The sequence below is a fragment of the Pollachius pollachius genome (genome assembly GCF_949987615.1).
Source record: "Pollachius pollachius genome assembly, chromosome: 8".
Classification (NCBI taxonomy): domain Eukaryota; kingdom Metazoa; phylum Chordata; class Actinopteri; order Gadiformes; family Gadidae; genus Pollachius; species Pollachius pollachius.
Genome location: NC_136941.1, coordinates 16371733 through 16443821, shown reverse-complemented (window position 1 = coordinate 16443821; position 72089 = coordinate 16371733). Strand labels below are relative to the sequence as shown.

General features: G+C 44.1%; 3 protein-coding genes across 9 annotated transcripts; 2 read left to right on the top strand and 1 right to left on the bottom strand.

The window, feature by feature from the left end:
- Nucleotides 1-23941: 23941 nt before the first annotated feature.
- LOC307079553 (translocating chain-associated membrane protein 1-like 1) lies at nt 23942-29389 on the bottom strand. Its single transcript, XM_079741971.1, is given in 12 exon segments — nt 23942-24332; nt 24548-24708; nt 25444-25587; nt 25686-25790; nt 26181-26251; nt 26586-26670; nt 27060-27118; nt 27216-27332; nt 27713-27778; nt 27781-27836; nt 27987-28047; nt 29068-29389. Coding segments are annotated over 12 exon segments (1119 nt in total). The 5' UTR covers nt 29188-29389; the 3' UTR covers nt 23942-24258.
- Nucleotides 29390-30328: 939 nt separating this feature from the next.
- Nucleotides 30329-45825, top strand: LOC307079548 (MYND-type zinc finger-containing chromatin reader ZMYND8-like). Of its 6 annotated transcripts, XM_079741961.1 has the most exons (22): nt 30329-30557; nt 31878-31942; nt 32032-32267; nt 36930-37000; nt 37399-37562; nt 38790-39011; nt 39316-39429; nt 39545-39643; nt 39736-39823; nt 39921-39976; nt 40064-40141; nt 40276-40391; nt 40525-41003; nt 41159-41287; nt 41403-41552; nt 41925-42437; nt 42575-43087; nt 43578-43747; nt 43914-43994; nt 44111-44189; nt 44307-44558; nt 44722-45825. In XM_079741961.1, exons 3-22 carry the CDS (start codon nt 32254-32256, stop codon nt 44901-44903), a joined length of 3570 nt encoding a protein of 1189 aa, XP_079598087.1. In that variant the 5' UTR covers nt 30329-30557; nt 31878-31942; nt 32032-32253; the 3' UTR covers nt 44904-45825. The 6 variants fall into 6 exon arrangements, with proteins under 6 accessions (XP_079598087.1, XP_079598090.1, XP_079598088.1 ...); XM_079741964.1 differs by lacking the exon at nt 31878-31942 and having other exon boundaries at nt 39545-39637; nt 44307-44546; XM_079741962.1 differs by lacking the exon at nt 31878-31942 and having other exon boundaries at nt 39545-39637.
- Nucleotides 45826-46100: 275 nt separating this feature from the next.
- Nucleotides 46101-61639, top strand: LOC307079568 (uncharacterized protein). Of its 2 annotated transcripts, XM_079741995.1 has the most exons (7): nt 46101-46171; nt 47557-47616; nt 47754-48867; nt 48957-49221; nt 49578-49802; nt 49960-50138; nt 61618-61639. In XM_079741995.1, the coding sequence occupies exons 2-7, from the start codon at nt 47562-47564 to the stop codon at nt 61622-61624; spliced, it is 1845 nt and encodes a 614-aa protein (XP_079598121.1). In that variant the 5' UTR covers nt 46101-46171; nt 47557-47561; the 3' UTR covers nt 61625-61639. The 2 variants fall into 2 exon arrangements, with proteins under 2 accessions (XP_079598121.1, XP_079598120.1); XM_079741994.1 differs by lacking the exon at nt 61618-61639 and having other exon boundaries at nt 49960-51627.
- Nucleotides 61640-72089: the final 10450 nt, after the last annotated feature.

Genomic DNA, 72089 nt, shown 5'->3' with positions numbered 1-72089 from the left:
AAGAGCCCCCCCCCCTACTCCCGGCGGTTTCTACCTTTTCGCTTTCAAAATGATCCATTTTTCCCTGTTTCTCCCCCTCCTACGTGCTCCTCGTTTGGGCTCTGCTTTAGCGTCCCTGCGTTCGTCGCCTGCCCCCGCCGCATTGTTTCAGACTGTATCGCAGCCCTTGTCAGACAATGGAAGAGGTGAAGTTCAACAGCTAATACGAAATGCATGCCAGAGCACCACCACTAACCAGAGTCCACAGTCCAAAACACACAATGCAGCACCGAAAATACTCACACACACACACACACATGGTCCCACCTCCACACCCCCGTCTGAAAATGTGTTAACTAGTGTGTATTCAAGTGCCCACTTATTCGTGTGCATGTGTTCTTGGTTTGTGTGTCGAGTGTGTGTGTGTACACGTTTAGGGAACGGAGTGAGCAGAGAGGAGAGACAGAAAAAAGGACCATGTGTGTCTGTGTGTGTATACGTGTGTGTATATTATGTATATATACACCCGCTTCTTGAGTAGGTGCTTTTGATTAATTAGCAGTCGTAGCCGATGAAGGACGCCCCCCCGTTGTTCCATTCTCCTCCCTGAATCTGCAGTTTCTCTCCCCCCTCATCCCCTCAACCCCTACCCACACCCTTCACCACCCACCTCTCCATCCACCTGTGATAATGAGGCACAGGCAGGCGTATGCACTTTTTCTCTCTTTCTCTCTCTCTCTCTCCTCTCTTTCACTCCCTCTCTCACCCTAGCCTGGCTGCCGCACCCTGACATTGGGCTGAACAGGTATTAGTGAGAGGGAGAGAGAGAGAAAGGGAGAGAGATGGAGAGAGAGACAGAGAGAGAGAGAAAAGCTCAACCAGAGGCCGAGCTTCTTCACATTTAAACACTTCGAGTCTTGCGGGACAGCCTGCTCACAGAGACAGATCACCTTACCTCGCCCTCCCAATCTCCATCCATCTCCCCAGTTATCTCTGCATCCATCTCCCTCTATCTCTCTCCCTTATTCTTTGCTTTTATCTCCCTCGTTCAGCTTAGCTTTTAGCGGCCCAACTGTTGGCTCGTCTTCCTTCCCCTCATGACTTACTCCCTCCCTTCCTTTGCTCTTTTTCCTCCTGAAAAGGAAAGTTTTTCTGCCCAGTGATTGGGTCAGGTGGGAGGGCACAGCACCTTATTCAGAGTGGGGGTGCCGGTGCCGGTTTAGTCCAGTGTGTGTGTGTGTGTGTGTGTGTGTGTGTGTGTGTGTGTGTGTGCGTGTGCACGCACAAGACTGTTATCTTGATCCCTGAACTGTTAGATCAGGGATCAAGATAACTTGCCTTGCCACTTTAACCCTCATACAAAATACCAACTTAAAACTGTTTGCCTTTAACTTTTTGGGATTGGCATTTTTCTAATTATTTCTCGTGGTATATCAGTTTGTCTATATTTGTTTCTGTGTCTGTCTTGGTTTCAAAGGATCAGAGATCAAAAAATTATTAGTAGTTGAAGTTGAACATTGAGTGTTAAATATTACCTGGCCTAAAGATTTGATTAGATTAAAATTCACCAGTCAATGATTCAAATACTCAACGATTCTCGATGCATCTCTATGTATCGCTTCCTCAATTTTCCATTTTACTGCACATAACTACACTTCCGAGCAGTCAGATAAATCAGACCAAATGTTGCAGGGAAATGTAGTCTTGTGTTCAAGTTGAGGTTCAAACAACGCTCTAAAAAAGCATTTTCTTTGATTTTATTAAAAAATGCTGCAGCACAGATACATATATTAACTATGACAGACTAACAACACATACATGTCAAAGGCCAACATTGCTAATTAGCCTATAGGGTTCATATTATGAAAACTGCCCTGACTCATGACCCCAATAAATTGTGACCCAACCACCAACACTCACTTGGTATTTTCCTGAACAATGAAACCAGGCTAAAATCGGGTTACCCATTGGGTTAGCTCTACCCCTAAGCTAGACAAAATGATGTTGAATCAATCAACCCAAATACCAAGCTTAACAAGCAAAAACTGATATATCAGGTGCAATACATGTAAAACTTCGACATTAGAACAGAACGGTATTCGCGTCATACCCTGAATCTTTGTGAAATCCGTGCCCATTAAAGGAGCACTGTCAACGGCTTCACTCTCAAGTTTAGCACGGGTTGAGCTACAGCGGACATTAGCGCTGTGGTTTCAGGAAAGCCTTGTTTTACTTGTAATTGTAGGAACTATGTTGACATGTAAGTACTTGGTATTGCTACGTGATGCTTCAGCTATGGCGTTTAGAAACTGAATTATTTGGGAATTTGCTCTCGCTCATCTTCCATTAAAGTTGCAGAGCAGACAGTTAAAATTACAGAAAGCAGAGAGAATTAGGTGGGCAGCAACCTTGTCCTATGAGGTTAAAGAAACTCCTCTAGTTTCCACTAACATTTGGATTTGTGAATAATGACAAGTGAACGACTACTCTACTTTGCACACTGGGGAAACTGAGAGTGAACCCATTCTCTGCATATTTCTCAAATGTAAATCTTTATTGAGAGAAAATCAGAAAATACGTTAAATAACACAAAACAAAGTAAGAGCTCAGATGACTACTCAACGCAAAGACAATGCTTCAAACAAACTGGTAGTTTCAGCAGGTTCAGTGCCCATATCAACCACCAGAGCAACGATTGAAAACGTTGCATCAATTAACAATCTTAACTTCATATACATTTACTGAACTAATTTCTCGCTAGAAATATTTCCACTGTAATGTTATGCATTTTGTTTCGGCAGACCGAAACTTGACATACGTGACATATTGCTGGCCTCTTCACCCGGTCGGTTGGGGTAATGGACCAGGGAACCCTCATTTGGGTCGCTTTGGGTCATATTGACAATCAACCCATTCTGTCGTTAAGGGTGGAGAACAGGCTGCCCCGTGACATAAATACAGGAAGTCAAATGAGAGCTCAAGTGAGTGAATGAAAGGTTGAATGAACTATGATTATTATTGTGAATTACTTTTATGGTTTGATCTGAATAATTATAAAACTAACCTTATTAACCTGTGTGATTCTTAGTTCGATTTTTACTATGCGTGGGCGATGAATGTGCTTCATGACATGGAATACAGAATACACAGAACAACAGTAGACGGCATGAGATAAAAAGTCCATGTGGTGTCTAAAATCGTGTGTTGGCTTTCATGGTTCACACAGTTACAGACAGACGGTAGACAGCAGAAAACACCTTCTGGACAGTACGTGAAAAACAAACAGTCTGATGGAAGTATCAAGTACGGAATTAAATATATTAAATTCAATTATTTGTTGTCTATTATTTAAGATAATTATTTTTGTAATTCATGTAGCTATAAAATCCATGAAAAAAAGATTAGCTTCTCATCACAGGTTTTCTCCTTGTTTGAGGGAGCTACGTAACATCTGGTTGTAAATATTGCACGGAGGATGGCAAGAAGTTACAATATTAAAATTTAACTAATTTCCATTACTGTATTTTCTTATTATGCCTAATTTTACAATCCTGCCATCGCCCACTATTTCTAGTTTGCTGTTTACTGCTTATGTGAACACAGCATTAATCCATAGCGCTTGTCCGGAAAATCAGCAATCAAAGTTAGTAGGCTATAATGTTGACTGTTTTAATCACAATGTAATGAATGGTCGGGTCTTGCTTATTTTTTTCAGGCAGAGCTAATTATATCCCAAACTCTAGATTATGTTCTATGTCTGTATCGTTGCAGAATCATCCACGTTTGTGTCACAATGCATCTTTGTATCTAGAAATGTCCCCCCCACTACTGCCTTGGTAGGACTGGTTTACTCTGCAGGCTCAGGTTAAATAGTATAAACAGTGTTCAACATAAAAGACAATAACCACCATGTGGCTTATTCCTTTGTCCATTCCCTTGAAGTGCAAGCAAAACTGATTTTTTTCTTCTATTTTGGTCAATCAGCAACAATCTTCTGCCTAACATTAGGCCAGACTTATTTTTGTCAGTAAACATACACCCTGAAGCAGCTCCATAAGACTACCCTGTGCAGTATTTGTCACAGACCTGGCAACCACACGAAGAGAAGAATTAGTTGGCCCCTCCCCCACACGGGTTCCAGCAACGCTCTCGCCTTATTCTTACTGTCCAACCCTGAGCTGTTGAAATTAGCTGTGATTAGGAGGCGAGCAGCGTCAAATTTAGTTCAAGTGTAGCATGTCTGTGTGCGTTTGTGTGTCTGCTGCGTACGTCAGCGGCGCCACTGACCAACTCGCTGATAAGAGTTTCCCAACATAGCAGGCCTACAATTTGCATCCGACACAAAACAAAAGCCTATCTAGCCAATCAGAAGGTTGCTTGGCTGAGCACAGGTGACCAATCCGAAAGGTCAAACTCAACATGGCCTCCAGGTACATTATTGATGACTCCCTCCCGTCCCGTCTGTCTTTATCATGTTCGTCTCCCTTCCCCCTCCCCCTCCCTCTCCCTTCTCTCTCCCTCTCTCTCGTGTTATTTTTAGACTTGTTAGATCACCAGACACCCGTTGGCATGTCTCTATATATGCCGTTTGTTCACTTCCATTGTAATTTGTTTCACTGTGTTTGCGTGCTAGCGTGGCGCGATACGAACGGCTCCCGCGGTCGCAGAACAATGTTCAGGCAAACGCTTGGTAATCAGAGCATGCGGCTACACCTGTATCGTAAACGTGAGTGCCTCAAAGCGCTTTCCTATCAAGGCATTTCTACAAGACAACTGAAAGCAGTTGCTTTTTTCGTTTTGGGGCAAAACGTTCAAACTATCAGAAATGTGCCACCTGGGATCACCCTATGGGCCCATTTCCAATATAGTGTAGCCAAGTTCAACCAAGTTTTGATTGTTCCACACTCAAATAAATAACACCAAGTTTAACCAAATTAGTGTTGTTTTTGAGCTCTCACATAAAAAATCCTTTAAAAGAGCAGTGTGTAGAATTTAGTGGCATCTTACACAACGGACTTGGCAGAATTGAATTGAATATAATATTCATCAATATGTTTTGAACAAAGTATAATCCAAGGAAGAATGTTGCTTGTTGTGTTATAATCACATAGAATGAGTCCTTTATATCTACTTAGGGACTGGGTCCTCTTCCACGGAGGTCGCCATGTTGCACCGACATGTTTCTACAGTAGACTAGAACAGACAAACGGCTCTAAAGACAACCTGTTATTAAATGTGAGTGAACCCCCTGTTTCAGCTAATGTTTATAGTTAATAGGTTATTATGTACGTCTGCCATTTCCTACATACAAATTGAACATAGTTACAGAGACAAAGATTCACATTCCCGATGGTGATTGGTTGAACTGAACCATCCACAGGTAGAGCCATCAAAAATCGACAGTGGAGTCCCTATAATATTCATGACTTTTCATTATTTTATTGACGTGGGAAAAAATCGCAACACACAATTGCCTTGAATATAAAATAACCTTTAGTTGTAAACTATGACCTTAAAATTTGCAGTCTAAATAAAAAATGTATTAACCTACTTGCACATTACACAATACAGGCCGGTGAAGGCCACCGTAATTGTTGGAAAGGGAGGGGTGGGGGATGGGTTATTCAATGGATTGCAATCTGGCACCCCACCACTAGATGCCATAAAATGTAACATGCTGGACCTTTAATTGTGTAGTAGTGCAGGGTTACGGCTTAAGGTTAATTGTCCTTTAGCTTTAGATCATTCCAAATCAATGGATACTGCTGGAAGCAAAACTGTTTTTATAGTGGAAAACAAGAATTGAACTTTCACCATTTCCAAAGTGCATTATTACCTTCGCAGGAGTTTATGTTCTCGCCGTGTCTGTCCGTGTTCCTGTGTCAGATGTCAGTTGGGCATTTGGTGGGTAGTTTGATTATGGGCCGAGTAAGAAGTGATGAACTTTTCAAGCCAATCAGACAAAAAAGGGTCATGGCATATCACAATTTATCTGCATAACACCACCACAAGGTTCAGGATGATTGTTGGGGACCCCCGCCCACTTCCTCTTTTCGTGAATATACCTGAAGGAGGGGGGCTTTGTGGGGTGTCATCAGACTCCTCTCAAAGCAGCCAATTGGCTCCCTCCAAGCCAGGCCTCTATCAAAAAGATTATTTGGGGTAGGTGTCAGCTCTACCGCCACATTTTCTAGTGTTGAGAGTTTGCCCACTGGCCTCTTCCCCTGATACCGAGTTGTCTTTACTACAGCTTAAAAGATACTCCAAAAATTACTTCAGAAAATTATGTTTCAGAAATGCAAACATCTTTCGTTTGTTTTAGATTTCAAAATGAACATTTTCTCTCTGGCTGTTGGGCAGACCAGCCAAGTCATACTAAAGACGTAACGGACCGGCTAGCTCTCAGTTAGCTGAGCATGAGCAGTCCTGAGTGTGGCCTCTCCATCCACACCAGCTCTCCACTTCACATCTCACCTCATCGGATACAGCTTTACGGACCGAGTCCTCTCCGCCCCACAGAGTCACACCCAAGCGGCTCACCTGCTGGTTACTTGAGTGGGCAGCCTCCGAGTCCCGACTGGAGGTGATATTACATCCTGGTCGACAAGTCACCTGTTAGACAAGCATGTACATGCACACTCCTTACACGGGCTGAGGAAGAGTACCAACGCCTCTACTCCAAAAATAACGTAGTATATAATCTTATAGGAAACTACAAAACGTACACAGGTTGCGTCCCCGGGTTTTGGTTGTTAACACATGCATTTCGACACAGGTGTTGTAGAAAGAACTCCCCACAAAGGAACCACAATCTATTATTGTGTGCTAGAGAGCCACATTCTGGGCAGGTTGTTCCACTTAAAAAAATCATTCTAATACCAACGCTCGTTTGATACTACTCATGTCTCCCGGGACGAAGAAATGTACCGTCTATCGCCAAAGGAGAGAATAAATAAGATGCAATAAAGGAAAAGCAGCTACTACAAGGTGATTTTCTCAGCTGAAGGTGAAGTCAAGGAACAATGTGATGCTATTGACAGTGCTCAACTCTGCCTGCCAGATCCAAACTCGCAAACGGGTAAAGCCTGTGGTTCCTTCACTCGCGTCAGAATGGAAGAATACAGCAGTTTGGAAACAGCAGATTTTCAGTAGGACAAGGATTCTTCAAAGTTCATGATGATGATGGCAAGCTGCCCTTAATAGAATGCTAGGTACCATATATATTCAGCTTACTATTTATTACACATCGCCAACAAAGCCAAATGTGAAGATAAACCATGCAAAGCTAAAACTGCACACTCGGCATCAAAACAGACGTAGACGTAGTGCTCTGGCGCTAAATCACAACTGTGTTTGTGTGTGTGTGTATACACATGTGTAAAACAGTGTGTGTATCTAGGTTCCATTTCCCACACTGCTATGCTCAGGAGGTATGGATAAACAAGCCTCCGTGACATCACAGCGCCGACACGCATGACCTCGGGTATGTGGATGAGGGGGGGGGGGGGGGGGGGGGGGGAGTGAGGCAGCCAATCAGACAGCAGCGTTTGGAGCCGGCAGTCCAGCGCGGTAGGGTAAAGGAGAATGGGTGGGCGTGGCAGACCTTGGAGAGGAGGGAGATAGAGGGAGGGACGCTGCTGGTGGAGAGAGGAGCAAGCGGAGCTGAGTGTGTGTGTGTGTGTGAGGGTGGGTGGGTGGGTGTGTGTGTGAGGGGGGGCGGAGCTACGTCGATACGGTAGAAGGTGAGGTTGTGGGGAAGGCAGCAGAGGAGGAATGGTGAATTAAATGGAGGACGTGGTCACGTAACACGCGGGTTCAAAGAGAGTTGAAGCCGTCCGCTAGCGGTGCTGCAGCTGGTAACGTTTACCTCAGCGTTAACCAACACCACCCTATTGAATGTGTGCAAGTGTGGGTGCGTGCGAGCGAGTGCGTGCGTTGGTAAAGGGGCTCCTGAACACATAAACTTGTGGCTTTTATTTTTTTCAATGGGAAATAGGTTAAAAAAACTGAACACCGCTTCACACACACACAAAAACACACGCACACACCGTTTTAACAAGCATCTATTACCTCAGTCAAGGGTGCAAGGAGAAACATGAAACTGGCCCCCCTTAAAAAACTCCCACCTCCCTCCTCCAGGGACCCTCAACAAAGTGACAGCCAGTGTGCATTTCAACTCTCCTGCACTTTCAAACCACCTCTCCCTCACACACACACACACCCACACACACACACACACAGACACACACACACACACACACTGACACACACACACACACCATTAGACGCACAAAGGTGACGTTCCTCATTGCTGATAAACGGTCGACGGCGGTGGGGATGAGGGCAGCAGATCCAACCCACTGAACTCTCCATGCACCCTGGAGAAGGGCAGACTCTGCGTGCACACGCGTTACCCCGAGTCTCAAACTCAGAACCAGGGGAACACGAGGGGGCCGGCCGGTGGAGGACGTTCGCCTGCAGACGAACCCGCTCAGTGCCAGGTGGTGGCCCTCCTCACGTGCCTCTGACTCGCCTTCCACCAGCTCTCGTTCCAGCCGGTTTCTCTCCCTCACTACGGCACCGGCGCTGTGGCTGTGGCTCATCGGCCTTTGGCTGAGAGTGTGCATGCGATGTGTTTATCTATGTGTGTGTGTTTGTGTGTTATGTTGATTCAGTGCTTGGGGGAGGAGAGGTGGGGCAGCCCACTGCTCTTCACAGAAGCAGGTAGGGAGGGGGGGGAGAGGTGGAGGGAGCAGGTAGAAGAGCGAGGCTGGCGGAGGGCTGGAGAAGTAGAGGCATAGAGAGAGGGAGGGAGAGAGAGAGCGCCAGTAAGGGGGAGGGGGAGGGAGATTGTGAGGGGGTAGAGAAGGGAGAGAGGGAAATGGGTGGAGAGGGAGACAGTAATGGGGGTAGTGGATAGAGGGAGGTAGAGAGAGAGAAAGTAAGTGTGGGGAGGAGGGAGGTTGGTGGAGATGTTTATGGAGGGTGTTGGGGGGGATGTAAAGGGTGAGACAGAGAAAGGGCTGGGGGGAGTGGGAGAGAGGAAAAGATCTACAGAGAGGTGGAGAGGGAAAGGGAAGAGGTTGGTAGATAGGGGAGGGGTGGGGTCGAAGATGCTCCAGGTAGCCTCACAGCAATGCGCCATCAGAGAGGGGGAAAAACACAAAGCCTATCTGTGCTCTATACTCCTCTCTCCCCGTCTCTCCTCTTCTTCAGCCACTTCTACGACGCGTTCATCGGATCGCTCTCTTTCTCCCGCTCTTTCTCTCCCACTGACCAGCTAAATATTTTATCAGCTGGCAAAAGAACCAACACACCCCAAGGCCGAGGCCCTTCTCCTGTTTGTTTCTTTATAAAGTGTTTGTGTGTGCGTGTCCGCGGCCCTGTGTCTGTGTGTTTTGGCATGTGAGTCTATGGGTGGCCTATGAGGTCTTTTTTATATTGTTTATGGTTCTGTGTGTCTATGTTTATGTGTTGGCAACGTTATGAGTTTTTTTACCACACACCGACAGCCCTTGAATTGGTCACGTTGACACTTTTAAGTTTTTATTTTTCTCTTTCTCTTTGTCTGTTTTTTTGCTCTCTCTCTCTCTCTCTCTCTCTCTCCCACTCTCTTTCTCTCTCGCTCCCTCCCTATCGCTCGCTCTCTCTCCCGCTCTCTATCCCTCTCGCTTTTTCGCTGGCTCTGTCTATCGCTCCTCGTTCCATCCATGTGCATCGTATGTGGCGCGCTCCTCAGTTCAGAGCTGGATGAACGACCTTGAGCAGGCGCACAGGGCTGTGTTGCCATGGCAACGAAGCCTCGTGCAACCAGTAACAGCTGGATGCAACAGCACTCTCTGAATTTTAGCGGGAGTCGCCACGTTAATAAAACGACTCCCTCCTCCGCCTTCTTTTCCTCTCTCTCTCTCTCTCTCTCTCTCTCTCTCTCTCTCTCTCTCTCTCTCTCTCTCTCTCTCTCTCTCTCTCTCTCTCTCTCTCTCTCTCTCTCTCTCTCTCTCTCTCTCTCTCTCTCTCTCTCTCTCTCCTTACCTCCCCCTCCCTTTCTATAACACAGATGGACCTGTATTCACACAAAGGAAATCTGGTTTGGTGTGAACAATATGTTTGACGTAAGTCTAGACATGCAATGAGGAAGAGGCAGTACGTCTAAATGTGAGCATGCTCAGCGACGCTAGACGTCCACGCTGCCTGGGAGATGCATGTGTGCACATCCAAACACGTGCACTCATAAGCACATCCCAATCGGCTCACCTCAGAATAATTTAAGTGCAGACTTAACTTATTTAGCCGGAGTGCTCCGATTAAGACTTAGAAAGGATTAGGTCTTCGGCGCAAATTAATTATTTGTAATGAAAAAGGGTGACATGGGAGAAGATGAAGGCTTGGATAGACCAGAGAAGACGATAACAGAGACAGAGAGCAGCAGCGAAAGAGAGTGGCAGTGAGAGAGAGAGAGACAGACACTGAGGCAGAGAGAGAGAGAGAAAGAGTGGCAGAGAGAGGCAGAGAAACATTTGATGATGAGCACTTGACATTCCTCTCACAGAAGAAACAGTGCTGAAAAAAACAAGGCAGCAGAGGACATGCGCTGCACTAAGGCTCCTGGGGGATCGAAGGCAGTAGAGAAGCCCAGAGTTTAAAGATCAACGCAGCACTGATTCTCACACACACACAAACAAACACACTTATGCTTTTCAAAGGACTCTCTGAGCTCTTTTAATTCCATCTGATTCCGAGCTATAAGGTGAACAGAGAGAATCTAATTGGTATACAAATAAATATAAGACACAATGAAACTCTTCACATATCTTGCAAAAATATAAACATTAACACTTTGTTTTGTTTCTATTCAATGTAGAAATAAGCCTCAAAACAGGATTCTAGTGGGATAGCCAGGGCTAAAGAATAAGGAAGTGAAATGCACTGCCATGCGGCAATGGTTCACCATTCTCAGATTACAGTAGTAATTCGAAACAACTGCATAACTTGAACAAACTCAGTGAGCAAAAGGTAAGACATATTGTTTGCCATTTCATTTTAGGGTGGTAAGGCATTGTATCATGTCACAGTCTATGTGTCCTTTTCTAGTTTAGTAGTACTTTTCAGGGTAAGTGAGTCAGTGAATGTAAAATGAGATGAAAATAACTGACAAGGACGGCCTTGGTGAGAGAAAAAAACTACTTAAAGGATTTTAGGCAAATATATCATGAACAATTATATGTTCCTATCATGGAGCAGCCTGATCTCCCCCTCCCCTTATATCCATCTATCCATCGATACATGTTCTTATCCATTCATCAATCACCTGTGATTCTGAGAAAACCATACTTGCCTCTCGCCACGACCTCATTCTGGCCCTAAATAAACTGTCGGACATGCACATTAACTACCAGACACATACAGCATTGAACCACATTCATCTTCACCTGATCACACACACTTCACTGCTGACAGTAGACCACCAACAATAGGTGAATGGAGACGGTTAGAAATTTGAATTTCTTGAGCGTTTGGTATGACAGTTCATCTTAGTTAAACACACTTTTTTGTTAAGCCAGCACACTTGAACAAAGAATATCTCTTGCTGAGACCAGCTCAGTAGCAATAAAAAGCGTGATCACATCCAAAGCAACAGCACAAGCACCAGAATCAGACAGTGTGTGTAGAGGCCAAGGTCTTCCAAGTTTCACAAAGGATTGAGAAAATAAACAGAAGACATAGTGCCTGTGCAGTATTGGTCTACTAGAAACAGCACCATATGCTAACAGCATATGTCTCGCCTTTAATGTCCCCACTTGCTTTTAATTGTGGTTATATTTCCATGTTGGGACTCATGTAAATAGAGGATTTATTTGTAACTTAATCATTAATGTGCCATTCTTTTAAAGTTCTGTTGCTTTTCGTTTTGATCAATTAAACTGACGGATTAGATCCGCCCTGGTGCCCTTCTAGCCATTTCATTTGCCAGGCCTTTTAATTGTGGCCCACTAAGTTAAATTAAAAACAGCTCAAAATATAAAATCATGCATTTCCATTCCTACAAGGCAGATCTTCATCTTCATCATCCAGCTGTACCAGTGAGAAGTAAAATAAATAAGCTTATGGCTGTTCTACTAACATGCACGTTACCACATCTTGAGTAGGGAGAGGGACAAGCAAGAGACAAAACGAGAGAGGAAGAAGGGGTAAAACAATTCACGAAAATTGAAAATACAAAGATGCAAACAGGGAGAAGCAGAGGGTTTAAAATAAGAGTAGAGTATGTGACCTGAACAATCTGAAGTAACAAAACAAACAGGTGAGGCTTAATGAGTCGCACTTCAGAGCATAACAATGGAGGCAACATCAACAGACCAGGAAGGAAACAAAGACTACAAACCACCGGTAGGTATAATTTCAGCAGCCCCCCCCCCCCCCCCCCCACCACCACCACCACCACCAACGTACCCCAAGACACACATACTGGCGTACACACACCTCTCTCTCTCTCACACACACACACACACACACACACACACACACACACACACACACACACACACACACACACACACACAGGCTGGTGATTGAGGTTCTCTGTGGCTCTGGCTCATCAGGATAATCCCCAGCAAAAACCCACCCAGCCCCCTGCCCCTGACCCTGTCACCAGCCTCCATCGCTAACCTCTGTCCCTTCTTCCATTCAGCAAACATCATGCATCAATGTCAACCCCATCAGCTCCGTTCAGCCCCGCGACCGGGACGCGTTGCAGCGGATGTGTACCTCCCACCCTACCCTGTCCCCGGTTTGCCTTCAAATTGGAAGTCCTCTTGAGATATGTTGCGTGTGATGGTGTGTGTGACGGGCACTGTGTCAAACTGCAGTTTAGACATATAGACTGCACTGGAAGTCTGCAAGGAGGGGCGCTTAGGAACAAGGTGCCAGAGACGTCTCCGCACACTCCCCTCTACTTGGGCATCAGACAGCACAAAGCCGCCAACACAGGGCTAAATTTAAACGTGACTTTTTTTTTTTTTCATCATTAGCTCTCCCCCTGGCTGGGGGTCGTATGCCGCGCGCAGACTACAGCCCAACAACTCTATGTTGGAAAACAAAAACAAAAATCCCATCTTAATGTTAAAACGTAAACAGAAAAATCGGTATCTATTTGATGGTGTGACAATCCTAACGGGGTTTTTAAGAGGTTGTGTCACCATAGTGCTTTTTACCGCGGCGGTTTATCTCCAGCCTTGTCCACAGCGACCCGGGCTACTTTACTAGACAGCGTGGAGCGACCTCGAGCCGATAATCAGCCTTTTAGTGCGTAAAATGTCAGGTTTGTATAAAACTAATACCGGCGGAACAAAGTCAATACAGGCACTGCCACGACAGAGTGAACATAGGCTACACGTATGTCCACGGCCCCCCACAACCACTGCCACCACCACCGGCTCTCTTGTGTTATAGTAGGCTGGTGGTCGTATAGCAGTCTGAAATGTAACGCTTTATGTGAACGACAGGACACAAGTAATCCGGTAGGCTATAAAATAGAAGCGTCTTTATAGCACCGTATTCCGTAACGCACGTGTCTATATGTATGTATTTGTATATGCGTGTGTGTGTGTGTGTGTGCGCGCGCGCGCGCGTGCATAAGCGTGTGTCAACCAAAGTTGCCGATGATCTTTCGAAACACATTTTTGATATCTAATTAAAAGCTTCGCTGTGGCACCGAGTGCACAACTTCACAACCCGTATTCATTTGTTATTTTGCAGAACGGTGACAGATACACAACCCCCGTATTCTCGCTAAACTGGAAAAACGTACACAATCTTGGCTGTCATGTAAATGTCCCTGCACTGTACCACTGCCAATCCAGTGCAATGCCCAAGTCTGTGCGCCTCCGTCCCCATCCAGCCATGCAGAATTCACGTCAGCCAAAGAGTCCGCCTTGGTAAACTAGCGCAAGATAAAGAGCAATAAAAGAGTGACTTACCAAGTAGACTCGTGTTTCTGCCAGATAAATAATTTCTTCTTTACACCATTAACTCTCCGCCATCTTCAGTACTGTTTGTTTAAATGGGAAACACTCGCGAAGCATTGGAGCCAGCTTGCAGTTGAGCGATTGGGTTGCTGGGTAAAGTAGTGAATTATGGTAGAAGACTGCTTTGATAGATACTAGCGCCTCCCGGATATGGACTACAATTAGCCATCAGCGTACCGTGCGAGGGGGACGACCTATGGGGACGACTGTCTAACAGCATACAAACGGATGTCAGCGATGATATTATCCAGAAAGATGTCTCAGTGTTTATTTTTAGTTAGCCAGACGAGGGCTCGAAAGCAGGCAGTAAGTTGCTTGCAAAGACCTGTATACGTTCAATTTTCGAAATGATTCTTATACACGTTAGAGAGAGAACAATATTTTGTAATACAATGTAATATACAATGCAACGGAATTAAAACTAGTGATGAATATATTGATCAATAAGGCTATTTGAACTATCGCGCAAGATTGCAATCATTTCCTGTTTCAATTTATTCCAATTAGAACTGGAATTAGCCTAAAAGCAGGTGTGCCACATATGTCAGAAATGAACTAGATATGTCATTTAGAGATAATTAGTTATTTAATAATCTATTAATATCTCTCTCACTCTTTCTCTCTTTCTGTATAGGTACCATAGGTTATTATATGATTGACTAATTTCGCTTTTAACATGTTAAATACATATGTAAATAAATGTTGCAAATAAAAGTAGAGTAACTATTTATTTTTCTTCATAAGTCTCTCTTCTCTCTCTCTCTCTCTCTCTCTCTCTCTCTCTCTCTCTCTCTCTCTCTCTCTCTCTCTCTCTCTCTCTCTCTCTCTCTCTCTCTCTCTCTCTCTCTCTCTCTAACCCCTTCAGAAGACTATAAACTGTAAACGGCAGGGACCAGCCTCCTGCAGGCCACTTATTTCTTATAGATGAGTCCCATATGTGAGCTCCATATGTGAGCTGGCTCGACTGGTATGGAGGAGCAACATCAGAAGGCTGACGGCCAATCAAGCGGAGCGTGGCGACGATGTGCCCCCCTTCCCTTGCCAGGATTACACCAGGCAGAGAGTTTGCACCAAACCCTTCAGTTTGGTGTTTCCATGCAGCTAAGTGCACAAAGAGAGTATGTGAGTGAGAAAGAGGGAGTGAGAGAAAGACTAGACACCCCGCAACCCAACCCAGCCATCAACACTCACTTACACACACACACACACGCACACATGCATCACAAGCACTCACAAACACACACACACACACACACACACACACATACACACACACACACACACACACACACACACACACACACACACACACACACGTATAGCAAAAAAACACATGGTACCTTCTTGGTTTTATCAAATTGAGGTGGCAATGTAAAAAGGAGTGAAAGCAGCATAGGTGTTAGAGGGGATGCTGAGGATGTTTAGTGATGGCAGTTTTACCAGAAGATGAACAAAGACGATGACAAGCAGAGAAGGACAAAGGGTGGTAATAAAACACGTTAGCTTTGATTTAAAACAAATGAGATGTGTGTTGCCGTGAGCTGCGGGAGAGAAAGGAGAACAACACGAAAGTGTGAGCTGTCGGCGGAATTGGAGTGAAAATGTTCCAAGGTGGAGTGAAAATAATTCAGGAAAAGTAAGAGGCAAACTGGACGAGAAATTTAAGTAAGGAGCATGGTGTACATGAGGCAGAAAGAAGACCTTTAAAGACCTTTAAACATAACATTTGAAATGTATTAATTTGGCAAAATTTCTAGGTTGTTATAACAAAAACTTTTTTTTTTTTTTTTTTTTTAAATTAGGCCAATGACAGAGAGAATTCTGACACTTATTAATAAGGAAATAAGACCAGATAATATGTATTTGCATAATCAATAACCAATATGAGATTGTGGGATCTATCTCCTGGAAACAGAGAGGTCTGGTCTCCAAGCGGCTCCTTTCTCCAATATATAACAACACACACAGACACAACACACAGGCACACACACACACACACACACACGCACACACACACACACACACACACACACACACACACACACACACACACACACACACGGTGGCTTAGCGCTATCAGTGTCTTGTCTGTCCTACTCCATTAAAATAATTGGACAGTGAAGAGAGAAAGTGAGCAACGTGACAGTGAAGCAGAAGGTAATGGTGGAAAAGTGGCCACGGTGAAGAACAGGAAATAGAAGTTGCGGCGTGAAGCCTCGGCAGCATCAAATCAGCCACGGCTCCAACCAATCAGAGAGCAGGATCCCTTTTAGGTTTTAACCGAATAACACAGTTAGATCCAATCAATTGGCCTCTGTTTATACTTTTGTCAGAGGATGTGTCGGAGAAGTGGCAAAGGGATCGAGACACTCGTTGCATTTTCACAACCCAGGGGAGTTCTGAGGTTATGGGAATGAGAGAGGAGATGGGAGTGGGCATAGAAGCTATTTAACATTCCACACAGGTAAGGAGAAGGGTTCACACACAGACAGGAAGATACAACTCATACACACACATTGCATGCACACACGCACGCACACACATTCACATGCACATACACACCCACACTCACACATCCACATGCATAAACACAGCCATAGTGTGTATATGGATGTGGGTGGATACAGTTGGGTCACTTGTAGAAAGTCCTGTGACAGTATTTGTGTGGGAGAGGAACAGGAATGTCATTAATAGAGCAATTGAGAGATCATAGGGTTGGAGAGCTAGGTTTGGTAAACAGTTTTCACTCTCAGGGCTGGCAAATTTAAATTGGAACTCATGAACTGACCTAACCTTTGCTGTGTCCTAACGCATGAATGTTTGTGCACAATAGTACAAATACAAACATAGACAGATGCACGGATTCTCACACACCAACACAAACACACACACACACACACACACACACACACAATACATAAATAAACACACACACGCACGCAGACACACACACACAGACACACACCTCATTGATGTCCATACTCAAACAAACACAGAAAAGCCGAAACAATAATTAATATGTACAGTGGAAATCCAATGGGAGAATTAGATATGTTGAGGAGGATGAAAGAAATGTAATGAGAGCTGATACAGACAAGGTCGGCCCCATCCGCCCTACTGTGTTGATAGTTCTGTCATCTCTTTGATAGTTCTGTCATCTCCCGTAGAGGACAGAACCTGTCCTCTACGGGCTATGTTCTTCCTTAGGCGCCTATCTCACCGTTTTTCTCAATGCTGCTGTTTCTACATGGCCGATCCTATTGGTTCCCCACTTCTGGTCCTGACACCCTATTTGTATATGTTGGCTATGCTAGATGCTAGCAGATCTCTGCTCTCTTTTTTACACACACGCAAGTGTGTAACGCACACATGCATAACACATTTAAAACAGGTTTTTATGAAAATCCCCATTCAAACATGGTTCATGACAATGGTTCCAACTCTCCAAACTCTCTATCTCACCCACTCCCCCACACTTGCATCCGTTCACTGGCCAAGCCAGGAGTTCCTCTGGAACTTTTTGGTTTCCCTGCGGTCTGTGGTGCATTAGTGAACCACTGCAAGTAGGCCTACCCGCACTAAACCTGGTCAAAAGAACAGCTGCTGCCCAATTTGCTCATTTGTGACAACCAATAAAGATAACGCTGAAGGATGACAATACTTCCAAGAGATTACACTCACACAAATGTTCCCCGATGCACACGCCCAATCACACTTATGCAGAGACACACCAAACACACACACACAGACACACACACGCGCACGCATGCGCACGCACACGCACACACACACACGCACACACACTTATGCACAGTAACTCACACACACACACACACACACACACACACACACACACACACACACACACACACACACTCGCTCTGGTAGAGCTAATTGTTGGCTATTAGCTTGTGAGACTGGGATTACATGTCTTATTAAATACAGAATTTCAAATGAGCTTTGTTAAATAAGAAAGTACTCCCCTTTTAATGAAGGTAATTTATATGGAAATTGCACATAATACTGATGATACAGAGAGATTCAAGCTCATTGGACGAAGGGCTGGAATCCAAAACAGTGGGATCCAGAGTTTCCATAGTCGGTCAATTGACTTGGGTTTGGAAACTCAAATGTACTTTTTTATTTTACAGACGCACAGTTATGGCTGCTAATGTTCCATACCTAAACAGACACACAGAGAAACATACAGAGCCAGGGACACAGAGAGAGTGACACACCCACACAGAGAGACTGAGTGAGAAAGAGAGAGACATACACACAGAGAGAGAGAGAGAGAGAGAGAGAGAGAGAGAGAGAGAGAGAGAGAGAGAGAGAGAGAGAGAGAGATAATCTGTATAGCTTCAGATTGACTGGTTTTCACTGATCCACCATGCTGGTTTGATTTGCCCCAAGAAGAAGACATTAAACTAACAGGATGCATTGATTTGCTTAGAGGTTGCAGGTGTTTCTTTGTCTGTTTCCATCTACCATATGCTCTCCTGTCTGTATCTGTTCTAGATCAGATGACGCAGAACCCTTTGTTGTGATCCTAATCCTATCTCACCCTAATTTGATCAAGTGTATTTTGACCTACATGTTCCTTATCTCTAAATCACCAAGTACAGCTTCTACATTATTTGTGAGTGTGAATGTTGTTTTTCAGAATCATGATTTATCATTGTGAATTATCTGAATACAATTTGTCACTGCATCCTTGCCGGTTGCTCCCAGGCACTAAAAGCGCGACGCTACCCCCTGGTGGCAGGGATTTGTCCGAAGTCTTGTAAGTATTAACTCATTTTCATATTGAATATTACTTTTTGCTATAAACTGCTCACAATAATAGTGTGATCATATAACACTGTTTTCACATGGGTGGTAAATAAAATGTCACTAATGCCTCTGGAAGTCAAAGTTTTCAGAAAAGGTACATTTCTGACACAGCCTCAAACCATTGCTAGCACTCTCCATGTATTATCTTGTTGTGCCATGAATCCCTTGAGGGAAATAAACCTAAATATACAGATTCATGCAGGATTTGACATCAAGACGTTTGTATATCCCACAAATACTTTATTGATACACGTAACAAAAGATAACAAAAAAAACAATAGAACCAACAAGAATTTTGCATACATACCATCAAAGCATTCAAAAAACAAAACATCTACAAAGCTTTAACCTAAAATAAAAAATAAAGACTGTATGACAACGAATATTCAACCATTCTGCAGAGCAGTCTCAGTTAAATGTTTAGGATAAGACAACCGCTCACAGCCTCTTCAATAGGTTACCAGAATAACTACGAGGAGGGACCTAATGCAGAAATGTATTTTGAATTCATGACTGCAATTGAATAAATATGGGTAAGTCAACCCAACTTGACAGTGCTTTGACGTGACATGCACTATGCATGTATAATACAACCAGTGCATTTTTGTGCTGTGGAGGCTCATCAACTGTGTGTGTGTGTGCTGTATGAGCCAATACACAAGATATCTTGAGCGTTTTTCTCTACTATTCAACTCTTAAACAAGATTGGGTTGAGATTTGATGAGGACTATCAATATTTATCTTATAAACGCTACAGTTTCCCACCTGCAGTGTCGTGTTGAGTCTCATCCATTTCTTTGTAACTTTGTTGAATAAGGTGACTTCACCAAGCTAAATAAATGTCTACAAAGCAATGTGCACCAAACATCAAAAGGTCCGCAAGCTTCGTTATATATAAAATACTGTCTCCAAACAAATATCCACACATACTGAACAACAGTATTTTCCCCCCCTTTATAAAAATAGTTTAAAAATCTGACACATTTGTAATACAGTGTAGGGTTGAGTCAACTTCTCCTTTAAATTTAGACAGGCTGGTCGGTAGGTCCTTATTCCCCTTCGATGCCACACTGCTATACACAGACCCAGGGCTTCCATGATACTGGACCCCCGATAAAAACAAAATCCTAGACCTTCTGTCTTAATACTGAAATCACTTTAGTCCAAACTCTCTCAACTGTGCAGAGCAGTGGGTCAAGCCAACTTAGGACTTTACGTGCACAGTGGTTAGGAAAGTAGAGTACTTGACCCACATAAAAAAATAAAACAAATAATAAAACACAAAAGAAAGAACTGGGCATGGGGTAAAACATTTCGTAGCAATGACAGGATCACTGGCCAAGGTCAACAGGCTGAAGATTCCTCCCACCCAAATTCACTATTTGGCAAACAAGAAGTCAGAGTCTCTCCCATAGGACACTAACACGGGGAGCATGCATACTTTACACACCCACACTAATAATTAACCAATATCTAGCCTTAATTTAGAGTATAATTTTTGTCATTGTTTGGTACTTGAGACCAGGTCAAAATAAATAATAAAATCTGATTTTTCATGGCCGTCAACAGTGTGAGCCTATCAACGAAGCGTGAAGTTTGATGCGATGCACACGGGTAACAGTGTTTTAACAAGACACGCAGGAATTATACTCATCTTCTGCACTCAGAACACTCATCTCTCAAGGCCATGAAACAAACACATTAAGCATAACGAGACAAGCTGTAGTAACAACACACACACACACCAACAACACAAAGTGAACTTTTCTCCTGATACACAAAATACAAATAAAAAGTCCATATGAGAAGGCAAATTAAATACAATTCTCTTATTTCATTTAACTTGTGTTGTGGAGCACTGATATTGTAAGGACACTTGAAGAAGAATCATGTGGTCTAAATAAAACCCAACTGTGGCTGTTGTGGAAGACCCCCACTTGGTCCCACTTGGTCCCCCGTGGTCCGAGGTCCTCCTCCTTTTTAGCCGGGGGGGCCGGGCAGAGGAAATTCTCACCGACCAAGTGTCCTGTTTCAGGTCCCGAGTTTCATGCAAAATATGCAAGAGGCTGAGGGTAAAAAAACTACAAACTGCCGTCAATCACAACCCATAACCAATGGACTGGTAGAAAGGTTCAACCAAACACTGAAGCGAATGATTGAAACGAACGAACACATGGGAAGAGATTATGCTAAATTGTGAATGCCCACATGGTTGAATATGATTCATGGATAAATCTCATCTGGCAAAGTGGAAGGCTCTGAGAATTTCCTCTGTTGGTGTCTTATGCTCCCCAGAGACCAACGGCCTCATCTGCTGTCAAGAGCAGTCTCTTCCAGAGCCTGATGGATGGGGAATGTGTCAAAACAAGAGAGGATTTGTGTGACTGAAATGTAGACAGCGCTAAGGTGATGGGGCTCATACCCGAGAGTGAGTGTAAACTCCTGGCTTATCATTATGAAGAATTAGAAAGGTGGAAATGGCTCTGCTGAACTTCAAGGTCCGGCCACCTGGATGTCACAAGGCCCGTCAGGTCTACCACTTGAATTGATTGAAACAGTGGTATGCACCCAAATACCTTCCCCTGTATACATTCATCATCCAAATCCTCCAAAAGGAAGGGCTTTCAAAGGAGTAGTTCTCAAACCCCATCTCTGTCGGCCTATTTAACCAAATACCACAGGAAGACAAGTCTAGCTGCAGCCATCTTGTTCCAAGTGAACCACCCATAATAAAAGAAGTAAAGGTCGGAGCTTCAGTGAAACTATTGTCTGAACAGAAAGAGGATAGAGACCTCTTCAGAGAGTCCTCTTCGAATTTAACTGAAATTGTGAACTCTTAAAAAAAGTCCTCTTTTCTGTTGTTCTACTTTAAGATGACTGGTTTGGTTTGTTGGATGAGGACTGTGTGAAGTGAAAACGCCCTCAGACTGCATGGTGGTGCTGTGATTCTGTGAGTGTATGTGGAGCTCCAGAGAGACAATCCAATGGACAGTGAGTCCATCGACTGTGGAAAGAAGAAACTACACAGAACAGGTCAGAAACCATTGCTCTGTATGCTCCCTAGGCATCATCATGGACCTGCCCTTCGAGAGCAAGCAGAATACCCCGGAGCAGGAAGAACCTGAGTTTAGTTACGTCCCCTCAGCATGGATATTTTCACTGAAATACTTTGTGTTACACTGCATCCTTTGTGCCTGGGTCATATTATATCAATCACCTAGTACACCTCTCTCAAGGTGCCCCACACTATCAACTATGGTCTTTGCTGGTTGTAGTGGCTTTTTAAAAGCATGTCAAATAATATTCCCCTGATCCATATTGAAATCTAACTTGAATTCTTGCAGCAGTTTTAAAAAGGCCACCTAACACGTTAGTACGTATGAGACACAAACAGCAGTACTAACCTAACCAGCAAGAAATACGCTTTTACACCTCATGCACTGACTCATTGACAAAAATACACTTACTCACAGCCCACCAGTAATCCTGAGCACATTTCCCACAACGGCATCACAAGGATTGAACTGTATGCATGCTATACAGCGCAACATGCTACATAGCAGCTTCCACTTGGTATAGCCTCCATTACCTTGATAATACTGTTGATTGCCAGGCGAGTAACAAACACAAACAAAAAACAATTAACGCCCTCAATCCCATGAAAAGTATGGACTTCATATGGCATTACCAAGAACGAAAGTGGTTGTAAATAATGCACTATAGACCTCACTCATAGACCTCACTATAGACCTCACTACCCATCTACATGTTATTTTCAGTTAAATACTACAGTGATTTTTCAAAAAGCAAGGAGTCTCTTTTTTCAAACAGAGCTAGTGGTGATCTTTGCAGGTATTAACCTTAATAAGGGGATGTTTTTACATGAGTTTATATAACATTTTCATTTCAGCCATTCATTTTGTAATAAATATTTGAAATTATGCATAATAATATACATGTACACAGCCCATACATACTTTCAAACCACCTGTAATATAATAAAAATGTTAAGATGGTTTACGTTAATCCCTCTCCCCCTTGAAAACAATACCCTCTGTGTTTTTTCTTTACTGATCAAATTGGTTCCGAGCAAGAAGATATCTCCACTCATCATTTCAAATAGTTTTGAATGAAGGTGATGGTCGAAATTAAAATTGTAGGTTTCTTAGCCCAGAAAATAAAGCAAAATACACTGCCCTGAAGTCAAATAACATGATGTAAGGACAATTCATCAACGGTGAAATAGTGGAGATTTGACATGTCGTGTAGAAATGTCACGAGTGTCAACACTTACTTTAACAATGGAAATTACTGTTATATTAAGCCCCTTTCACACATAGTTCCAGGTAAATTACTAGGATAACATTGCAGGCACCGCTAGAGATTTACCTAGCAACCTGGCAACGCTGGAATAGATGGGCCCAGGGACACTCCAGCAGATGGCGGTAATTCCATCTGTGGAAGCCAGATGGCGTGTTTATGGTGGCCGAGGAGCTGTTTTTGTCCATTGCCAATGTTGCTATTGACTTGTTTGCGAGACAATTAATGTTTTTGTGAATTATTTCAATCAGAAACGGGAGTTGGATACAATTAAAAAGGATATCAAAAGAGCGTTGGGTGCATTGGCGGTTGAAGATAACAGTAGATAGACACGTAGTGAAATGCATCATCAGCGGAGTCTTTGGTTCAAACGTGTCCTACCTCACACCGACATAACTTCACGTGCCTCTCCCGGCAAGGTCACTGCTTCAATCACAACACAGCCGTACCAGCTGGCAAATGGCTAGTGCAGATATCCCGGAATATCGATCCCTGTTCCCATTCACACATGAACCCATGCAGGAAACGTTCAGGAACATTGCAGGGTAACAATGCATGTGTGAAAGGGTCTTTACACAACAGCAAATGTTCAGACACTTAGTTACTGAGCCCCGCCCACCATTTTAAAGCATAGAAACCAGACTGCAACAGTAGCCCCCCCCCCCCCATCACATCTCTACTAGTCTTGGGGAGTCAGAAATACTTTCAATTGATTACAAAAGAAATGTAGTATAAATAATTGATTACATATGAATTGTAATCCCACCAAGCAAAGTGGCATAGTCATCTCTGGCTCCCCAAGACTACATCAACAGAGACCTCAAATGAAGATCATGATATGGACCATATCTAACGCACCTAAATGTATGTATACTGAGAAGGATCAGGTAGGTGGGAGATGGTAGTTGAGTGTGATTAAACGGTTGTTGTTGTGAAGTCACAACATGGAACCTGAAGCAGTAAGAAGCTATAATATCTCTATAGTGCATCCTGATAGTGGATCGCTGAACTGTGTACCGATAATAGGTCCCGATAGCATGTCACCACCACATCCGCCACATACACACCCATACATACACACAACCACTGCTCCTCTGTCTCCCTATGACGCTTTGGCTTTTCTGGCCCGCGGTGATGTCCTGTCGTCTGACTTCACGATGCCGTTAGTAGCACCACCTATGGAGACGAGGGGGAAACACAAATATCAAACAGCTTTGAAAAAGAGCGGAAATAGGCGACACAATTATTTTGGTGGGGTAGTACGGGACGAGGGCATGCCAATAAGAAATAATACCGAATATAGGGGGTAGAAAATAAATGAAAGAATGCCTTGGTACGTTTAAGAGGACAGTGATTGAGAGTGGAGGGACGGAGGGTCCTAGCAGACTCACCCCTCGCCGGCTCCCTCTTGTAAGGCTTGCTCTTCGGACTGGTTGTCTTCTTCTTGGACCCCTGGTTCTGACTGTGCTCCCTCCACTTTTTCAGCTGAAAGTTTATGAATTTCCACATCATCCAGGCCTGTGTGAGGCAGATAGCAGCCAGGCAGGTCATCCTACCGAAAGAAAAAAAGGTGCCAAATGTCCACCGACGTTTGGAACCAAAGTTCAAATTAAAATTGAAAATGTCAATTAAAATCACACTGACGGTCGGCCAGATTAAGCCGACGTGTGGCCAAACAAAAGAGCTGTGTTCGAAATCGTTCCCCATCACGGCTATAGTGCACTATATAGGGTGCTCGCCATTTTGTAGTGGTGTTCGAATTCTCAGTGGTTCATTTCATGCACTATATAGTGCACTTAAAATACCCAAAATTTGAGTGTACATACGATGTTCCCTACATGTTACTCCCGTATACCACAATGCAATGCGGCCGTGTTTTTCCGGAGGAGAAGAAGAAACTGAATAACCGCGAAAACGAATACATTTAATGATGGAGTCTCCGGCTTTCGTTTAGAAATGTCAACAATTTATTTGGTATTTAACATAGAAAATTGAACATTCAAAATTAATAAAAAAATCAAGGAAATGTAACATTCAACATCAATACAACCTCCAGCTTTCCTCATGAGTGCCCGGTTTGTTTACATGATGTGGGCGCATCTGTCTGCGTTACACAAATACCCGGCGCATTTACTGACGCAAATGACGTTTACAAATGTTCAGCATAGTGTCCGAAATCTCGTTTGTTCGCTCCCTATATAGTGCACTATATCATGAACACTATATAGGGAATAGTGAGTGAGTGAATAGGGAACGATTTCGAACACAGCTAAGGAATGAAACATACCTGATGGTGAGCACATTGAAGTTCCCTTCAGCCAGAGAGAAGCCCTGGTTGTCCGTGCGGGGGAGCCCAAATCCAAACGTCAGAACCGAGATGGTGAGGGTGAGAAGACGGGCAATCACGAACAGCAGCGCCCATAAGGTGAATCTGAAAGCATAAAAGATAAGACGGTGTAAAGGTGAATGCAATGGTCCATCGGACAGCAACAGACCCAATCGTGTTGAAGGTGAGGTTGAAGTACAAACCCCTTCTGCTTGTTCTCGTCACTGAAGTAGAAGAGACGCGAGGCGTGAAACAGGAGCTCCACTAGGTAGTGAGGCACCAGCAGCACCAGGCCCAGTCGATGGAGGCTGCACATACACACACACACACACACACACACACACACACACACACACACACACACACACACACACACACACACACACACACACAGTGAGAACATTAGCTGAGGTCAACCCCGAGTCCAAGGGAACAAAGTAATTTGTCTGTGGTATTTTTAGTTTCTGAAGTGAGGAGATGAGCTGAGAGGACGTGATTAAATAATCACAAAGTCAGTGGTGGGGGCTAAAGATACTGCCTGGGCTCCATCTTACTTTCAGAGAGATGTATTCACTTCAAACGAAGGACACGTTGCTCTTGTATTATTCCATAGGAATGTGTTTTACAGACATAATTACTGTCTTACTATTATCTAGACAATTCAAATAGTGTAAATAACAACAACGCAATAGACTCACTTTAAGACATAGGCACCAGTGATGTGGACAACATAAAGGCAAATGTAGTAGAGTTGGCGAGGGATGTCCTCCTGCAATACAATAGAAAATTTATAATAAAATGATTATCTAAAGATATCACACAGCTATTCACAGCTATAGACAGCGTTTTACTTACACCCTGGTACGAAAACGTAATATGCTATTTGAGAACTGTGAACCATTTACAATAAATCACGGTAAACATAACACCTTAACAAGCTCAAGCAAAAAACAAATACACTCAGTATTGTGAGACACTTTGGATAAAGCAACCGCTGAGTATTGTGTTACCTAATTAAATCAATCAATTTAAACGGCACTACAGCGTTACACATCATTTGCATTGTTTGGGGTATTTGTATTTGATTTACAAACAATCCTTACCTTTCGTACTTTTTGAAAGTATAGTTCAGGAAGTGCGTGCAGCCAATAGGCAATTTGGCAAATGTAGAAGAACTTCACCTGAAAGCTGTCAAGGAGATACATTCTTAGATAGTCATACCACTAAACACAATAACACATACATAACACAATACAAAAAAAGCCAAACAAAACAATATGACAACAGCAACCTGTTAGAGCAGATGATAAAGTGTAACGCATACATGACATTTTAAAAGATGATAAACAACATCAATGAGGCTGAAGCTCCGTTGGGTCTTTAAATCCCTTGATGCGGGCGCCATCATACACATGGGCAGTAGCTCAGCAGACAGAGCACCTGTTTGCTCGCTAGAGTACTGTTAAGTTGTTGCTCTACAACAGACAAATCTGCATAAGAATGTCAAAGTGCTTTGAAGAGTAGTAGTAGCATCTTAAGAAAGGCTCTGGGCGTCCGTCTCTTGAGGTCCAACTTACCCCATGTGGGTGTGTGGGTAACCTTCCCACAAGAAGGTTGGATTTGTGGCAAACTCCGCCTACAGAAAAAGAAAAAGAAAAGAGACAACAGCATGAATACTACATATGTCATCGTGCCTCTCTGGGTTTCCAGTGGTGTCAGCTGGGTCCTCTTACTGCCGTCAGGATGCTGCAGCCCCACACGAAGGAGAACAGGTAGAAGGCAGCCAGCTGTCCAGATTCATTAAACTTGCTGTGCTTGGTCTTTGAGAGGTGTAACCTCCGGTTCATTTTCTTGAATTGAAAAGAGGGGAGACATTAGGGGAGTGCATTCCTTAAAGAAGAATAAAATCCATGCAGAGCAAATATTTTCCCACACGGTTCGATCAATACATGTTATCGCTAATGAATGCATTTTACATGCCAATTAAATTGAACTCTCCAAACCTTCTTATACAAGTTGAGAGTACAGTAGACCATGCATTCACTTAAAACGTATGTTTCAATTTGTAAGACTAAATGCTATATTGATTAGACTGGGCGAACAAGTGGCTAAACTACAGAAGTTACTTGTCACTCTGCCAGGATTACATTCACTCTTGCTACCTCCTACATAGACAAACACACTAAAAAAACAAAACCAATGTGCATTTTGTATTTGAAATTATACATACGTCGAGAATATATTCTTGTATCAAGGCATGCAGTATGACTGCAATGAGCAGGTAAAAGACAACTGAACTGTAGCTGCATCTTTGGGGCCGTACTGGTAAAAGTTCACTGGCTCCTTCTTTCCCTCTATTCCAAAAATGAATGAAAAACCCCAGACAAAAAAAGGATTGTTAAACAGTGGTTCATAAAATGAGGGACTCTTCAATAAATCACAGAAGTATCCTGCCACAATGTTAATAACTGAATAAAGCAATAAGATCCAACCTGATTCCTCACCTAGAACTTGTGTAACATTATACTGGACCGTGATGAACATGATCGCAAACTTGGCTGTCACCTGTAACAGAAGAACAGAAGAAAGTCAGAAACAATTCATTGCAGACACTAAAAGGGGGTATCACATTAACAGTAGCAGGTCAAAAGCAGTTCATGTCATTTTATTCACATTTATGAATTAAAATGGATGAATACAATGTGGCAGTACATTTTTGAATAACAAAGGTATTGTGGCTATATATTCACGATTTTTTTTAATTATCACATTATTATTATTATTATTATTATTATTATATAATTATGTTATAATTATTATTATTTATAATTATATTATAATTATTATTATTTATAATTATATTATAATTATTATTATTTATCATTATTATTAGACATAGCAATGACCAGCACCTACACACTCATTAGGGTATAATTTCATATGAGTTAAAGTGATGTGAAATCAGTGTACTTATGATGTTCTGTAACATTTAGACGTGCTAAGCCTCTTTCATGTAATGTTGAATGAGTTACATATTAGTCTGACCACAAGATTGCCTGTGGCTTCTGTGCTGCAGCAGGTTTCATGCAAGTCGTTGATCATTTATTTTTTTTACTCAATAGCTGAGATAAAGATGACCTACAGACATGAAAGGGGAATAGGAAAAAACGACAGCACCATGCCTCTTGCTGCCATGTCAGCTAGCTAGAAGTGGCTGGTACCCACTGATACATTGGTGCACCTGGCCGCTACTAAACAGTGCATAGGATGAGAGAATGTCATCAATTGTATCGTTATCCCGGTCTGCTGCTACTCCACTTCCGGACACTTACTTCCTAAGCGCTATGTACGTTAGTAAAGTCTCCGGAGCGAGAATAATAAGAACATGTCATAACAAGCAACGACATGCAGAATCAATACTTTTCGTTGGATGATTAATTTGTCAAAGCAATGTCCGAAACATGCTGGTTAAACGTAAATCTCTCAATCGAAGTCCCACCCCCTTTTGCTCTTGCCCACAACGCCAATTTTGAGCATCCCGTTACAGGCGTTCAGTCGTGAGATGAGAACGAGGTTAAACAGTACCTCAAACATCAGACCAAGCAGGATGACCATGGCCAAGCAAGAAACCATGTCGGCGTGATTCTGGATCACAAACTCATGGCTCAGAACCGGTGGGCTCTTGTTCTTCTTGCGGAAACCCATCTTAGCGGCACACTTCTATCTTCCTCTGGAGCTTTGAACCACCGTCGGCGTCTGGTGGTCTAGCTAGCTGTTCCTACAACGCTGTCTTAAAAAATGTATCCTTTTGACTGCTGCTTTCTGAAATGCAATAAATGAAGAAGATTTTCTGTGGTTAAAAATAATCTAGTAGCTGCATCGAGCTAGTAGTACGAGTATCCACAACACCCACTTTTCCGGGCAGGTCTCGATGACGCGCCCTCCCTCTCCAGAACCAGAACCCATTCATGATGAACTGCCCATCATTGGTGACACTTATTGGGACTCTTTTTAAGAATGGCATTTTTGGGGGTATTATCGAATATGATGCTCCATTTGCTAAATAATTTGATTTAATCATACTGGAAAAATTCCATGTTCCCAAACTCAAATGAAATAAGACAGAAATAATGTGAAAATACTTTGGTTCACTTCAACATTTGTCAGATAAAAGGCTACAACAACGTGTAATACTTATTGTCCGTTTAAGGTGTTTGTCAATTTTTTTTATTCTAGTGTCCCAACCTCCTTTTTTTTGTGTGTGTGTATTTACCCTCTGTTATTGTGTTTTGGTACGTCTCTTTTTTGTATATTTTGTACTATATTTATTGCATATGTTATTCGTCAATGCTTTCCATGTGAAAACTCGATATTTGTTGGGATTTTTTATTTGCAAAATCAATTAAATTATATGATTAACCACCCACCAGCTAGCCTCGTTCCCAGGTGTCCTCGTTTAAAGACGAAATGCCTGGTAAAGGCTGATCCAAACGAGCGTTCGGTCGAGAGAGGCGGGACTTTGAGTTTACATGGGTTTAACCCATGGACATATTAAAGTTTAACCAGAAACGGCTAGAGGCGAGAAAGGGAGGGACTATATATTTGCATTTACGGTACATTTTTCGGATATTGCTTTGTCAAATTAGTCTACAAAACTCTCTTTACATTCTTCTTGTCGTGGTGGTTGTTCTTGTCATGTTAGTATTATTTGAACTCCGGGGACTGTTAACTGGCGTAAGCGGTTAACAGGAAGTAGAATACCGGAAGTTCAGTTGTGGTGCTGCGTTTCAGGATAGAACCGCCCCCCGGCGTCACGGAGACCAGAAACACTCGTAACCACCGAAAGTATATCACGAACCTAACCCCGTTCGCATTCCCAAAACTTTGCAATCAGGTTTCATGACGCATAATAATTGCCTGTATTAACAAATTGATATAGAAGTTAGGCGTAATGTTTGAATGATGAGAGGGATGCAAGTGGAAAAGTTGATGTTCCTTGTGTTAAAACAAACATATAGTTATATGACCCGACTGCAAACAGATGTGTCACCGATCATCTGATCGGTTACCAAAAGGTAGGCCTACGTACTAACGATGCATGTTAAGTTTATTGCAATGTACAATATACCGAAATATGTATCTTTACCAGCATTATAACATGAACTATGTAAATATGTAAGTACTCTGTTACTACGATGGTTTAAATTACATTTGAAGTGACACACACTATTGCGTGGACCAGGCCCTCGAAGGTCAACAGCTTGTTACCCCCGCTGATACGTCAGTGGACCACCAGAGAGAAAGATATGCGATGTCAAATGACAACAACTCTAATACAACGCAACTAAATAACCCGATTATTTCATTCACTTTTAAAATTCGTTTTAAGGTCTTTGTAGCCCATATTTCCATCTGCAATATCAAGCCAATCTTTACCTTTAAGTCTGATTATGTGCAGAATCAACCAAGGAGCGTACATGTGGATGATTAACTTGCAGGGACCAATTAGGTTGATTGTTTATCTTGCACACAAGAAACTGTTACCTATTTGTTATCTACCTTGCAATTCAGGGATCACTTTGCTCATACATGCTTTATAGCCGTTTGGACACTAGAGGTCAGCATTTTACAGGGTAGGATGTCTATGGGTTTACCACAGGATGTGGACACTCTGATAATGTAGGGCAACGATGCAACGTATGGTCGGCAACTGTCATTACTTGCCAATGACTGACATTTGTGTTTGCATATTAATCACTCGAATGTGGAATTAAATTGAGAGTCACATTCTGTAGTTTTCAGGCCCGGCTAGCTCAGTCGGTAGAGCATGAGACTCTTAATCTCAGGGTCGTGGGTTCGAGCCCCACGTTGGGCGCATTACTTTTCTCACCCCTATGAAACAGTGTGTCTTGTTATTCCTCCCCTCACGTTATACGAGTTAGATAGGATACCATATAACAGCAAAGCTGACATATTCATGGCACACACCCCTAATGTAAAGAGAATGTGATGAGGGTCATACACACAAATCATTTAACAACATGATTAGATTTTCTGTCCCTAAATGGTGAATATGAGATTTTTTCTGAACATGTAGTTTACTTACTCACTTATTTTATATAGCTATCTGAGGTCTATGGGGTTTTAGATCTTATACATAAAATATTTAGTTTACAATTATAGGCTTCCACATAGTGGGCCTTTTTAAAACCATGTATAATTGGACATGTTTGGTCTTTGTATATCGTGTATAGCTGTAACCTCTATTTCCTCTGAGGAGTGAGAAGGAGGGAGGAGTTAGACAAAGGCCCTATCCACACAAAAAAAATGGAGGCTTGTGTAGTGCATGGTGTCCTGTTTTCACATTCTACATGCTGCCAATTCTACCTCTGTAGGTTCCCAAATTAAGCAGCTAGCACCAGATGCAACCTTGGAAAGCGTCACAGTAATGGTTTACAGGGTTTGTATACCAATACTCTGTCGTTTTATGTGTTATTTTGTCATTTAGGCCTCGCTCATTCTTTCTCTCCCTGTCTCTCGCACTCACAGAGCTGCCCCTGCCTGCGCTGAACAAAGATAATTACTCAGGAAACACAGCAGCCAATGGGGAGCCGCCTTGCATTCTGCCTGTGAGGGAAGCAGCCAGTGAGAATCTGGCTAACATCACTCAGGCCTGATCGCCTTGCCTGAAGAGCGGAGCCTTCCCCGGCTGAGGGCTGAGAGTGTCCTCCATGTTTTATAAGTGTTGACATAACAGTGTGTCAGGCAGCCATGCATCCACAGAGGTAAGCCTCGTCTTTTTCATCTCGATTCCTATGACAACAGGGCTTCTTTCTCTTGCTGTGACTGTGTTGCTTCTGAATAATATACCGAAGAACTGGGATCTTGATATCCCAGAAGGGAAGGGAAGGGAAGGGGAGGGGGAGGGGTGTGGGTAGACTGAAGGCCTTGCAGGCCTCAGCTGCACACAGTGCTTAGTGTGGGGGGTTGGGCGAGGACTCTCACCCCTTGGTCTCTCTCTCTCTCTTGTTTGTCAGGGTCACATGGGTGGCCCAGACGAATACACTGACCTGCAAGAGGCAGAGTGTACCATGGCCAATCATTTATTTGTCTCTTTTGATAATGCATGGGGAGTGGGGATTTTATGTTCATAGAGAAAAGGAAAATGGCCCCACAGTTCTCCTTGTTCTGCTTTGGAAGCCTTGGTTTGCAAACTGGCAGAGGAGACGTGGGGGATGGGTACTGGAGGAGCAGGGGTGTGTTGTGTACTCTTTGTAAGTAGGTCTGCTGTGTTCTTATCTTCTGTACCATTCTGAAGCCAGGGAATGGACATATGGAGGGGCATGGGGCCAAGGGGCAAACAGATGTGCCTGTAAAAAGAATATGGTTTGTGGTGGCCTCAAGTCATTCTCTTAGAGCTGTACCTGAATACTCTTAGTATTATAGTTATACTTTATTTTTAATGAATACCTGCCGTGTACATGGAGATTTTGGCTGTTTGGATTTTTCCTCCCTTTGACAGCTGAACCGAGATGAAAGGACATTGTTGGTTTTTAGTCATTGTTGGAAAATGACTGTTTATCTTGTTCCAGAGGAATTTGATGTACACGTCTTCTTTATATTTTCCCTTTCTTTAATTTTTCCTTTCAATATATCGTCACTAGGCCGTACAACGTGCTGCTGCATGGTTTCTCCGGTCCTGGCACTATGAAACAGCCCCCTGCTACATTGTTTCTAAAGCACCATCCACCATTAAAATGTTTCATCGACATTATGTTCACCAACACATCTTGTTCCATATTCAAAGAAGCTTCATAGTAAACCCTCATTTGTTTATTTATCTTCCTTGGGATCAGGGCAGATCAAACTTCATGACCTGTTCTTTCAACTTCATGAAAGTCTAAAGATGAAAATTGAAATGAAGAACGCCAATAGAGCCATTGCTCAATTTCACTCTCACTTCCTATTTTAAGGGGAAAACACAAGAGCAATTCCAAGCTTTTTCTCTTCTGATTCAGCAACGTTATTCCTGACACCATTTTCATTCAACCTAAATCCTTAAAAGAAAATCCACTCGCATTCCTATGACTACCTTAATAATTTGTCATCATGCGTGGTATTTTACAGGAATGGCGTTCGACAAGTAAAGAACAAGATACAGTCAGATGAGTGTAGATAACCACCCACAGGTTGACAAAACGACCCTCCAACATGCTCCATAAAACCCTAGATATGATCTACAAAGGCATTTCCTGAAGCTCTCTGGTTAACGTTATTCATGTTCAATACGGGGTGAGCTAAACTGATTGGAAATAAACAGATGCAGGGAAAATCTCTGCATTGCAGCAAAATGCTTTTTAAGAGGAAGAGGGAAGCTCGCACACAGGGATCTGTGTGGCACAGCACAGCCGACCAATAGTGTTCCACCCTGTTAGACTCGCAGCCAATTGCAGCTGTAGTTGAGGTTAAAGATTGACAATCGGAGGGAGAGCAGGAGGGAGGGCAAGGGCCTTCTGGAAAATTCCACAGCCATCTTTGAATCACCTTTTCTTTCTCCATGATATGAAATGAAGGTTGCAAGGGTTTCATTTTAGTTTTCTTTGCGTAACAAAGGTAGATTTGACGTGTTGGAATATGTGAGCCATAATAGCGGAGTAACATTATCGGTATGTTCTAAACAGACATTAATACATTGTCCAACCAATTTTCTTTTATTGACACACTTTCTATTTAATGCAGGACATGTACTTGACCACGAGCAGACACACGTTGCTGATGTATTTCCTGAAAACTTTATAATCCAAAGAAGCACGGGTGCATTTGTGTGTCTGCATATGAATGTGCAGTTGTCACGGACGGTTGGATTTTCCTCCTGTCAGTTTCTCCATTCCTATTTATACGAGGACAATGCTTTTTCTTTGGGATGTGGTTGTACTGATCCTAATTGTTGTTGAGGCGGATAGTCCCTCCTGAAAATAAGAATACAAGTTTGCACCTCATGCTACATTTATGTAACTAGGTTATAGGTATGGTGTACAAAGATGTTACCAGGACGTTATCCAATACAGGTAGTCAATCATTCTCTGAAACCTGAACATCTTTTCGTTAAACGTTTACTAGTTGTTCATATGGATTTCATCCGTTTGTAGTTTTTCTCCCTCTCATGCTCATCGGTTCCTAGGTTTGCCCGGTTCAGCGTTGAACTGTAATCTCCACCGAGCGGTGGTCCTCCTGCATGGATGTGCCTGAGACTGAGCCTCCGAGTGGGGGATGGGGGAGAGTGGGGGAGGAGGAGGAGGAGGAGGAGGAGGTGGTGGTGGTTGTGTGGGGGGGGGGAGCAAGCTGTGGCCTCCATTTTCTGTGATGAGAAAACCCTGCTCGGCTCTCACAGGAGTGGAATTTCAAGGCATCGAGTCAGTTGTTGTTTCCCCTCTCCTTTTTTTTGTCTCTCAGGTACTCAATGATAGGGCTATGCTGTCAATGTTTTGCTGAACCTGGTCTTTATGGAATATTCCCAGAACCTGCAGAGGATTTATTTGGTCTACCACCCTTATGTCATTACGGGCAGTGTTAGTGGAGCATAGGTCCTGGTCTGAGAATGTATTTTGGAACAGCCCACGTCTTCTTCACTTGCGTCTGTTTATTCTGTGTTTTTTCCTTTTTTCGACAAGAAGATTAATGTCACAGTTGCAGTGGTACGTCCATTGGTGATAAACAAGACGTTCTGTGGGCGTTCTTGCAACCAAAGGCACAAGAGTGCTGTCCCTGCTTTAGTAACGCGTAGCAGAGGAAGCTGGCTAACGTTTTCTCATTTTCATGTGGGCCTCGTTTGTTCATTCGGTCTGGAACAGGAAGGCCCTGGAGCGGTTTGTGGGTGTGCATGCATGCGCACGCACGTTTGTGTGTGAGTGAGTGGGTGTGTGTGTGTATGTGTGAGTGTTTGCCTGTGGGTGTAACTAATAGGTATGTAGTTTGATTCTGGTTTCATGTTTTATGCTCTATAGGTGACCATGCCGGTGCCTGAAAGAAAGAAAACATGTTTCTGCATTTGCCTAATGATGAGAGGATTGGTAAAAAACGTTTGGAACAACAATCCTGATGACTATTAATCAGGTTGTTGCTGAGTCAGGCTTTCTGTAATATAGTATTGTATTTGCCTCCATATATATCATATGTGTCAGACAGATTGTACACGTCTATTGTTTACAGCTTTGGATGCATTCCAGCTTCTCAAGCTACTATTGCTAATAGCGCTTATTTTTCTTACCCTTCACTATCTGTGCCTTTTGTAATCAGCTAGTTGACTCGATTGATCATCGCTTTGTGGAATTCCACCCTGAAACAGCTTATGGAATCTCTTTCTGCCTCTCTTTCAATGTGGTTGACCTTTTTCGACGGTTGACCATACTACCCATGTCTCAACTGGAAACCAGAGCTCTGAGGACCCGGGCCGATGCCCGGCGAAGTGTGTGACCTGTCAGGGGTCCTGCGTTGGATTTTTCTCTTAAGGGTCGTCTGAAAGAGAGGGACATCCTTGGAACACGGCCCTCTGTGACTCTGACAAAGGAGGAGCCGGACTCTGAGAGAGCCCCATTCATCAGCAGGCGTCCCCTTTGTTCTCCTCCTCCTCTGCTCAGGAAGTACGCAGAGAAGGGGTGACTCCAAAAAAAAGAACCAGGATTTATAACCACTGCTGGGGTTGCGTTTTTGTGCGTGTATGGGATGGTAGGGCTCGTTCTTCTTTTGACAGATTCAATATTGGATGATGCAGATGAAAACAACCAATCTGTATGAAAGTAACGGAACACTCCTTGTTGTTGTTTAGTCTCCGACCTCATTGTTTCAGCCAAAGCCAGAAATGTTTACCAGTGCCAGGGTTTTAATCCCGGGAGCCTATTTGAGCGTTGTGTTGCTATTTTTTTCTCTAAGAACAGCCCCTAGAGCCCTGAGGTCGAGCTGTTGTTAGCGAAGGGCCACTGGAGGCGTCACAGGTGACTGCTGTGAATCACTGTGAGACCTTGTCGGTTAGGCATGAATCCAGGGCTAGTGTTGCTGACTTTGGGGATTTGACCAAAGAACTTATTCATACTATTGAGGAGGGACATGTGGGCTGTGGGCCTGTTGTAGTGTTGTCATGGAGATATATACTTTTTGAGGTGGATGTGTTGAGGCTTGAGCGGTGGTTACTTGTGACAAAAGAGAACGATGAGCGTGGAGTATATGAGCCGTATTCATAATCCTAATAACCCAACCAAACGATCACACTGACAAATAACCGAGAAGTGTACAATCGCTCTCTAGTGACACCTCCCCAGGGCAAGGGGGGGTGCCTAGGGTGATGCACTTGTTTACTGTGCCTCTCTTTCCTCTGTGAATGCTTGTTGACTTTGTCCCACCTCCTAATTCACCCCCTCCCTCCTTTGTTGCACTTGTTCTCTGCTCTGCAGCTTGGCTGAAGAGGAAATCAAGACTGAGTCAGATGTACTAGAAGGGATGGAGGTGTCCATGCGAACCAAAGGTAAGCCCCTCACATCACCTCCCTGTGCTTGAGGTCTAGGGTTAGTGATTTTGTTTTGTTAATTTAGAGATTGTGTGAAAGTTCCAAGGTCAGGGTTGCCACTCTGGTAAACAGATAACATTGTTCCTGAAAGCGTGTTTTTAGAGCTTGTGTCAGGAGTCAACAGATATGCCGCCTGGTGGTCTGGGTGTATCTCTTAAGCCTCTGTTGACCTTGTATAGAAAAGCTGCAAGCCAGTAAAGACAACTGTCTGCAATCAGCCAAATTGAGTACCATTCTGTTGTTGAATGAAATAAAATAAATCCTTTCCAATAACATTTGTCCCGATGTTAGGAGAGCGGTGGTGATTTTAGTTTGGTGTTTGATCAAATATTTGATTTCCCCTCGTCCGTGTCCAGTCCCTGACCCCCCAGGGTCAGCGGAACGGGTGCTGGTACCTCAGAAAAGGAAGGTGTCGAGTCCCACCCATTCCTCCAATGGCCACTCCCCGACAGACACCTCCCCAAGCCCCATGAAGAAGAAGAAGAAACCTGGAGCCATGAGCTCCCACAACAAAGACCAGGTAAGGATGGACAGACCTGTTTGGGTGAAACTCGCTGGGCCGTGTGGCGTGGTGCACCTACTCACAACGCTTTTTCCAGTTGATTTTAATGAAGTGTTCGATTTTTGTCATGGTATGCATGTTGTATGCATTGCTTTTGAATCAGTTCTCTATAGTTTTGTGGTGTTCTTTTTTTAACATAGAAAGATCCAATGTTCAGAAAGCTGATTAAAAGGACAATATTCACAATAAGTTTTCCACTGATTCCCTATGTTGTCTCTTTGTAACTTGCATGACAAACACACTTGCATAAAGGATGATTCCATCTTTTTACATGAGGTACTGCAACAGGAGCACCTACGTATGAATGGGCTTATTTGTTTTTTAATTGGCATATGAATACACAACACCGCCACGACCACCACCGGCCACCCCCTCTATTAAAACATGACTTGTTTGTCATATCAGTGGGGGACGGGTTGGTGTGTCATGTGAGTGATCGTTAGTTACCATTAGTGAGCTGATTATGCATACTCTCCATGTTCACCAAAAGTGCTCATTTGCAACACATCAGGTTTCACTAACAGTATTCAGTTTCATAAGTTTCAACAGTTTCATGCCCAATAAACGACAGTAGAATGCTGCTCATGCTCTGTTTAATCATCGCCATGGGGCCAGCTAGGTTTGAGCTTTGAACTTTTTTTTTTGCTGAAACTGTTATAGTTCACAATATGTTGTTGTAGTGGGCAAATTTGGCTAGAACAATGAACAGATTATGACTATTCTGCAATGTCTTATAACTCTGCAATATCTAGCCAAATCAGCTCCATTCGTCCCAATGCTTAAACTGAACCAGTCACATGATTAGGGCATTCAGATGTGCTGAGGTATTCTGATCACTAAGTTGACTTGTTTATTAGAAGACAAACCTACCTCAAAGGCCTTTTCTTTCTATTGACTCCCCAAAAAGATCAGTTGCTTGGATTCTCAAGTTTATATTTATCATGGAAAAGCACAATTAAATAACATACAGCTTTGCCTCTCCATAGTCCAAAGCACACCACCAGTGGAACCAGCCTGGGGGTTGGGTGTCAGCTTGGTTGCCCCTTAGGTCCTCCTAACCCTGCCTTATGGCCACTTGTTGTTGTTGTTGTTGTTGTTGTGGTTTCTGTTGCACTGCACCTCTTTTGTTGTTTCTGCCTGTGTTTTTGAAACCTGCCCCCTTGTTTCTTCTCACCCGCATTCCAGTCAGAGCTAAGGCACGGCCCCTTTTACTATGCCAAGCAGCCGGCACTCACCACAGACCCTGTTGATGTTGTACCGCAGGACGGCAGGAACGACTTCTATTGCTGGCTGTGCCACCGCGAGGGTCAGGTGCTCTGCTGTGAGCTCTGCCCCCGGGTGTACCACGCCAAGTGCCTCAAACTGCCCGCCGAGCCTGAGGGCGATTGGTTCTGTCCAGAGTGTGAGGTACCTCATCAGATATGTGTGCACTTGTGCGCGCCCATGTGGGTGCCCACATCATTTGCACCGTGACCTATATGGTGGATGTGTGTACTTGCAACGCAATTGATTGTAGGCCTAATGTAAGGGTATTGGGCCTATCCCTTTACAGGTTTAAGCTACATACATTTATTATTATTTTATTATTGTTACTGATGTTCGAAAAACTAACTATCTGTTTAAAGTATATGTCTGGTTTTGCAGGGGATGCTAGCCTAAGTAATACTTTTGTTGTTGCCATATTGAGATTTGTCTGCCGCTCCTTTTACAGAAAATAACCGTGGCAGAATGCATAGAGACCCAGAGCAAGGCCATGACCATGCTCACGATAGACCAGCTGTCCTACCTGCTTAAGTTTGCCCTCCAGAAGATGAAGCAGCCAGGGGTATGCCCAGAGACTTCATATTTACTTTACACTCTTCAGTCATGAACTGTGGACATTTAGTGAACGGACAACATGACTCTGTCTAATGGCTGCATGTGTGTTGGCCGCTGTCTAGACGGAGCCCTTCCATAAGCCTGTGGCTTTGGAGCAGCACCCAGATTATGCAGAATACATCTTTCACGCAATGGACCTTTTCACCCTAGAGAAGGTACTTGTATGTACACGTATGAACTGAAACTACTCTTCACATTTTTATTTTCTTTATTTTGTGTTCATCACACTGATTCTGTTCATGTTCTTCTACAGAATGTCAAAAAGAAGATGTATGGCTGTACTGAAGCCTTTCTGGCTGATGTGAAATGGATCTTACACAATTGTATAATTTATAATGGAGGTAGGCAACCTGAGGCTGATTTTGTGTATCCATCACTGTCTTTTACTGTGAAAGAATTGGAGTTCAAAACGTGTCATTTTTTTCGACCCCCTTCTAGGTAATCACAAACTAACCGCAACAGCAAAGGTCATTGTTAAGATTTGTGAACATGAGGTAAGTGATTTTTCCCTTCCCTTCATCATGAAAAACTCAAGTTATTGTGATCTGTATGTTAAACATTCCTACTTCTATTTCTTACAGATGAATGAGATAGAGGTCTGTCCAGAGTGCTACCTGTCGTCCTGCCAAAAAAGGGATAACTGGTTCTGTGAGCCATGTGTGAGTCTCTATCCATATCCAACCGTGTGTGTGTGTGTGTGTGTGTGTAAACCCGTCTTTAATATCTTTTAATGGAAACCATATGGACTGTAACTAACCGTGGCCTATCGATTCCTCTCCCTTGGTCCCTGCAGAGCCCACCCCACCCTCTGGTGTGGGCCAAGCTGAAGGGCTTCCCGTTCTGGCCGGCTAAAGCACTGCGGGAGAAGGACGGCCAGGTAGACGCACGCTTCTTCGGTCAACACGACAGGTGAGTCTCATACACCCTGAGGGTCAGACTGATGGATCTACTCACACAAAGCTTAGAGGATCAATGTTTCTACCTCCACATCGTCAAAACGCTGTTGTGACATTTCTTTTGCTGCATCTCTTTCTGTTTCTAGGGCTTGGGTGCCGCTCAACAACTGCTACCTCATGTCCAAAGAAATCCCGTTCTCGGTGAAGAAGACCAAGAGCATCTTCAACAGCGCCATGCAGGAGATGGAGGTCTACGTGGAGAACATCCGCAGGAAATTCGGCGTCTTCAACTACGCTCCGTTCCGCACGCCCTTCACCCCCAACAACCAGCTGCAGATGCTGCTGGACCCGTCCAACCCCGGGGCGGGCACCGTGAAACTTGAGAAACCGGAAAAGCTGCGCCTCAACTTTGACATCACCATATCCCCCAAGATGCTCCTGGGCAAGAGCCCGGCGCCCAGCGGCATGAGCCGGCGCATCTCCATGACGGACATGCCGCGCTCCCCCATGAGCACCAACTCCTCCGTCCACACGGGGTCGGACGCGGAGCCGGACGGCAACGACAAGCCCCCCCGGAACCTGCCGTTCCACTACAGCACGGGAGAGGAGTCCATGGATTTCAGCGGTACTTCATGTTCCTTACGCCTTAGGTTGAGTGTGTGGTGGTTAGGGGGGGGGGCCTTACCTGTGGGGGCGGGTATTATCTGGTGTGTTTACGTGACGTGTTCATACGATGGACGATCATGACCCAGTTTTGGTTTGCTTTCGGTTTATCTCCAGCATCCCCCGCCTCATCGAAGATAGGCCCAGCAGGCAGCACGACGGGCAGCCCGAAGCCCTTCAACCCTGGGCTGGTGCCAAAGCAGGAGAGGACCACGGGCCCAGGGAGCATCCTGAATCTGAATCTGGGTTGGTTCCGTTGTATGCTTGTGTACATGATGCTGTGTACATTTACAATTAAGGTTGCATTAGACCGGATGCTTTCAAAGAGGTTAAGGTTGTCTGTTGACCGCTCGCTTTGTAGACCGGGTGAAGGCTGAGATGGATCTGAAGGAGCTGAGTGAGTCTGTGCAGCAGCAACAGCAACAGCAGCAGGGTGCGGCGGTCCTACCCACACCGAAGAGACCAATCAGAAGCCTGGACAAGACCATAGAAAGCTGCAAGGCCCAACTGGGTGAGATGCCATAATACTTTATCGTCGGGATAGTACTGAACTTGTAGTATTCTCAAGACGGTTTGTGTTTGGTTTTATAGTGAAGCGATGTGCAACATTGACGTGTTCATCTATTGTTCTGTTTTAGATATCCAAAGAGTTATTTGATATACTGAACATGACTCGAAGACCTTCTCACTGAACGTAGCACAAAGTTTCTGAATTATTAACGACGACAACAATACTCTGTGGAATAAGCCGTACTGATCATGTTGTGTGGTTGAATGTAGGGTCAACCGCACAGCTGCCACATAAGCTGAAGTACCCTTAAATTGTCCTGGCAAAAACATTTAATCTCAAAAGTATTCTAATAATTCTTTTCTGTCTGTACAGGCATAGACGAGATATCGGAAGATGTCTACAAAGGTGTGGAACACAGTGACTCTGAGGATTCAGACAAATCCGACTCCAGCGACAGCGAGTACCCAAGCGATGAGGAGCACAAGCCCAAGAGCTCGGCCCACGAGGACAAGGAGAAAGCTGAGAGAAGGAGACCAAGGTCCTTAGGCCAGGGGGAGGGCCCGGAGGGAGGGTCGGACACGGGGGATAAGGTCACCCCCGATCCCTTGGTCACAGAGAAGCAGGGCAGCAACGGCCAGGATCGGGACCCCCAGGACAAGCCCAGGGCGCCCGGGGGTCAACCCCCTCTGGATACAACCAAGGCCCCAGAGGAAGGGAGGTCGGCTGCCCTTGCGTCTTCGGCAGAGCAAGACTCTGATTCTGAAAGAGAGCTGGTGATCGACCTGGGTGACGAGAATGGAGGCCGCGATCGCAAGAGGCCCAAGAAAGAGCCAGCAACTTCTATGGCCAAAATTGTCAAAGAACCTTCTGCTGTCAAGACGGAAGGTGAAACTTTATGAATTTATCTTGGCCCTTTTCCTCTGTTGATATAAACTGCAACGATAAATGTCTCAAAGGTAAAGGTTAAATATTGCAATATTAATATTTGTTCGTCTGTCGATTTGCTTTAATTTTGGACCTAGGTAAATTTCCATCGTCTGCTGTAGCAGCCTCACCAGCACAGGAAGCTTTGAACCAAAAAGACTCCTCCCAGCCCCCCACAATGGCTGCCCTCAGCCTAGTGTCTGCAGCGGCTTCCGCTCAGACCACCACAGCCCCTGTCTGGAGCCCCCCCGCCCCCTCTCCTTCCTCCACTTCCGCGTCCACCACCAGCAGCACCACCACATCCGTCACCGCCGCTCCTTCAGCTGCAAAGAAACAGCGCCCTCTGCTGCCCAAGGAGGCGGGGCAGGCTGTGCCCCGCGCGGTTGTGTGGAATCCCACGAGCAAGTTCCCCGCCTCCTTCAAGAAGGTGCACGTGCAGAAAGTTCAGAGCCAGCAGCATCAGCAGCCGCCGCCACCGCAGCCCGGGGAGCCGGCAGCGGTGGCGGCGCAGGCCCCGGTGGCAGCGCCGATGCAGGCCCACAGCCCGTCACAGTCACAGCAGCAGAACTCCTCGTCCAGCAGCCGCTACCAGACCAGGCAGTCCGCTAAAGGTACACGCAACCGTGGAACAGGAGGACGTGAACACGTGCAGACACGGGGGGACCACCGGCATAGGTTGAAGTCATTCAGAACGCACCTGATGTCCGTCATGCGACTTGGGTGGATTGGGGTTTAGATTGGTGACCAAACACTTTAGCTTATGTGAGGAAACATTTTATATCATCGGTGGAAATGTTTGCTACATGGACAAGCTGTTGTCATACATGAAACAGTTCGGCTGTAGACTACAGGAAGGTTGGTTCAGTTTGGGTTTCAGTTTCAGTCCCATGTGGGTGTTAGAAAATATGTCCCAACAAGTTTGCTGAGCGCTCTGCGGCCATCTCAAAGTGCACCGGATTTGATTTGGATGTTAAATTAATAAAGACCTTCTATATATTATATTGTTTAATAGGCAAATCATAGGACAATGAGCTTTTCAGGTCCACTAGTCAATTTGAATTTCTTGTGCTGAATATTTAGTAATTGTATTTTGTTCATCAGTGAAAGACCCCCCTCATAGCACTTCAACCTCGTCTGCTACGCCCGCCACCGCAGGCGGGGCCAGCTCAACCTCCTCCGCCTCCTCCTCCTCCTCCTTCCTGATTGGAGACCTGCAGATCCCCACAGGCTCAGCTGACGTGGCCGCAGACATAGCCAAGTACACAAGCAAAGTACGTTCAACCAAGAGTTGTGTCAAATCACCAAATAAACTAATGACAACCACCAACATATTTTGTAGTCGTGCATATATCACAAAGCACATATGCAACAGCCTCAAAAGTAATATCTTCTTCCTCCTGGAGTCTAAAATGCAATACCTTTGTCAAATCTTCTCAGATGATGGACACAATAAAAGGGACAATGACGGAGATCTACAACGACCTTTCCAAAAGCACATCAGGAAACACAATCGCTGAGGTCGGTGCTCTGGTTTCTACATCGAAACTAACTACTTTTAATGAAGTAACCTTGAAATAAACTTTCCACTTTCCTTTCCAATGTTATTGGTAATCCTCTGCTATTTTTCCTCATAGATACGACGGTTACGGATAGAGATAGAGAAGCTGCAGTGGTTACATCAGCAAGAGCTGTCTGAGATGAAGCACAATCTGGGTGAGTAGGCTTCACACGCGCACATGCAACCGCACACACACACACACACACACTCAGCACTTGTGTCTGCAGCAATGTTAGTCTTTAACATTACAAATGCTTTTGTAATCTCCACAGAGCTGACTATGGCGGAAATGCGTCAGAGTCTGGAGCAGGAGAGGGAGCGGCTGGTGGCCGAGGTGAAGAAACAGACGGAGTCGGAGAAACAGCAGGCGGTGGACGAGACCAAGAAGAAACAATGGTGCGCCAACTGCAGGAAGGAGGCCATCTTCTACTGCTGCTGGAACACTAGCTATTGCGACTACCCCTGCCAGCAGGCACACTGGCCGGAGCACATGAAGTCCTGCACTCAGTCAGGTCGGCCCAACTGTATGAACCTATTGTCACTTCTACTTTCCATCCATAACATATTTTGTGTGTTTCCTTCTCTTTGCATAGTCATAGCTTTACTGCAGGCAAATTCACAAATCTTCACGAGCGTTCCAGTGGCTATTTTTAACACGCACGTCCCCTTTTGCCCTCGTTCAAACAGCCACAGCTCCACAGCCGGAACCCGAGACAGAGCCCAGCTCGGACCCTACGCCCAAGCCTCCGACTCACCCCCCCGCCACGCAGACACTCCCCTCCGCCGCTGGGTCGATACCAGACAAAAACTCCTCCCCCCGATATTTGGAAAAAAGCAAGGACAGTGCGGCTGGGGTTACTGTAACCTAATTAGACACTATGTACACACACGGTTTTTCCTTTTCAATATGGCCGCCGCGGGCACCACAAGACGAAAGAGCGCAATGTCTGAATGCCACGCATTGCATCGCTGTAAAAACGGAAGGAAAAAAAGGTTAATTTCCCCAGCTCCTGTGTTGCCTGTTTTGCTTGGGGATTGAATATTTCAAATCATCCAATAACTTGGATTTTCACAAATGTATGTAAAGTTGGGCTCACTTCGTAACTCTCTTAAACATGTATGCTTGTATATTTTTGGACAAGATATTTTTTGGGAGATTTAATGGCTTTGTTACCAGCTCATTTCTGACCTAAGAAGGAAGATTGTATCAAACAATTGAACATTCATTACATGTCATCAGTGCAGTACCAGCGTACTTTATGGTTATAAAACAAATGTTTTCAAAGCAGCCAAAATAAAAGTGAACCCAACTGCTTGGGTGCCAATATATTTTCAATAATGTAACTTTCATCCACTTTCTCATCTACCAATATTGTTAAATTACATTTACATTGTTGACTCATGTTTTCCAATGTTGTTCGCCTCTGTAAACATACAATTATGTGATTATAAAAATAATCAAAACATTTTAACTGTACAAAGCTTTTTTTTAATAAGAAACATGAACAATATTTATAGTGTTATGATTGTTATGGGGTGTTTCATCAAATCACATTTCTATGTGTCTAAAAGCAAAAAATGTTTAGGATATACGTTTACTTGAGATGATTGTCACCACAGAGCAAAATCTATTCAACGTTAAAAAAAAAAAGCAGTGTTAAACCGTCTTATAATGGGGTAAGTGGATACTGTATTTGTGAGCATGTCTTTTTATATTTTGTCATGTTCTCGTTTACATATTGTACATAGATTAAATGAATTGGTGAAGTTTAATAAAATTGGGCAGAATGGCTCTGACTACCTTTTTGTGTGTCAGGTTAGTGAAAGTATGTTATTCTGGTCGAATAGGTACGCTTTGTTATTATTACTTGTATGGTGGGATTTAAAATAAAAGGTTAGACATATTTGAATGCAATATTCACGAAAAATTCTTTAACGGTCAGTAATGTTTAGTCTTCACTCACATCAACATGTGATCAGTTCACGTGTGAACGAAACTCAGACCGTGGGCTTGTGATCAGTTCACGTGTGAACAATAATCTTACCGCGAGACTTAGCGCACTAAGTGGAAATGGAAGGCGATGCGAGCTAGCAGAAGACATTTGTGTGTTTCGGAAATGTAACATTTGTACTTAAGGTATGGGCTTAATTTAAGCGACTATTTCTGAAACACAGCCTAGTGTCCGGTACATGTTTTGAAAACCCGTGTTTGCAGAGCATTATTGGATCACGGGAGCAACTCCAACAGTTAGCCTTGCTGCTGAGAACAATGTACTACTGCCTACGAGGAACAGTCGGCCAGAGGACGCAGCTCCCTGTACTAGGACTTTCGTATTTTACTAGGTGTGGTGTGGTTACGATATAAAACAACATTGCTATCAATTCATGCCTGTGCGTTCAAAGTAATACAGGACGGTAGCCAACTGAGGTAAATTATTCACTCTCGATAGCGACTTGCTGCCAAAAATGCTTCACGCAAACCTGGTTTGGGAAAGTACAGAGTAAGGCCTTGCTGACTTTGCATCGCTAGACACCTGGCTAGCTTGCCTTGAAAATACAAATAAGTCTGTGTCCGAAGTTTGGATGAATTCTGGGACTTGTTAGCTGATGTTTAGCTGACTGGACGAGAGGAGGTCGGATGAATCCACATTGTAGCCCGGACGCTCCCTTCAGAGTTTACATCTTTTGTATCTTTTCGAAATGATGGACCACGGCTGTTTGCGCGTCTTTTTACGTGAAATGGCGTATTCTCCATTTCTTGGTTAGAAGAAAAAATTAAACAAAACGCAGACATGGTTAGCAAAAGCCAGCAGGCATTTTGTCGGTGTCTCGTTTCAGTTTCATAATCGTTAGCCTAACATTTATATCCTATAACGTTAACCAGCTTAGATGTTGAAGGCTACCACAAAGGTCGATCCAGATTATATAACGAATTTATGCATACGAAATCCTCATCTGTTATAACAAATACACAATTTATGTCATGAACCACATAAATGGTTAATATAGCCCTCATAACATTATAACATCATAACATATCCCTTTCTACACCATTTACATCACGTGCACATGCATTGTAATGTTTTCAATTTCATACTGTATATATATTATTAAGCCCTACAAATAATTCATGCATCTCATCTCTTTAAAACAAATACCCAATCGTTGTCATAAAATAGATAAATAGTTTATATATATATATATATATATATCCTCTGGATTTCCCTTTCAGCAACATGTACATCGAACAAAATCCTGCTGAATATTTCTAAATGATCTTATATTATAAATTAGCAAATACAAATACCCAATCTAGTATTTGTTTTATATGTTGTTACTTATCTCCACCTTTTTGGACTGTGGCATGTAAAGAACATAATTAGTTTATTGTGTAGCAACTGAGCAACAAGGGATAATTGTATTATTTACACTAACATACATCACATATAGGGCACGACATACAAGTACATTACATTTATTGAACCTATATGTTGACAAGCATGCCTTTTTATAATACCTCAGCTACCATGGATGCCAGTCTGGAAACAGAACAAGACAACATTGCTGGTGATCACAAGTCAGGTAAAACAAAATGTCAGTTGATAAACAAAATGAAAATAATACAGCCTTTTACTTGACACGGTAGAGCTAGAACAAGGTGTAACTCTTGTGGAATATAAGCGAGAAAAGAGATTAATTTAATTTCCCCTGTTCTATAGAGCAACAAGGTGATCTGGAACACCAAATTGGGATATCAGAAGATACAGATAAGACTGCTCGTCCTAGCCTCTCAGAGTTTAAAAAGTCTTGGGGCTTCAGGCGGACAACTGTAGCCAAGAGGGAGTTCATGGAGGAAATCATTGACCTGGACCCTAGCCCAGTTCGCAGGGGCAGGAGTCGCCGCACCAGGCAAACACGCCAGCCCGCTGTAGACCCTGAGCCCCCCCCAAAACCTAGCCGCTCGGCCAGTTCAGTTATAGACAACCTAGAATGGTCTGCTCCCTCCTCGCCTGTGGATACAGCGGCCGCAGAGGCCTCCACGGGAGGGGCGCTCGACCCCAGCTTATGGCAGGACTTTGGCTCTGCTTTCCACACTGCCTTCTCCCTTCTCGGTGGGAATGAGGACACGCCCATGGACATGGCAGATCCCCTGCCAGGCCCTGATGATACTTGCGCAGCGGATTTTAGTGAAACCCTTAGCTCAGCCGGGGCTGAGCTACCCGAGACGGGAGCAGACGGTTCTGACAGTGTGGAAGGGGCTGAGGATCCTGACCCCCCTGAGCCTGCTCTCGTGGGCGTGGTGGGGGATGAAAACCAGGAAGTGCTTCTGATCTCCAGTCAAGAAGATGACAGCGACAACTTGACTCTCTTGCAGCTGAAGGAACGGCTGATAGCCAAAGGCCGGACCGGCCGAGGAGGGAGAGGGAAGGCCCGTGGGAAAGGTAGGGGGAGAGGGCGAGGTAGGGGCAGAGGTAAAGCGAGGGGTCGTGGAAGGGGCAGAGCAGTGGAACTAGAGTCCAGCACTGCAGACGATGAAGATCATAATCTAGTGAGTCAGGAAGAACTGTCACTGCTGCACGAACAACAAAAACCAGAAGGCAGTCCAAAGGAGGTGGTGTTGGACTCATCCAACAGTCCCAGCAAACTTATAGACTCTGACTGCATAATCTTGGACAGTGACCCTGAACATTCTGCCGATGGTACCCCTGTCCAATATGACGAACCAGAGGACCGGAGAGTTGATGAGGAGAGGGGCTATTCGAGTATTTCCGACAGCGAAGGCTACGACCCCAATGCCCTGTACTGCCTCTGCCGTCAGAAACACAACAAAAGGTACTCGTCACTCGTTGCAACATAAGCGTCTTCAACGTCTGTAAGCCCCTCCTTGCTATCATTTATTTTCTCGTGCCCACGTCTCCTAGGTTCATGATTTGCTGCGATGGCTGCCAGGAGTGGTTACACGGAGACTGTGTTGGCATCAGCGAAGCACAGGGTCGTTCCATGGAGAGGCGAAGAGAAGAGTACAACTGTCCTACCTGCACCAACAAGAAACAAAGATCAGTCCTTGCTGACATCCCGTCTGAAGATTTGTCTGAGAGAGCAGTTCCAGCAGGCTTGCCGAATGTTCTCGCATCTACTGCTGCTGTCGAAACAGGGGTAGAGGTCCCCAAGCAGCAGGAAAGCAAGGTAGGAGGGAATAGAGCCCTAGCATATTGGTTGAACTGCTGAAAGTCTTTTTGCCAACAATGTAAATCTTATTTTCTAATGTTTTGAGTTCTGTGTTTATGTAACCAAAGAAGAATCAAAAGAAAATTACCATCATGGTTGTGAACATGGGAGCTGTGGCTTAGAGGCATGTTGTATGCTCCTATTGTACTTCACTTTAGACAACAGCGTCAGCTAAATTAATACAACGTAATGCATGTGAACATATTGTCGACATGAAACTCGGCTGGGTGTGACTGCGATCCATCTCAGGTGCTCTCTAGCTGGATATATGATCGTAGTTTAGAACATGGCCTAAGACTGAACTCTGCTTTCAGGGGGCTGCTGAGGTGACGCCGGAGCAGGCCGGGCCAGCGCCTGATATTAAGACGAAGACGGACAGCTCGTTTCCTCTCTGCATCGGCCCCAGTTGCCCCAAACAGGCCTTGCAAGACTCTGTGTACTGTGGCACTGATTGTATCCTCAAGCATGCAGCAGTCACCATGAAGTCCCTTACCGAGCCCAAGCCCAGAAGTCGACCACAGAGAAAAGCTGCCGCCAGGGTAAGGAATCAAACGTAGTCTGAACATGCTCGTTCTGTGCTAATTTTCCTTGTTTGTGTTTGATTCAACCTTATCATCCTCATTTCCCTGTAAGATACATACTCGGGTCTCGTGAGTATTGGTTCTTTACTCTTTGTTGTTGATGTTTTGTCCACAGGGTCAGAGGTCGGGTGGGGTGACTCCGAGTGTGGCAGAGCAACTGAAGGAACATGAAGAGGAGCAGCAAGGTGACAGGGGTCAGAAAGAGGCAGCGTCTCCCCTCGCCTGTCATTCCAGCCTCAGTGCAGTTGAGGCTGCTCCTGTTGAGGCGTCGTCTGTGTTGTGCATGGCCTGTAGGTATCATTCACTGCACAAACACATCCAACTGGCTCACGACAGACCTTCAAATTAATCAGTGAAATCACAAACAGGCCAACACCTCCAACTTGTAGTCCCAGGCAAGGGAGCACACACACACAAAGAAAGATTTTATTTAGCAGAGTTCAGCAATGGGTAAGTATGTTCGCTTTTTTATTTTGCTTTCTTCAGTGAATGTACATCTATATTCAGTACATGTCAATCTTGAGGGGTCTGCATTTCAGTATACCGGCCGCACTCAATTTGGTTGCAAATGTGACTCATAACCAAGTTTTCAAAGTAGCGATACAGAAGCTGAATAGACACATACCACCCCGTACAGCAGGAATTGGTCTGAATACTCCAGTTCCCACTATCAATGTGAACACCATCAGCACTGCCACACTCCTGCCAATGTACACGTTACAAAACATACGCTGTACAATTATTTTATTGAACAGTGAAGAAAGACAGGGCAAATTGGAAGAACTTGACATAGAAGAACCCCCCCCAACACCTTAACTCGTAACCTAACACAGCAGTTTTAGTTAGATTCTTTCACAATTCTCTGGAAATGACAGTCGCATTCAAAACTCCCACGTTATCTTAAAATATGAATATCTTAGGGTCCAAAATATCTTGTTCAGTGTTTTCTCCAGATTGTTAGTAGGCAAGCCCTTTTATTTAGTTTGGACCTTTGCGGTTTCTGATCAGCATATATTTGTATATGCAATTGTATACTCATCCTCTTAGTAAACCTTTTTAAGTTTTGTACTATACTTTTACTATACTTTTTAGCCCACAATTGTAGTCCATACAGTACATTCAGTAATGATCTGCTACCTAACAGCTAGCCGGCATCAACACACTTTCATACAATTTTGGGAAAAGGTTTAAAAGCTGGGTTGGCCTTAAATAGTCCCCATCTATCTTCAACCTTCGTTCCAAACCCTACGAGAAAGTAGACACCCCTGCATACTCTGCCGCAGAGCATTAGAAAACCTCAGCATTTGGTGAATACATGACTGGTTGCTTAATGAGGTTCTGGGGTGATAACCTACCCTTGAGGAAGAAGAACATTCAGCGTTGTCCTACTCACCACTACCACTGAATCTGTCAATGGCCTGTTGCTTCGGGATGTAGCAGCAAAACTACGTTGGTCGGTTTTGGATTTCTCTTCTGCTCACCAGTTGTTTTTTTACTTGACACACAAATTGCTGTGACCTACATAGCATCTGCACCAGGAGGACAAACTCACAAAGCAACTTTTTTTCTATATTTCGAAAGGAAGGACACCCACGACCATACACACTACATTCAATATCAATCACAAAACACTTTCATTGTCCGTTGGAATCTGATGCACAAACTTTTCTGACTGAAGGAAAAGCTCATGGATAGTACAGTGCAACTCTCAGGGCTTTAAGTCATTCATCTTCTTTCACACACAAACATTGACACGCATACACCATTACTCTCTGGCCAGCCATCAAACCATACAACTGTCCGTAATAGCTTGGGTAAAACTGGGTAAATCGGGGCATGGGGGGGGTTCAAGAATGAATGACAAGTCATGGTGCTCCACCCCGGCCGTGGAATGGGAGGACTGACATCTGGGTGCACAGACCAATCCCAAGGTGTCAACATTGAAGATGATGTCAGAGAGAGGCGTCAGCGGGCTCCACCCAAAAAGCCGTTGCCACCATTCCACAAAGAAAACTGGCAGTTAAAGATGTAGCAGGCCTGAGTGAGTTACATGTTCCCAATTCCTCAGCCTGTGTGGAACACAATCATTTTTGGGGTTTGGGGCTGCAAAGGTTTTATCATCTAGGAATCAGGATTCAGGAATCATGCATACATACGACCTCTACACGTCATTGCAGGAGCTATCAGGATTCAGTGGTCAGTAGCACAATAGCACAAAAACCATGTGTTTCTTGACACCAACATTTAGGGAAAAGTTTTTAATTGATCTCTTGCACAACTTGGGCAACAGCAACAAACTATTCACCCTGTAGCATTGACTCCAGTCATCTTAAAGGGGACATATTATACCACCAGGTGTGAGTGTGATTAGATGTATGCTGGATAGATGAGCAATGTTTTAATCAGTCCACTGGGCAGGCTGGTAGACTGATCTATCCAGCACACATCTAGGTGGACACGCCCACTTGTGATGTCGGAAGATGCAGATTTTCAAAACAACTTGTAATGGCTAATCACACTCACACCTGGTGGTATAATATGTCTCCTATAACTGGTCATCTAGTCCTAACTTCTCTTCCCCAACCTCTGACCACTGATACATTTTGCATCACCAGAGTTCATGGGTAGCAGAAAGAGAAGTAAATATTCATTGCCTTATAGATTAGTAAGTGGCTTGCATTGTTTCGTGCATCATGGCACATGAATGTTTCCTAAAGGAGATGTGCAAATTAAAAAAGGCGAGAGTGACTATATTTGCCTTTGGGTCATGCAAGGGCTATCTTAATGATTTGTGGGTTATGATGCATGGATTTGTCTCGGCAAAGCCACATCTGAGATCATTTTATAAGGTGTTATAATAACACATTTTAGGTAGGTTACCCTTCAGTAAAAGTGAAAATCCTCCTGCGATGCACATGGCATGTGCCCTTACATTAATTTGTTTGCAGAGATACAACTAAAACATGCATACATACATCCATACAATGTGTGCGTCACGACACGTACCACTTCTGGATACAACAGGGACGAATTTATGCTATCCAAGTTTAGATTTTTTTATTAAAACATAAATATACCATGATTACAAGGTATGACAGCCGAATGATTAGTAAGGGGCGATTAACTGCCAGAGATGATTATACGAGTGAGTCAGAGGACACTGGGTCCCGTGGGCCCTGTAGTGCGGTGTGTGTCAGCTCGCTGTCGGAGGAAGGAGAGTGAGAAAGCGCAGCTGGTACTGGGGTATCGATACTGCAGACATTTAGTCACTCAAGAATTCCCCTTCCACCCCCCCCCCCCCCCCCCCCCCCCCCCACACACACACAAACACCTGGGAACCACATAAGATGTATTCAGGTTACTTTACTTTACGACCTCATTACAGGAATCTGATCTGAGTCAGTCATATGTGGTCCTATATCAGACTTTTACCTGTTTCATTTCATGTGTTGCTGCTGGCTCCTCTCTCCCCCCCATTGCACATTAATATTAGCAATAGATCTTAATACTTTTTATGCAAAGTTGCAATTAGGATACTTTCTTTTTGATGAAACATAGAAATAGTAATCTTAACAGGCCTCATGTCTAGCCATTCAGGACAGAGATCTGGGCACACTTTGTCAGATATTGGTCATCTACAATAATGTATATAAACGGTGACAAAAGATTGATCGTAGCACAAAGATCTGAGGCTGCACATGGGCCCCTTGGAGTCCAGAGTTTACCGTTGCCCTGTAGCACACTAAATTCAGCATTGCACATGGTGTGACAATACGTTATTAATGTTTTTCTTGCATTTATGATCGTAAAATCCGTGCCAGAGCAGCTTCTTTCTCCCATAACTCCAATCAGCAGACATCTGACCAGACTTGCTGCCTTGTCATTTCTTGCCCGTAGTCAGCTGTGTTCTGACTGGAAACACACACACACACACACACACACACACACACACACACACACACACACACACACACATACACACACACACACACGGGGATATTTTTGGATGGAATCTTTTTTTTACAAAACTACAACATGAAGACATACACATTTGACACATTGATTTGTGGCTGTAGTGTGGGTAAATGGAGTAGGAGAATATTTACGTCCTTTTAGGTCTACAAAATGGTTGGCTATACTTGGCAGTGGAGGAGATGGTCAACAGTCTTAACCTTTTTCAGAAGCAGTTGGCTGTGTATTACGACCGAAACCTTTTATTCGCAAATACATGTTGGATGTCATTTTATTCAATGCAGTTTTGAGTTAAAAAGGTCTTGTCTGGTCGTCGTCGGCCGTCGTCATTTTTACCTTTTTGCCTTCTCTATATATGTAGTGCATAAGCACCCTCTGCTGGCCAACTGAGAGATGTACGACCAAAAAACCTCTGTTCAGAGGCCATTATTAAAAGCAGTTCCTGCTCAAAGCAAAATGATGGAATACAATTAGTTCTGCAAGGGTACAACTTTGACGCATTACTAAAGATGATTTAACCTTTTTATTTAAATTATACATAAACAGACATCAAAGTAGTGTTTTCCCAATGTAGCCATATGGGAAAACTAGGAGCCAAGAGTTTCTATTTAATCATATTATGTATATTTTACAAATGATTACACAAAGAATCATATATATATATATATTATAGCTACTTAAATGTTTGGTAGATATCATTTTTAAGAGCTTTAATTTGAGTGCAATTGGTTAGAAAGGCCATAGCAATCAATAAGCTATTATATCTGAGAGGGATGTGATTTTTTTTCTTCTACAGTTTCAAACTCCATTCTCATTTCTGCCCTCTCTTAACAACTATTGAATGTTGCCTGCAGCATCTTAAAACCGTCCATCAACAAATGTTTCTGTCCATGCCATTGACTTCCCTTCATCACCACAGTAGTTGACTAAATCATCAGAGACGATCCATCCAGTCTTCAGCCAGTGTTTTTTTTATGAGTGAATCAACTTATTTAACAACACACCCGTCAAACCCCAGTCATAAGCATCTTCTGCCACCAAAACAACCAATTCAAAAGGAGTCCTTGTGAATTTGTCCAGTGATGAGTCTAAGGAGGTATATTGAGATTTTTTAGCAGTTGGTCCATAGAGAAGGCAGCGCTTGGTCAGTTTGGATCCGTTTACATAACAGTGCAACACTTTTCAGTCACCACAATCACCAAGCCTTGCAGTGGCTGTGGAGGATTTATCCACATCTCTCGAGATGCAGGGACCAGCAAAGCTTCACCACCTTTTCACTTTTTAAAGGGATTACGGGTTTTTGTTTAATAATTAAATGGAACTAATTAAATTAAGTTAAGCTGTTTTGAATAATACAATGGAATCTTAGTTAGAATATAAAAGTAATTAACGTTAACATTAGTTTCATTCCAAAAATGTCCTGCCAATTTATTTCCTTCAATATCTATAATATTGACTATACAATATACGTATATACTATACCAATTACTTATTTAAGTAGAAATATCTTCGCACACAATGTACCGACATGTGTCATGGTCCTCTCAGTTAAAGAGAGCAATAGTCTATGATGGCAGTGTATTTCATTTCATATTCGTGACATACTTCAGTTTACTTTGACATAATTACCATTTATCCTTGTCAACCTCTTTATCTCTCCCTCTTGTCACACTAAGATCAACATGTGTAAACACTGCGCTCATCACAGGTTTCAGAGTTTCCAAGGTAGCATGATATTGTGGAACATTTAGAACTTCCATGAATTCTGGTCCCTCAATCGTCTCTGGCTTTAGGGATGGTGTGCTACCTAGGGGTCCTATTGTTATTGGGGCTTGTCAGTCCTCTTTGACATTCTTAATGCTAGTTCTTTGTTGTTTTCTTCACCAACCTTCTCAAACATCCATTAAAAGACAAATATTCTGTACACACAGAAGATCATGCAGAGGGCTGCTCAGCCAATCGTTAAACACAAGCACCAGAAATGCTTTGATAACATCCAAGGCATGCACACTATTCCCTTAGTCCTGAGGTGAAGTCCTGCAGAACAAAGACCATGGCAGAGTAATGTAGGCCTACAGACTAATACACATACCCACAGTGTTTGTGGGTGTGTTTCCCCCTCCCCCAATTCCTCAAAAACAACTGTGTCCCGTTTCTTTTCTTGACTTGTTTTTTTTTTTTATCTGATTTCAAAAGGGTATGGCAAAATTACCAACATTTAAATTGATTAAAATACTGATTTATGATTTATGATTTATAAATATATTTATAAATACTTTCGGTGTTCCTACGTCTTAAATGTGACACATTATACCACCAGGTGTGAGTGTGATTAGCCGTTACAAGCAGTTTTGAAAATCTGCGTCTTCTGACATCACAAGTGGGCCTGTCCACCTAGATGTATGATGGATGGATGAGCAAAGTTTGCTACAATCCATCATGCCCCCAGGAACAGTGCATACTTCCGCAATCCTCCAGTGCTCAGCGGCCAAGCCTGTTATTGCAGCTGTTTAAGCGGGCTGTGGACGGGTCCCTCGATTCAAGGGGCCAAGAAGTAAATATCTCCGTTCACTCTAATACAAGTGGGGAACAGGAATGTGTCTCCGCAAAAAATGTCTGGATATCAATCAAAGGCTCATAAATATCCTTACGTTTTCTCTTTTCAAAACGCCACCTCAAGCGTTTTATTAGCAGTAGGAGGGGTGGGCAGCTGAAAGGAGTCGTAGTAAAACACATGTTGTTTCGGCCCGGCATCCGAGAGGGCTCAGTGCATGGCTCTGTTAACTTCTCGTGTCCGAGGTTTTTCCTTTTACTTAACATGAATGACGTTGATGGTTTTTAGGCACTGTGTTGACTTTTTATTACTTAAAGTCGCCGAGGGATGTGTAGACAGACCTCTCGCTTATGATGCTACAATGCTAACAATGCTAGACAGCGAGAATATTTCTGCGTCCGGCACGTCATGCACTAGGGCGTGGCTGGCTCCCTTGATGCGGAAGCAAATCTCTCCTCGATGTTGCCTTGCGCCATTGAGCAGTTTTCATAGGAATGAATGGGCGCCATTTTTTAATCCGCTGTCCTTCTTTATTAGGTCCATGGCATCCACTGGGTAGGCTGGTGAACTGATATAGAGCTTGTTAGTCCGCCCCTTCCGGGAGACCCCCATGGAACCTCTGGGCTAGGAAAATTAGAATGGGTTTCAATGGAGAGAAAGTAATTATTTTCTGGTCCCAGTCTTTATATGCCCTGGATTACACATATGTTGTTTGTGGATTTAAATTATAATTTTTCATGTAAAGAAAACATAATGTTAGGTTTTGTGTGAGGCCATTTTGTGAACTACAGCCCCTCGCTGCTCTCGACGCGAATGATACGTCACCACCACTCTTGTACAGACATGGCGATCTCTCTGCGCCACTTCACCGCTCTTTTCCAAGGGGAGGATAACGGCATTGAAAGAGGTGAAACAATTATATGTCGTGCATGTGTAGATTTTCAGTTAGGCCAATGGGGAGATTGTCAGTCTTGTCCACGCCAGTCGCAGGGAGCGTGACGTCACATACGAGACGTGTAGTCTTTCTCATTGTGTTTTCTCTACAGCCTTTAACTGAACAATTGCACAATAAACGGTGAAACTGTTGACATGAAGAATTATAAGAGCTCTATATCCAGCATACTTCTAGGTGGACCGATAGAGGTGAAACCATAAGTCGGGGCATTTGTCGATTTTCAGTTATGCCAATGGGGAGATTGTCGGTCACTCACACCTGGTGATGTAATATGTCACCTTGGAACAAAGTCCGTCGAATAGCCAGACAGCAGTCACAATCCTTTGCCCATAAAGGTACTTGGATTGTGGGATTGCGATCCAAAGTGGGTAGCCTGAAAGCCTCCATTAGATTAAATCGTTATACCAGATCAAAATCAAGCCCAGCACACCTTTAAGTCTTAGGGTTAACCCCTGATGAATCGGTGATGTGAACGTGAAATGGTACTTTTGAGAGTAACACCAATTGTAAACCTTTGATAAAACTAGAGATGGGTGATTCTGCTCATATAGCTTTGGTATGGTTTGTTTCGGTGTGAACGGTATCCTTGAACCCTATTGTGTCCCAAGCGGCCAGGCCGAGGCTACCTGAAATGCTACTCTCCTTCGGTGAGCAGTATCATTATCTTGACATAAGAAATGCTGTTTTTTCTCCAACTTAATGCATGGGGAAATCACACCTTAGATATTCAGAGGTTCAGTTTGTTAGGGCGGCCGTCATTGAAACCATATAAATTATTTATATATGGCTTGATGAATATCTAGTATTTATTTAATAGCATGCAAGGTCTCAGATTGGAAGTAATTGATTACTGAGTGACTTTCATTCAGCCGGGCATTGCCAGAACGATTCGCAAATTTGTATTAGTCTTCAACTGCTCAGTTAATTTTCAATTTCCAAGGGGTGTTATCAGGGGCGTAGGAATGAGTTTAACATTGGGGGGGACACATATCGGAAACCTGACAGATCCGGTATAATTTTTAGGTGGGACAAATGTGCCTGTCTCCGATATTGGAGGGGACACGTCCCCTCCGTCCCCCCCGGTTCCTACGCCCTTGGGTGTTATTATCAATGGCTTCTGGATGCAATTGAATAGACCTACAACCAATCAGATAGAACATGTGACACATCAGCAACAGCCTTCTTGGTTCTAATCGCATCACGCCTGTTCCAATATTGAAGCGGCTGTGATTGGGCCGATCCTGAGCCATGTCTGGAAATCTGTCTACCAGAGTTAACAAACATGAGCACACAGTTACAAACTTTTATTGGTATGAAAAAAAACAAAAAGATTTCTGAAGACCATGCACTCAATACCGCAGGCCTGAGTGATGGTCCTAATTCTCAGCCAACTCCTCAATTTTCTCTGACTTTTCGTTTTGACTAAAGGGTAACTGACCCAAAATGTTATTTTAGGTAGTTTTTTATTTTATTTTAAACGAAAAGCCAACGGCGATTCACATGGAATTTTTTTTGCAGAGATACAACCTACAAGCATACATACATACATACATACATACATACATACATACATACATACATACATACATACATACATACATACATACTTGTAAATACATAGATCTTTTACTTTTAAGTATATAATATATATTAAATACAACCTTGCAGATTCACCTGGTTCCAAAACTTTAATTTTCTATAAAAGACTGACCATAAAGATTGACCATGCACACAATATCACATGTGTATGGAAGCATATATGTAGCAAAATTCAAATGGCAATGCAATTTGCAATTTGCAATTCAATAAGTCATTACATTATCCAATTGACAATTCATTATGCATTTTAATAATTTAATTGGAAAATACGTTATTCAAAGTGTATTTTAATATATTATAGTGACAATGAAAACCTAAATTCAAGAAGAAGTTATAACAATAAAAATAGAATAACATTATGTCACATTTTTTAGTGCCTTTATTAGAATGGAAAAGCTATAGCGCCCACATGATTGCAATGCACTTCACCACGCTCCGTGTATTGCAAAATTCAAGTGACATTTCAATCCGCAAAAGATTTGCAAAGCGTATCGCGTCTGGGCAGGAACTACGTCACTTCCTCGTCAGCCCATCCAAATATTAAGACATTCTCTGGTAAAGGCCGGTTTATACTCCACCGTAAAGTGCTGTACGTAGACACGGAGACCCCTATATCCGTCGACACAACGGAGACGGCAAGGGCTGTGGTTGGTCGTCTAACAAAATCAATTCCGGAATCACTGCACCTTATTTACTTGCACCTTGTTTACTCTGCACATTAAGGACCAATAAAACACAAAATAAGGTTTGTTATTGTAAAATAGAAATGTTATTCTATTTTTATTGTTATAACTTTTTCAAATTGAATTTAGGATTTCATTGTCACTTTGCATATTAAAATATACTTTGAATAACGTACTTTCAAATTACATTATTAAATTGCATAATGAATGGTCAATTGCATAATTTAATGACTTATTGAATTGCAAATTGCATTGCCATTGGAATTTTGCCACATATATGCTTCCATACATGTGCGGTACAGATGTGCATTGACTACACAATACCAACCTGTCAACATTATGTTTGTCAAATTGAGGCACCTATAGAATGTAAGGTCAGGTATTGATTTTAGAGAGGAGGAATATCGAAAAAAAAATGGTTCAACACTGCATTAAATCTTTCAGATATAGCTATACAACAATATATACTGGACACAAACGATACAGTCCACCTTTCCTGTTCGTACAATAGTGTAGCACTTTATCTTGGCACATCAAACACAAAGTGATACCTCTATGGGCAGTTTCTGTTCCTGTGCTGTTCGGAGTGAGCCTCGTGAGACCACCTGATGTTGAGAGTTCAGGTTCTGTTCCTCAGCAGATCATTCTGCCTCAAGCCCATCAAAAGCCTCTTTTGAAAATGTCTGATAGATCCAATGACCGCTTGGGGGAGGGAGTTACGGTTCACAACGAACAAGGAGGGTTGCATTCTGCAAAATAAAAACTAGAAACAATGACACCACCCAAAGCAAACCACGGAGCAATCAATTATTTTTTTTTCCAAAATACATTGAATAACGATGTCAAAAGATGAACCAAAATCTGCATGGCAGGCGATTCTCAGCATATAATATTTATTTGCTTTACTTCTTGATTCCGCAAGTGCACCTCATCAAATATTGGTGGACAACGTAATGCTGCAGACATATTTCAAAATTAATTGCTGCCCAGCCAAGATATATATGCTTATGGCAAACTTGAATCTTGAATCTTGATCTGGATGGTATCACAAGCTATTTCTGAGCTGTTTTATAATTATTATTATTATTAAGGGGGCTGGGGTCATTATATGATGGTCTTTGAACTAGCTGTAACCCATCAGCAATACCTTTACACAGTAGCTCTTCCTTTCTGTTCAATAGCTCTACAATGTTGGTGTCTTCTGGTCTTTCACACGGACCTACTTAAACCCTTAATCATTTAAATGTTGAATTTTCCACTCGATTACAATTTACTGAAACGGATATTGTCAGTAACGTTCTATTTATAGTTGCTGTGAGCTTAATGAGGCCATTATCAGCATGGCCAAGGCGTGTGTTGGTCTTCTGTCGGTAGTGATCATGTTGTTATGGCAACTGGCTGTAGCAGTAACACACACTCACTCTCTCACTCTCTCACACACACACACACACACACACACACACAATGAAAATGTAGAGTTCCAACAACATCACTTTTTTAGCTTTTCTTTCAAACAAGATTAATAATTAACTACCGAAACATGTTCCTTCCTTTGTTTCAACGTGTGAAGCACTGCTCTGATAATTTAGCCATTGTGTTCGGCTCTACAAAGGTGCATAAGTGCTTGGCACGAGGACATTTGCAAAGCACACGTCATGAACCTGCTACTATACATATCGTCCAATTGTTGCCTGCTTTCTCTTTGTTGTAACCCTTATTACCAGTGTAGATGCTGTACAGAGCCCTGGGCTCACATTTTCACACACACATGATGGATGTGGGGATAATGCACACTGCACGCGTATCCTGTGCATATGAGAGTCCCCACTAGGCATGAAATATACCCATTAATGTATCCAATATCCACATCACAGGGGGACACTCGAAATAGAAATGTTATCAGAGCTAAAACATTTATAAGTCGATTTACTTATAATACATTTGGTACACATTAATGATCCCATGAGGACTCCAACCGTTCTAAATGTCCTGTTCTCTTATGGTTTTCAGCAAATAAGGGCCCTGAACATATGGATGCAAAAGGGGAATCTGTACCTTCCGTGCCCCAGGAGCCCAGCACCGCCACTTCCTCTTCTATTCCCGTCACCACCGACACGCCCCTGCCTCAGGGCAGCACCCAGGGCAGGACCAAGAAGCCACTGACCACCGGCGGTGTCGCCAAGAAACAACGGCTGGGCTCGCCTCAGCACAAGCCCGCCAACCTCAACAAACCAAACGTGACACCAACCCCCGCGGCGCCCAGCCCCTCGTCCTCAAGACCGCCTTTGGTGCCGCCCCTGAGGCTGGCCAAGGGTTCATTCATCATTCCCAAAAAGCAGCAGCAGCAGCAGCCGGCGGCGGCCCCGCCTCCGCCCAGCCAGGGACCCTGCCCTGTGGCGGGCCCTCCGCCCTCCTCTGGCCCGGTGGCTGCCAACGAAACGCGGACTCTGCCTGTCGCCCCCGCCCCCATCGCCCCTTCCTCTCGCCCCTCCCAGACCAACAACCAGGTCAGGCAGAGCATCCAGCGTTCCCTCACCAGCATCCTGTTCAAGAGGTGAGGACCAAAGTCTGCTCCCTGGCAGAATGGTTTAGAACCTGTGCTCTCCAAATTTGTGTGTACAGTTAATGTTAAATGTTTTGATCTTTGAATGGAAACACTTTGTTCTTCTCTTTAGGGTGACCAGTTGTGGAGAGTTGGATATGTCAGAGAGTGACGTTGGCAAGCTCGTCACCAGCATTGAAATGGAGATGTTTGACATCTTCCGCAACACGGACAGCAAGTACATGAACAAATACAGAACCATAATGTTCAACCTGAAAGATCCCAAAAACAAGGTCCGTAAAAAAATTCCTTCAATGTTTATGTTAATAATTGAATTCCTCTTAATTATAGCTGGAATAATAAGCATTGCATCAAACCTTTTTGTTGAAATAATTTAAAGGTGTAGCAAAATCCCATTATTTCTTTACTCGAGTTTAAATTAATATACTAACTGATCAGCTACCAGGTATTAGCTGATCCCCTGAGATTCAGCCTTGCCTCATGGGTGCCTCCTGTTCTCCGTCCCCTCAGGGTTTGCTGTTCCGGGTCATACGAGGAGAGATAAGTCCCTTCAGGCTGGCCCGGATGAGCCAGAAGGACATGCAGGCCACCAAGGTTCCTGAACCTAGTGCCAAAGAAACCCAAGAGGTACCGTCACAAAAACGGAAATGAAAAACGCAACATTTGAAGTCAGGATGATAAAAACCCTGAACATGTCGTTCTGCTAGTGCATCTCCACACTCTAGTAAAATCCCTGATGCCTTGATTAACCCATTTGTGCCGGCTGCTGCGCAGCGCAACACTGCCGCGCAGCAGCCGGCACAAATGGGTTAAACAAGTGCATGTATATAACCCATCCCATTCCGACCAAGAGTCACATGTATACATCCCCATATATATGAAACACGCCTGTCACCAGCAAACCATAGTCCTATTTCCTTTCTTACCGATAAACACAAGCTGAGAATAAGCTGTTATTGAGATCTGTCCTGAGTGTTGTGTACTCTTGTCAACTCTGTTTTCCCTTTTATTTGTTATGATAGGTTAAGGAAATGGATGGCAAAGCACCACAGTGTTCCCTGCAGAAGCCAGATGCAGTGAAGGTTGACCTGCCTAGTCTGAGTACTCCCAAGTCTGAGAAAACCATGGTGCGCTCCTCTCTCTTATTTATACTTATACTGTTATGTAATTCACTTGGGCTGTATTGTTTGCTAAACGAATACTAACAGATGGTGATTATGCTTCATTGTGTGCGTCTGCATCATAAGGAGCAGAAGAGAGGTATTCCCCCTGCAGCCAGGTCCAGACCAGTCCAGCATGGGCAAACAAGTTCTGTTCCGGACATGCTCAGCTGTATGCTGAAAGACACGACTTCAGAGCACAAGACTCACCTGTTTGACCTTAAGTGCAGGATATGTACAGGTGAATGATCTCCCTCCCTACATTATAGGAGACGTAATAGTACACACACAATAATCATTCCATTCAGAATTGTAGTTATTAATTATTAGTTTTCCTCGCTGATGCTGGGAGTTCCAATTGTACCAACATTTCTGCTTATAGGTCAGATAACCGAAGAGGACGATGAACCAGCACAGAAGAGATCAAAGGTTTCTGACCCAAGGGACAAGCGTGACTACGGGCACACCTCATACAGCAAATCCCCAGAGAACCCCTGGAGAAGCTGTGCTGGAGACGAATCCCCTCTGCGGGCCCCACCCGACTCTCCTGACATGGACTCCCCTACCAACCCCCTGCTGGACCCCTCATCCCGCCTCGTTATCGACTCTCCAGAGCTCTCCATCGTTGAGTCTACCGCCTCCCCGGTCATGGAGTCTCCGGCCTTGCATGTCCTAGAGTCCCCAGCTTCGCCCGTCATGGATTCCCCCGCGTCCCCGACTGCGGACGGCTTCAAGGCGAAGCCCCCCACCAGAGCCTATTCACCTGTCGTCATTCCAGCCGTCTCCGTCGTGACCATCAACAGGCGTGACCCCCGCACGGCTGCCAACAGGTCCTCAGCCCTTTCCAGCGGACCACCCGGTCCAAGTCGCCCAGCTCAAAACCAGATGGCACCCTACGCTGCTCTGAGAGTGGCTAGCTCTGAGAGGACTATGCCACCAGCCATGCCACTTCCCCCTCCACCGATGCCCAGGTCTATCCTGACGAAGCCCTCTCCATCGGCCAATCTCAGGCTCTATCAAACGTCTGCAAGGTATGTTGGAACAATGAGCCCCTTATCCTGAACCTTAACCCCACCAGGTCAAGTGTTCAACCCAAATGCTTCTTCAACGTAACCATTTCTAAACTAATATGTTATCATAACCTTTTCCTCGTACTTAACCTTTGCCACTTAACCACAGGGGTATAACTAAACACGCTGTGCTAATCGTAATTTTGACCAGGACAAACTTCATACCATACCCATACTATTGATCGACCGATATTTTCAGTATCGGCCAATTTAAAAAAAATAATAATAATAATAATTTTCTGCGTGATTTACAGACAATAATACAGACAATTTAAAGTATCAATAAATGTTACTTTTTTAAAATTGAGACATTGTAACAATTGGTTATCATCATTGTGTCATTTTTATGATGTAACTTGAGGGAGGCTTAGCCTGGAAATCCAGAACGACATCTAGAAAGCTGTAGGGTTTGGCAACGAGTAATGAAAATGGCCCAACACATTGGACCATCCAACACACATTGGATAACACTATGACCAATCAGAAGAATACAAGGGGTGACGTATCCAGACCAGTGGAGCTAACCAATAGATAAGACTCTTGCCGTATCTTGTCGGTAAAACAGCAACGCTTTTGGCCCACCTATATTGATACATCGATGTGATTGATTAATGTTCTGGGCCAGGGGAGGCCCAGAATATACATGAGTATATTGCTCGTTCCCAGAGTGACTTGCCTAGCAAATTCAAATTGTGCTCCGCGAGAACTCTGGATTTCCAGGGTATTATCGGCTCCAAATATCGGCTCAAGAAAATCGGCGTATCGGTTATCGGCTAAGGCTGATATAAAAAAATCGGTATCGGTATCGGCCCTAAAGAATCTGTATCGGTCGATCCCTAACCTATACCATACCCCTAGAAATTGTATTAACAAACTATTCCAGTGCATTTTTTTGCTAGTGCTTTGACTTTCCTTCACAAGACAGTGAGGGGTGTAGGCTAGCATACATTTTCTGCTCTTCCTGCTCATCGCCCTGCTTATTGCACTTACTTACTTCTCTCCTGTACTTCATGCTGTGAATTTCTCATCTAGGATTTATATAGTACTTGGCTTACAGCGATTCTTTGGCCCTGTAGCACTTGACACGAAAGTATTAACAATGTTGATATTTTTCAAAGATGTGTGTGCTCATATTCGATGTGATCGTCCCTGTGTTTTATTTCTCAGGAACATGCACTCCCATTCAACTGCTGATGGTGAAACGACTCAGTTTCTGGCCAATCAGACAATCTTGTGGAAGGGCTTCCTAAACATGCTGAGTGTGGCCAAGTTTATGACAAAGGGTTATGTGGTGTCTGGATCGGGCGAACTCCTGAAATCGGTATTTACTTTTTATTTTTTGTCTATTTATTTTATCCATTCTTCACTAGCCTCACATGCTGTATGTTTTCATGTCGGTTGACAGCTACGGTTGACTGAAGTGTCAATTGAGTGGCACATTAATGTTGCTGGACTTCAGCTGAAAATTGTAACATATACACAAACAATAATTGAAGAGTTATATTATATGAGTCATCTTTTGCTTGCTGTAGGAACTACCTGATACCATACAGATTGGTGGACGCATCCTGCCTCAAACAGTATGGGATTATGTTGAGAGATTGAAAACCTCAGTTACCAAGGCAAGTTATGTTGTGTTAATTCCTTTGTTATTGGTTGATTCTGAAAAAATCACTGATTAAATGTTGAACTCCGACCTTTAAAATGATTCCACTCATTTGTTGGATAGGAGCTCTGTGTGGTCCGCTTCCTCCCTGCCACTGAAGAAGAGGATGTGGCCTACGTGTCCCTGTTCTCCTACTTTAGCAGCAGAAGGCGCTTCGGTGTGGTTGCTAACAGCACCAGCAACATCAAGGACATGTACCTGGTTCCGATCAGTGCAAAAGAGGCCATCCCATCCATTTTGCAACCTCTCGAAGGACCCGGTGTGTAAATGCTTTAACATGTTTTTTCATTGTACGTTTTGTCTGTTAAAAACTTAAGAAAACATAGGGTTTATGTTTAATGCTTTAAAGTATCAATCTCAAAGATATTTTTGTTTTGATCGCTTTGGTGATAAGCTGTAATTTTCCTTAGGGATAAAAACAGTTTGGCCTCCATCACCCAGTTCTTAAAACTACAATTGCAAAGGCTTTTATCTGTGGGGCATAGGCACAGTCACCATTTTGTTATGTTATTCAGCGATACAAACAACATTTATTTACATGAAAATCTTTGAAAACGCCACTTTGACTTTTAGCTAAAATCTCTCAATCTCAAAGTCCCTTTGGATAAAAGCATTTTAATTTATGTAAATGTAAAATGTATTTATATTGCGTAATATTTTTTTATAGGACTTGAAAAGAACCGTCCCAATCTCCTTCTTGGGCTTGCAATTATTCAGAAACCCAAGCGACCAGGAAGCTTGCAACCAGAAAGTGAGGAGAAAAGACCCAAAGTTCAAGTGGTCAAAGACCCCACGTGGATGCCAAAACCCCCAGTTCTTTATGGCTCTGACAAACTAGACATATTCCAACCCTATGACCCAGAAACCCCTATTCCCTGTTCACCTCCTCCCTCTCCTGTTGTCTCTGGCACGTTAACCATTTCGTCAAACTCCTCAATACCATCAAACAGAAGGACACTCCCTGTTCCTACCTCAGGCCCTGCTTCTTCTAATCAATCTATCATAACGGCAAATTCTGATAATAATCCCAGTGCAACTTCAGCTCATAAAACACCATTGCAGACCATCTTAAAAAGCCTGTTTGGAGGTAAGCCATCTGATGCAGCGGGGCTTGCTGAGAGCAGCTCTGTAGTACCAACAGTCGGTGCTACTATGCCTCTTTATAAATCTCAAACAACTCGCCCAATGGTTGATCCCATCGTTCAACAGTATGGGCAAAAATCTAAAATCAAAGAGATGGAGGAGGAGGACCAGGACTTTGATCGACCATATGATCCTGAGGAGGAGTATGATCCAGCAATGGGATACGGAGCTGTAAGTACTGCAATGAAAGTCCATACAGATCCACTGGTACCGTCCTCATTTGCAGAGGATGATGTCGCTTATGATCCTGAAGATGAGACTATGTTTGAGGATGTCAAAAAACATAATACGGTAGCAAAAGGCCAAGTTCCAACCTCCATACCATGCCCAGCGCCAGCTCCAACCCAGGTACCTGCTCCCGACCAGGCCCCTGCTCCAGCCCAGGCCCCTGCTCCAGCCACAACTCCAGAAATGGCCACCACTGCCCCTGTCCTGCAGAGCCTGCCCACCGGCATTGTGGTCGTCTCTGCTGCAACGCTAACGGAACAACAGCGGATGCTTGAGGACCTGAATAAACAGATTGAGGAACAAAAGCGGCAGTTGAAGGAGCAAGAAGAGGCTCTGCGCCAACAGAGAGAGGCAGTGGGCATGTTCATGGCTCACTTTTCCGTTTCTGATACATTAATGTCTCCCCCTCAAAAACTAGCAGCGGCCGCTCTACTTCCCTCTCAGCCAAGTGGTACAGCGCAGTCTGGGCCAAAGAATTCAGAGTCGACAGACACGCACAATCCGACTTTAGAAATTGTCAAGAAGGAAGAAACAATTACAGCATCTGCCATTATAGAACAAGATGCTACTGTTAAGGACACTGAACAATATTTCTCGGCTGGAGAGATTGAAGACTCTGATGTTGCTTATGACCCAGAGGATGAATCCCTCTTTAATGAAATGCAAGATGATATATTCCAAGGAGATAGCACAAAGCCTCGAGATGGCTCATTGTCCCGTTCACGACCTGGTTCCCCCAGAAAAGGGTCCCCTTCAAGTTTACACCGTGGTAGAAGACAACGGCAGTCACCTAAGAGGCGGAGTCGGCGAGATAGAGACCATCGTGGAAGTCCTTCAAGAAGTGCGACCCAGCGATCTCCATCTCATTCACGAAGACGGAAGGATCGAGAAAGACACAAAAGAAGTGAACGGGATCGGTCAAAACATAGCACCCGGGACCAGTCCGAACGCCAGGGCCGCCATCGCAGAGAACGGGCCTCGCGGCGCCATTCTAGGGGACAGAGAGAATCTCCGTCTTCCAGAAGAAGAGATTCTGCATCATTTTCACCAAACCGCCAAGTGGGATCTTCATCTCAGCTCCCTCAGGAATCACAAAAGTTGAGTGCTCAGAGTGATCCTCCTTTGGGTACTGTTTCAGAACCACATGAGGGAATTAAGACATCACATACCCCGGTTGCTATGACAAGTAACCATGATGTGAAAAGCAGTGCCTCCCTCAACAAAGAAGAGCGTCCACTATCTCTTATACCGCTCAAATATGCAACCTGGCATCAACAGGGCTTCAACCGTACTACTCTGCAATTAGAAAACGAATTGGCTCTTAATAGCAAAATTGAGTGTACTATCCCTCTGAGAGTACTTGAACCACCCACTCGGGATTCTCCCCAGAGCCCTGATCCAGAACCACAATTTGTTACGCAAAGTAGCACAGAGCAGGGAGATCTGGACGGAGTGATAAAGGAAGAAGAGATGGATGACGTGACTGGTCAAAAAGTGCCAGGTATACAGATTGAAACAAAAAGCATTGGAACAAAACACTGTGATATTTTGGCTAAAGGTCAAGCAGTTACCAACAGTATGGGCTTGGAGATAAATAATTCTAGACCAGATGTAAAGGTTCCACCAATGCACACTATTGCAAGCCTAGGGGGGGACTTTTCTAAAGCTCCGGTCGCCATTGGACAAGGGGTTTCGGGGGCTAAGCAAAATGTGATAGGGCCAGGAACTAATACCTCAGGGTCAATGATGAGAGGTCTTTGGCAGTTCATGGGTGGCCCAGACAGTTGGAAAACTGGACCAAACATGTCAGATGTGAGAATGAGAGTGCAAATGGAAAACCAAGAAACCCCAGTCATTCAGAATCCAGATATAATCAGTTTGGGGCAAGCCATGCAGGATCCAGGCATAAGGGGTCTGAATTCCAATGTGCATGGGCCCAGCTCACAAGGTGTTAACCCAGGAGGAGGGGGTGCACTAGCTGCTTCAAATCCACAACTTAAGATTCAAGACAGCAGAGGACTAGCGATGATGGATGTGAAAGGAGGACCTGGTGACAGTGGAGAGATAAGAGATATAGGAACTGATGTTCGAGGGAGAGGTCGCGGTTTGAGTAGGTTTGGGGATTACAGTCCAATCCTTGCACCCAATATGAGACTTTCAAGTCCTGGTGTTATAGCTGAAAGTCCTGATTTCAAATCTCATCATTCAGATAAAGGAGGATTTATTGAAGAGAGGCGGAGACCAGATCCGGAATCATGTTTAAGGGGTCAGAGTCAAAGCAGAGAAGGTGCTGTATCCAATTTAGGCAAAGGTGTGAACAATGACAGGCAGGGTCCTCCAAGAGCTCTAGGTCCAGAACTGGGTAGACCAGGGCCCAGCTTTAGAGACGAAAGGGCTGGTTATAATATAGGTGCTGCCAGAAAAGACAATCAAGGCCTGAGATCAAACCCCATTGAGCTGCTATTAAATGTTAAACAGGAAATGGGAGAGCCATACATAGGATCAGATGGAGGTAACCCAGCCACACTGTGCCCAGACATGCAGAATGAAAATAGAAACCAAGAGGTCAGGAGTGGTCCAAACACTGGTGGCCCTGGTTGGGAAGGGCGTTGGGTTGTGCATAAGCCAAGAGAACCAACATTGATTGGTCCAGGATTAGATGTGAGAGATGAATGGAAGGGGCCAGAGAGCAGAGTGTCAGATTCAGCCTTCAGTGTACTTAATGTACAAGATGAATGGAGAAACTTTGGGCCAGGGCTCGATAGGAGAGGGCCAGCCATTGAAGGTACTGGGCCTAATATGAGTGGGTTTGGTGGTCAACCTTTCAAAGGGGCAAGATCTGCTATAAAAGAAACGGATTGTAAGGGACAGTTGCCAGAAAAACCAAAATCAGAAATCGAGGGCCAAGGGCCTGACATGAGCAGGTCAGGTGGTCCAGACATCAGAGAACCAGGCTCCTATAGAAGAGGTCCAGGTGTATGCCCAGGCCCTGATGAGAGGGGTCGGGAAGGTCCACATTTCATGGAACATGGAAATGATGGGGGATCAAGAAATACTGGGGGCGGTGCAAATATGATGGGTCCAGGACAGGATAGGCGAGCGATGGGACGCCCACATTTAAGGGACCCACGGCCTGATAGAAGAGCATCAGATATGGATGGCCCAGGACCTGATAGGAAAGGACCAGGTGGTCCGGATTCTAGGGGACCAGGGGATGAAAAGAGGTGCTTAGGTATGGAAAGCTCAGGGAGGGCCTTAGGCTGTCCAGATGTTGGAGGAACAGCACCACATATGAGAGGGCCAAAAGATACAGATATCAGGGGTGTAGGAGCTGATAGGAGAGAGCCATATGTAGAAGGCCCGGTGCCTGATAGAAGAAGGGAAGGAGGCCCAGATTCCAGGGGCACAAGGTCAGATCGGAGAGGAGCACGTTTGGATAGCCCCGGACTAGATAGAAAATGGCAAGACGGTTCACAATTCCGGGTGCAAGTACCTGATAGGAGGGAGACCGATATCAAAGGTCCTGGGCCTTCTATGAGGGGTACTGACTCCGAACCAGGACGCGATCGAAAATGGTCAGATCTAGAGGGACCGGGGCTTGCTAGGAGAGGCAGGGGAGGTCCACGCTTGAGGGGGCCTGGACCTGAAAGGAGAAGATCAGATATAGAATGTCAAGGACTTGATAAGACGGGGCCAGGCAGGGAGAGTCCAGGGTCTGATAGGAGAGGGCCAAGGAGTCCAGATTTAAGGAGGTCACGGCCTGACAGGAGAAGGCCTGATTTGGACCCTCCAGGGCCTGGTTGGAGAGGGATGGAAGGTAGGAGAGGGCGAGATAAAGAGGGCCTATCAGTTGATAGATCAGGACCTGAAGTCGGAGGTTCAGATCTTACAGGAACGGCACCTGATGGGAGAGGAATAGATTTGGAAAATCCTGGGCCTGACGTGACAAGGGTTGAACGCCCAAGAATCAGTGGGCCATACCGTGGGCCTGAAAGGAGAGGTAGACCGGGGACAGACTTGAGAAGCGATGGGCTTGAGAAAAGTGTTCCACAAATTGAATTTGAGCCTGTTATTAGAGGACTAGGCAATATAAATTGTGGGGAACAGGAACTGGAACCTGATAGGAAGAGACCAAGAAGGCCAGATGGTAGAAGTCTTGGACATGATATGAGAGGGCCAGATATCGAGGGTACAGAACCAGAAATGGAGGGATATGGCCCTCGAATGAGATTGTCTTGTGGCCCAAACTTTAAGGGGCCAGGGCCTGACTGGAGAGGTTCAGGTGGTCCAGATTCTGGGGGTCCAGGGCTTGACAGGGGAGGACCAGGGGGTCCAGATTGGGGATTGATGGTTGATCCAGACTTCCTTGAACCAGGGTCCGATAGAAGTGGGTCAGATGGTCCAGAGATCAGAAGACCAGGGTTTGATAGGGTAGGGTCAGATGGTCCAGACTTCAGGGAATCAGGACCTGATCGGAGAACGCCTTTCAGCCCTGATTTCAGCGGTGCAAGGTCTGTTGTGAGGGGGCCAGTTGATTCAGATTTCATTGGAACACGGCCAGACAGGAGAGGGCCAGGTGCTCCAGATTTCAGGGATCCAGGACCTGAAATAAGAGGGCCAGAAGGTCCTGACCACATCGGACCAGGGCCTGA

Coding starts and splice junctions, on each gene's coding strand:
- LOC307079548 (XM_079741960.1), top strand. Junction 39,644..39,735: donor TCACCCTAGAGAAGGTACTT/GTATGTACACGT, acceptor GTTCTTCTACAG/AATGTCAAAAAGAAGATGTA. Junction 43,995..44,110: donor CAGGAAACACAATCGCTGAG/GTCGGTGCTCTG, acceptor TTTTCCTCATAG/ATACGACGGTTACGGATAGA.
- LOC307079568 (XM_079741994.1), top strand. CDS start 47,562: ATGGATGCCAGTCTGGAAACAGAACAAGACAACATTGCTGGTGATCAC. Junction 48,868..48,956: donor CGTCAGAAACACAACAAAAG/GTACTCGTCACT, acceptor CACGTCTCCTAG/GTTCATGATTTGCTGCGATG. Junction 49,222..49,577: donor CCAAGCAGCAGGAAAGCAAG/GTAGGAGGGAAT, acceptor CTCTGCTTTCAG/GGGGCTGCTGAGGTGACGCC.